Source organism: Pinus tabuliformis, chromosome 7, assembly GCF_031772625.1.
Source record: "Pinus tabuliformis cultivar Carrire ecotype Pingquan chromosome 7, CPIR1, whole genome shotgun sequence".
Lineage (NCBI taxonomy): Eukaryota > Viridiplantae > Streptophyta > Pinopsida > Pinales > Pinaceae > Pinus > Pinus tabuliformis.
This window is the reverse complement of record NC_142293.1, coordinates 609,234,383-609,306,471: the sequence shown is the minus strand read 5'-3', so window position 1 is coordinate 609,306,471 and position 72,089 is coordinate 609,234,383.

Here is a 72,089-nt window from a genome sequence, read left to right as displayed (position 1 = left end):
GATTCGCCCATTTATTATACATATAAATTTAGGGGGGTTCTTAAAATTTTCCCTGAACTCAACAGTATTAACTCTAATGTGGCACCTTTGATTCCTGCCTTTTCCTTTTTAGTGTTCACCCATGCCGTGAATGATGAGGATGCTCAAACAAATTCAAATTCTGGTCAAACTCAAACTCATCTACCGAGTTCTAGTTGGCTAATAAAGAAACTCCTTCATTTTCAATGTTGTTGGGACAATCTGCAGGCACGGTGATCATCAATTGTTAATTTAAAACAATATTTTATAAGAAGTAAATTGCCAATGCAACAAAGTGAAAAAGGTGAAGGGAACTTACAACTTTGGTCTAGATGGCCATCTATTTTTGAAATGTGATCAATATCTAAATCATCTTTACCGTCCACTGATGATGAATGTGAAATACTCATGTTTTATTTTGACTATAATATTTCTATGAATGGATGATATTGATCAGTTTCAAGGATTGAAAACTACTTGTCCTCCTCACATTTATCATTTTCTTGAACTCCTTTTTCATGATTGCCCCCCTGTGCCAAAGAACCTCCTTCATTGAAAATTCGGTTGGAACAATCTGCAAGCATGATGATTACCAATTGTTAATTTAAGATATAACTTTCCAACACAACAAGGAGAAAGAAAAAATAAACTTACAGTGACAGAATTGGTGTGTAGGTTGGTTATCAACTAAGCATAGCATAATTGTCACGAAGTTGCAGCTGAAAACAAGAGATTCGTATGGATGAATCCTGGCATTCAAGTCTGTCACATGGAGGCCTTCATATGGATGAATTTTTGCATTCAAGTATATCACATGGTGGTTGCTTGGTTTGAGGTACAATGAGCGAATTTAGATAAAGCAAAACCTAGTAGAAATGGTGGTAGAATATTGTTATGAATTGTAACTAACTCATCCCTGCTTTCAATCTTATGGCAGGCATTATTTCAATCATCTAACACCAAAATCAATTGCTCAAGATGGAACAGGTGACATGGGAGGGGATTTATTCTTAGAGGGAACACCTTACGGTGTAACTACCTTATGACCATTGTCTATATTAAACTTTTAGTTGATTTTAATTAGAAATGAGTGTAAATTTTTATGTTCAGGATAATTGTTGCCCTATGTTTTTATTAATTAAATAAATCATATATGAACTTATTTAATCACAAAGATAAATATTTCTTAGCATGCAACAAATCATATTTTTATTTAGATATTCCAAGTTTAGGATGAAACCTTTAAATACATTAAAAAAATAGATGTGCACATATTGAGATGAATTTTCCTATTGGAAAATTGAGAATATGCCTTTTGTTTCTGTGCTTCTCAACCTTAGCTCCTCTCTTGCGCTCTAAATTTGCTAAATTAATCTTTGTGAATATCTTGATATTCTTATTGTATTGTGTGTATCAACATCTCTCATCTTGTCATGCATTGAGAGAGATAATTAATCATTTCAATCTTAGCAAGTTATCTCCTTAATCTTATCGAGCACCTTAGCTCAATATTGAGGTGTATGACTAATATTATAACAAATCTAACTCGGTAATATTCTAGAATCTCTAGAATAATTCATTTAGAATTCTAAAATTATAATTATATAAAAAAAATTAACATTCACATGTACTTATTTAAAAGAAATTACAAATACTTATTTAAGAGAAATTACAAATACTTATTTAAGAGAAATACTTGTGAAAGAAACTCCATCTAAAACTATATTTCCGAAAAAAAAAAAAATAGTTTCATTTAACTATTTATTCTGTATAAATTCATCGATAACATCACTTAATGAAAGACCATTTTAATATATTATTCATAAACATCTAGTAATGAATTCTCTATTAATTATTCACAAACCATTCAACAAACTTCTGTTATCTTTAGAGAACATCTTAATTTATTTCAGTGTTCCCTTTTCCCAGCTTCCAGGGAATTATTGTTATAAACAATGTTCGGAATTTGGATGGATTTAATTGTATTTTTTTTTTTACTTTCACATTAAATCATGATTTGACATTTCTAATATAACATGGGGCTAAATCAGAGAAGATACAAAACACTCCATTTTTGTAAATGATGGCGTCTGCCATATATGTCGAATATACCCTAAAAAACAATTCATGTTGTCATGTGTTTTCAGCCAGAGGGCGTTATCTTTTGCTTTTCTACTTAAAAGTGGAATTTCCATTCAAATGCAAACCAGTGTCATAGTTCCCACAAGAAGACGAAGAAAAGAATAATAATATAAATATAATAGAAAGAAGATGCTTGAGCAAATGAAACAGAAAGTGTTGAACATTGAGACGTGATGGGTTGCTGATGATGTACATGTTAAAAAACTTTACAGGGGCAGAGGAAATGAGTTTGACCAGAAATCAGTTGCGGCAAGCAAATCTCAACAAAAGAGAGGCTTGAATAAAAGGCAGAAAATTTAACACCCAGAAATAGACTAAAACGATGAGGTTGCAGTAAATTTACTCATAAAAGTTTAAAACCATATTTTAACAAATCAAATTTTGGATTATATTATAAAACATATGGAAATACATTCTCATGATAAATTGGAGGCTATGAAACACAAAATCTTATTGTTATTTACACTTCAATGGGGTTGCAGAGTACTCTATGTAAAACTCCGTAAAAATTTGTTTTCATGTGTCCACCTATATTTTTTCCATGATTTTTTCCTCAGTACCTCGATTTCTCTCAACTTTCTCAACTATACAAAATGACTTTTACGTTCATATTTATCTAAACATACAATTTTGACTGATTAACTCATGATAGAGTAAATATTTAAAACACGGGATGGACGATTATATAAAATGAGCAATTTTCTGATCTTGTAGAGGTTGCGGATTGCAAATAAGAGGTGCGGAGTAAATGTTTGAACATACATTTTACCAAATCTTCATTAAGTGCTTTAACTATTTGATATGTTTCGGAATGTTCAACATTGTACTTTTGCTCAAAACTTCGGTCCTTCTATCTACAAACAAAATCGGAACCCACAGAAGTTGACTGGGAAAGTATGGTGGTTGTGATTGTGTTTAAGGCGTTGGTTGGGAATAGTATTTCCAAAAATCCCCTTTAATCACAATTATCGCCATTGATAATTCCCAAACAATATCTAAGATAAACAAAACTTTTACGTGCGAATGCCTTTGTGAAAATATCAGCAAATTGTTCATGTGAGCTACATTGTTGCACTACAATTTCACCATTATTAATCAACTCTTTAATAAAATGATATTTAACATAAATACGCTTGGTCCTCTTATCAAAAACATAATTCTTTGACAATGCAATTGCGAACGTGTTGTCAAAAAAAATAGTTGTTGTTTCTTTTTGGTTGTGTCGAAGATCCCTCAACATCCTTCTCATCCAAATTGCTTGACATGTTGTTGTTGTTGCAGCGATATATTCAGCCTCTGCTATTGGCAGTAACATTATTGACTACTTCTTGGAGGCCCATGAAATGGTTCAAGAACCCAAATGAAAAACATATCCTGACATTATCTTTCTTTCATCGACGTTTCCTGCCCAATCACTGTCATTGTAACCAACCAGCCGAAAATCATTTGTTGCGGCATAGAAAATACCATACTCCTTTGTCCCATTGACATACCTTAGAATCCTTTTCACTGCTTAGCAATGTGTCTCCTTGGGTGTCTCCATGAACCTCAACACCAAAATCACTACATACATTATATATGGCCTGTAGGTAGTGAAATACATCAATATTCCTATCATACTTTTGTATAATGTCGCATTGACATTGCTGCTGCAATCTTTTTTGCTCAACTTCAACTCCATGACCGTTGGAGTCGGTGCGGGCTTGTTGTTCTCCATATTAAACCTCTCCAAATTTCTTGCTACATACTTCTCTTGGGAAATAAAAATACCATTTTCCCTTTGCTTCACTTCTATGCTAAAAAATTGTTGAAAATAGCAACAAGAAATGCTAAAAATAGAAGTGCTAAAAATAGTACTACTAGAAATAGCAGTTTGGATACCAGTGTTGGATTGAGCAACAGAGAATGAAAAATGGAAGTGCTAAAAATAGAATTGTTATTTTTAGCAATTCGGGATGGATTCCTATTTTAGTCCGTGCCTGGACTAAAATAGGAAGTAAAATTTGAATTTGAATTTAACATCTATTTGAAAAAAAAATAATTAATTCACCATGAGTTAATTAGTTGTGAAAAATCAAACATGAATTCTATGTGAGGACATGCAACAATTTCTCTATTAATTGAGGAATTTATCCATCATTTAAAGAGATAAGGATAAGTTATAATTTGAGTTGTAATTAGTTGGCTCAGATAACTGAGTCAAGTCTAGGTAGATTGATTTAAACAGTTTGTTTAAATTAATGTAAGTTCAGTTAGTTAATACATGCTTGCATATAACTGTTGTTCTTTAAATAACTGCATATTCTCTCATGAATAACTCATGCATGTCAGTTCAGACAAATACCTAGTTGAGATCAGAGGAGGGACAATGTACTATCAGTTGGATGGATTTTTCCTATAAGGGAAACTCATCCATGGAGAAGGATTTATCTCCTTCAGGATTGCGCAGTTACTACTAGGCCAAGTCAGAAGTGTGAGGTGGGAATTCACATGTGTGGAAGCACTGGACCCCAAGAAAAATTGCGCAAAGAAATAGGAGGCTTGAAGGACATAGGAGAAGGTTTGTGAAAGACCTTTGACTGTCTATGAGCAGCAGAGGTATTGCAGAGAAAGCAGGACAACTTGAGAGTTGACTCTTTTTGTAATATTGAACATATTTCCACTTGTTTGATATATAGAGATTGGGGTTTTAGCCCGAGGCTTTCCCCAGGATTATTCTTCTGTGTTCATGTGATTGCTTTGTCTTCATCTGTTATATGTGTTCTTATTGATCTTGTTTATATTCGATTAAACTTCCACATATTTTTTTATAGAAGTAGATCAAGTATTTTGCTTTAGTATATTGAATTATCAGGTGATCTAAAGGTGAGAATTTCTACATGGTATCACAGCAAAGATGATCAAAGAAGCACAGTATAAAATAAGGGAGAAATTCGAATTTTGTGACCCCTGAATTTAGAAATCGAGTTCTTATCACATCTCTATTTCACCTATGGCATTCAATGGTTTAAGACTCGAATATGCCCTTGATGGCAGTTCAAATTATATAGCCTGAAAGGATCGCATGGAAGCAGTGTTTGAGGATAACGGTCTAAAGGACTTCATTGATCAAGAAGTCCCCAAGCCGACTGATGCTACTAAACTGGCGGAATGGAAGAAATGTGTGGCTAGAGCAAGGAGAATCCTTCTGGAGGGAGTTCGAGACCACATAGTCTCGAGTCTCCATGGAAATGAGACACCATTTTCAATGTGGAAAACATTGAAAGATCTATATCAGAATAGCATTGATTAGAGGAAGTTGGCACTGAAAGGCAAGCTTCGGCAGATCAAGTGTGAAAAAGGCGACACAATCTCTACATTCCTAAACATGCTCACCACCTGGAGGGATGAGTTTGGAAGTGTAGGGATCATGACCGTTGATGATGACATGGTGAGTCTTGCACTCCTCGGTCTTCCTAAGCGCTGGCATAGCTACCAATACTCGGTTAATGGAAAAGAAAAACTACCAGATTGGGAATGACTTTGGTCAGATCTGATGGAGGAGATAAGAAGAAACACCAGAAATGGTTCTTCATCCAAGGAGGATGAAGAAAAATGAGCCTTAGCGAGTAAGGCGAAGAAGGGGAAGGAGAAGAATTCTCATTCCAATTCGAGTTCTTCCCATGGTGGGTAGAAGCTTTACAAATTGAAAGTGCGATGCTTTCATTGTCATGAGGTGGGCCATTTTGCTACAAATTGTTCACTAATGAAATCCAAAAAGGGATCCGTGGAAGGATCTGAAGGTCAGGCATTGGCCTCACAGTTCGAGTTGGATTTCACACTTTTTCCATGCATGGTTTCATCCATGGTGGGAAGTGGTTGGTTTCTTGATAGTGGAGCTTCTTTCCACATGACCGACGATAAGAGTTTGTTCAGTACCTTGGAGGAGAAAGATCTCCAGATACTCATAGCGATGGGTAATGATGAAAAATATAGTGTCTCAGGCATAGGCACGGTTGTTTTTCAGAAGGAGCATGAAGTTTGCATTACCTTGACCGATGTCAAGTATGTACCATGACTGAAGAAAAATTTGGTGTTGATCACGATGCTAGAAGACAAAGGCTATGATGTAGTCTTCAGTAAGGGAAAGGTTTTCCTTAGACACATCATCACTAGACAGGTGAAGCAGATTGGTTTACGGGTCAGGAACCTATATGCTCTTGAGGTTCAAGATGCATGCAAAGCCTTGAGGAGCAAGGAAACTGATGGAGACTTGGTGGTTGAGAGGGAGAGTACATTACCTCTCAACATGCAATGCCAGAAGAAGTCTCAGATGATTGTGGAGGAGCCATCACTGGTGAAGCAGTTTCAGGAGGTTGTGGAGTAGCCACAACTAGGGAAGCTGAGAGGAGATAGAGTGGAGGCATCTATTCATGCAGAGACCTCTAGTAAGGGGAAATTTTGAGCCAAGTGGGTAGAGAGATCACATGTATCCATACCTCTAGGTCAGAGGTGGGGCAATGTGGAGTGATAGTTCCAAGAAGGTTGGAATAGGGGCAGGATCCTTGAGGTAGCCAACCTATTTGATTCGACTTTGCTACAGGAGCCCCGACAAGGAGTAACAGGACTGGCTGATTGGGTAGAGACAAATGCGGATGGAGCGGCAGAGAGAGTTATAGTGCAGAAGTTCCAAGACTGTGCAGAGCTAGCAGGTTGCAACAATGCGAGAGGCACAGGAGTGTTGCACCAATGTATGATGGCACAGAGAGGTGTGCAACAGTGCGAGATGCATGGAGTGTTGCAGCAGCTCAGAGGTTAGAGAGGGAGCACTTGTCAGTGACACATGGAGCTTCAACATCAGAGTATGTTTCTAGCCCAACAGAGAGGTCAGTGGGGAGTTTTTTTTTGTTTCTAGAGTTGTGGAACAACCACACTTGGGAGAAGTGTTGCATGCAGAACATTCCAAAGGTACAGGATAGGGTTTGAGTTGAATGCCTTACTTGTTGAGAGGGAGTGTTGAAAATAGCAACAAGAAATGCTAAAAATAGAAGTGCTAAAAATAGCACTACTATAAATAGCAGTTTGGGTACCAGTGCTGGATTGAGCAACAGGGAATGAAAAATGGAAGTGCTAAAAATAGAATTGTTATTTTTAGCAGTTCGGGATGGATTCCTATTTTAGTCAGTTCCTGGACTAAAATATGAAGTAAAATTCGAATTTGAAATTAACAGCTATTTGAAAATAAATTAATTTATTCACCATGAGTTAATTAGTTGCGAAAAATAAAACATGAAGTCTATGTGAGGACATGCAACAATTTCTCTATTAATTCAGGAATTTATCCATTAGTTAAAGAGATAAGGATGAGTTCTAATTTGAGCTGTAATTAGTTGGCCCAATTAACTAAGTCAAGTCGAGTTAGATTGATTTAAACAGTTTGTTTAAATTAATGTAAGTTCAGTTAGTTAATGCATGCTTGCATATAATTGTTGTTCTTCAGATAATTGAAAATTATCTCATGAATAACTCATGCATGTTAGTTTTGAGATCAGAGGAGGGACAATGTACTATCAATTGGATGGATTTTTCCTATAAAAGAAACTCATCTATGGAGAAGGATTTATATCCTTCAGGATTGTATAGTTACAACTGAGCTAAGTGAGTAGTGTGAGGTGGGAATTCACATGTGTGGAAGCACTGGACCCCAAGAAAAATTGCGCAAAGAAATAGGAGGCTTGGAGGACAGAAGAGAAGGTTTGTGAGAGGCCTTTGACTGTCTATGAGCAACAGAGGTATTGCAGAGAGCAGGATAGCTTGAAAGCTGATTCTCTTTGTAATACTGAACATATTTCCACTTGTATGATATACAGAGATTGAGGTTTTAGGCTGAGGCTTTCCCCAATATTATTCTTCTGCGTTCATGTGATTGCTTTCTCTTCATCTGTTATATGTGTTTTTATTGATCTTGCTCATATTCGATTAAGCTTCCACATAATTGTTTATAGAAGTAGATCAAGTATTTTGCTTTAGTATCTTGCATTATTAGGTGATCTACAGGTGGGAATTTCTACAAAAATTACTTAACAACCCCAAGTTAGTCATTTCAAATTCACTTTTCATGACTTCTTTGAAATCAATTATGAGGAAATCATCAATATCTGTAAAAGTCAAATCATCTACATATAAAACAACAATAAGAATCTTACCATCACTCTCTTTTATGTAGAGAGTAGGTTCAACGTCACATTTGTCAAAACCATTGTCCAACAAGTAAGCATCTATCCTATTTTACCATGCACATAGTGCTTGCTTCAATCCATAAAGAGTTTTCCTCAACCTATACACCTTGTCTTCTTGGCCTTCTACCTCATAACCAGGTGGTTGCGCAACATACAATTTCTCTTTTAGCACTCCATTCAAGAATGTTGATTTTACGTCCATTTGATACACTTTCCATTTATGTTGCGCGATAATTGCCACCACTGTATGCATTGTCTCCATCCTCGCGACCTCCGCAAAAGTCTCTACATAATCTCTTCCATGTTGCTACTTGTATCCTTTGACAACTAGCCTTGCTTTATGCCTTTCAATCTTCCTGTCGACACTGCTCTTGGTCTTATAGACCCGCTTCACTCAAATGACTTCTTTTCCTTGCGGAAGGTTCACTAACTCCCATGTGTCATTATTTTCTATTGCTTTTATTTCTTCATCCATTGCCACAACCCATTTTTCTTATTTGACCGTATCCTCAAAATGGATTGGGTCATCTACATGACAAAATAATTCAAATAAGGAATTTAGACCAGCGCTACTGTCAACTTCATCTTGCTCATAAACTTCATTTTAATTTATGAAATTTTGTCTTCTTATGCTTGCTGAAGTTGGACTTGACATGTCACTTGGTGTTGCTCTTTGTGGCATGCTTTGAGAAGCACTTGCTTGACTACGTGATGTTGTTCTATTATTTGTTGATGATGTTACTTGCTGCCTGCTTTGTTGCACTTGACTAGGAGTAGAGGGAGTCGTTGTTGAGGAATTGTTTTCTACTATCAATTCCTCTTTGTCCTCATGTGGTATACATGCTTTGACATTGATTGTCTTATCTAAACTTCCATCCCATTCTTCATAATCTATGAATTGCACATATATACTGATTATGACCTTCTTGGTTGATGGATTGTAGAGCTTGTATGCCTTGGATTCATCACTATATACAAGAAATATGCATTTCTCCTCCTTGTTTTCCAACTTCTTCCTCAACGCATCGGGGACATGTGCATATGCAACACATCCAGAGACTCTCATGTGAGTGACACTATGCTTTCTTCCACTCCATGCCTCTTCAGGAACCCCATTCTTGACAATTTGGTTGGACACCTATTAATGATATACGTTGCACAAGCAACGACTTCAACCCAATAATCATTTGGCAAATTCTTTGCCTTCGACATACTCATTGCCATTTCCATAATAGTCATATTCTTCCTTTCCGTGACACCACTTTGCTGAGGTGTATATCTTGTTGTAAATTGCTTGTGAATTCCATGCTCCCTGCAAAATTGAAGGAAGTCATTTGAGATGTATTCGCCACCTCTATCAATCCTAAAGACTTTGATGTAGTGTCAACTTTGCTTCTCAACAAGAGCTTTGTATTGACAGAAGCGCTCAAACACTTCACATTTTTGTTTTAAGAGATAGACCCATGTCTTCTTTGTGTCGTCATTTAGGAAGGTCAATAAATAATGGTTGCCACCAATTGATGGTGTTTGCATTGGTCCACATAAATCTGCATGGGCAATCTCCAAAGGTGCATTTTCCCTTATTGACTTTCCTACTGGAAATGTCTCTTTATGTTGTTTTCCCAAGATACGTCCTTCACATAGGCTATCTGGTTTTTCTATTACAGGCAACCCCTTCACCATGTCTTTTCTATGCAACAAATTCAAACCTCCAAAGTTGAGATTCTCCAAATCTCAAATGCCATAACCAATTTTCATCTTTGACCTTTGCTTCAAATTTTACTTGTGTGGCAGCTGCATCTTTTCTTACGTCCTCTTTCCAGTTCATTGATAGTTGTGCTTGTGCAATTTCTTCCTTCAAATATGAACTTATCTTTGGGGGAAACATTTTATTGTTTTTCACCTGAACCTTTGCAATCATCTGCCTTTTTGGAGGCTTATCCAAAATTGTGCACTCATAATTTTTTAAGAACACATTGTAGCCCTTTTGCATGAGTTGTCCAATTCTTATGAGGTAATGCTTCAACTCAGGGACAAAATAAACATCTGAAATATATTTCTTTTCCCCCTTCTTTGTTAGGATATTAACTCTTCATTTTCCCATGACAAAGACTTTGCTGTCAGACCCTAATGTCACTTTAGATTTCACACTTTCATCTAGATTGGAAAACATTTCTATGTTCCCTGACATGTGGTTGCTACACCCTCAATCTAGATACCATATATCACTTTTCTTTTCTTGTGCTACACTACAAGCTAAAAACATGCTATCATGGTTATGATTTTCTATTGTGAAATTTACACTTCGTTTTTTACTAATGTCATATTGCTTCTTTCTACATTCATTTTCATAATGACCATACTTCTTACAGTAATGACATTAAACTTGAGATTATCATACCTCTGACCTTGTGCTTGATTTGGGCTTGGGCCTTGACTTAGATTTTGATTGCTGCCCCTTCCACTGGAGCTTGAAGGGTTGCTTCTTCCACCTCTGTGTGGGCTTCTTCCTCTTCCTCTAGCATATGATCTTCCTCTGCCTCTACCTTGACCAAATGAAACTTGTGTCTTGAAGGCATGCTCCAATCAAGAGCTTGTTGCTCTATTCAGTCTATGTTCATGAGAAATTAGTGATGCATGAAGTTCATCCACTAAGAACTGTGAGAGATCCATTGTCTCTTCTATGGCCACAACAATGGCATCAAACCTTGCTGGCAAACTTCTCAAAACTTTGTTACCTATTCTCCTTTCCTCAAGTGTCTCACCATGGGACTTGATTTGAGTAACCAGCCCAATTACATGTGTAAAAAATGAGTCTACATTCTCAGACTCTTTCATACAGTGTCTCAAAGTATCTCTTTAGTTTTTGTAGTTTTGATGTCTTCACTTTGGCTATGTTTTGGTAGGTTGTCTTGAGGGTGTCCCACTTTGACTTCATTGCTGTTGAAACCCTTGAGAAAATACTTTCATGAACTGCTTGAAAAATGTAGAAGAGGGCTTTTGCATCCTTCTTTCTATTGTTTCGAGGGCTTTTGCATCCTTCTTCCTATTGTCTCTCAACAAATCCCTTCTGCTTGAGACAAGGCATTGTATGGTGTTGCATCTGTGGGTTCTTGAAAACCATTCTCCACCAAATCCCAAATGCGTTGAGAAAAAAACATGGTCTTTATTGTAATAGCCTAATAATCATATTTTTTTTCCATTAAATTGAGGTATTTGAGGATTAGTCAAGTTTGTGCTCAATGTTTCCATTTTTTAGTGTAAAAAAGAACTTTCTACCTGGTGGTAAATAAGCTCCAAAGAAAAAAGGCAATCTGCCCTCAAAACAAACTTTTTAAATTGCTAATAAAAACACTTGTTTTTACACTAACAAAGAAAAAAGGCAATCTGCCCTGAAAATAAATTTTTTAAATTGCTAGTAAAAACACTTGTTTTTACACTAACAAAGTTTAACGTGCTCTAATTCGATGTTAGAAAATTTTAAAGAGGGAAGAGAGGAGTTTGACCTTGCAGCAAGCAAATCCCAACTAGTCATAGACTTGAATAAAATGTAGAAAATTTAACCATCAGAAACAGAGTAAAACAATGTGGTTGCCGTGAATCTACTCGTGAAAGTTTAAAACCATATTGCAATGAACCAAACTTTGGAGGCTGATAAATACATTGGCATGATAAATTGGAGGTTGTTGCTCTAAGTAAAACACAAAATCTTAATTTACGCTAAGAACTTGTTTTCAGGCACCCACCTATATTTTCTAAATATACAACTTTGACACAGAGAAAATATTTAAAACATGGGATGGACGATTATACAAAATGAGGGATTTTCTGATCTTGCAGAGGTTGCGAACTGTAACTAAGAGTTGCGGAGTAAATGTTTGAACATACATTTTACCCAAATCTTCATTAAGTGTTTTAACTATTTGATGTGTTGCGGAATGGTCAGCGTTATACTTCTTAGAACTTCAGTGCTTCGCCTGCAAACAAAATCAACCTCAACTTGCTCAACTATACAAAATGACTTTTACATTCATATTTATCTAAACGTACAACTTTGACTCAGAACAAATATTTAAGACACGAGATAAGCGATTATACAAAACGAGAGATTTCCTGATCTTGCAGATGTTGCCAACGCGTTGTATTTCTGGGCAGAACTTCAATGTGAAAAAAAATCACAACTTGCAAAAGTTCACTGGGCAAATATGATGGTGGTTAGTGTGTTTCACGGGATAATTGGGATTAATATTTCCAACAATACAAGAAGAGAAGATCTGGAAAAATGTTTTTGTTCACATTTGCATGTAGAATATGATCTTGGACCGGCAATAAGATGAAGTCCAAGACGAAGACGGCTTTCATGTTCTGCGTGGGTTTAGTGAATTCATCTTTTGCTTTTCTACTCAAAGTGAAAGCAGATAATCAACTTGACACATCAGCATCAAACTTTAAATTATAATCAAACCAACCAGCACATGGATGAGAATGTCATATGAAGGAAAATATGGCATCAAAAGGACTTCGATCGCTTTCAATCCGTGAAGCATGGCATCCATATCAAGATCCGAAAAGAAAGATGAATATGCGCACGTAAAAAATTGAAAAAGGAGAGAAAATATGTCCCCCTCAGTAGAAAAGAACTGTGACGAAGAGAATTAAACAGAGGCTGGGGAGAAAGATTAGCAGAGCGAGGTATCTAAGGAGAGAATGGCGTACCGAACAGAGCATGCCATGGTGGGGTAAGTGCGTCAAAGGACGAAACAGAATTAATTTTTACTAACATTTTATTAACGTTCAACCTTGCCTTTGCCTGTGGCCGTTGGTGAAGGTCACAGGGCAAGGCGTAGTCACTGCCACAGTCAGGTGGGACTCTCCCAAGTTATTGTCAGCTGCAGCATTCCGAAGTTATTCACAATGTTGGACCCGAGAATATTATGGGGACATTCCAATTGGTCACAACAACTAGCCGATTACACCTTGCATGAGTGCCCCAACTGGTGTGAGTTTTGTGAACTGCCATAAGCCAAAGCAGAGTTGCAACTCTAATAAAACATTATGCAAAATTAATTCCGTTTTGTTAGTTGACATGCTTCATCTGCTAATAGCACGATCAGTTCAATTTGCTAGTGGTTCGCTTCCTCCTCGTTGGATAGTTGAGTGTGCAAATATTTTTCCTCCTCTTCTTAATAGCCTTCATCATTTTTCTTTTTAACCAGGTAAGGAAATTTTTTTTCCCTTCTGATATTCTGTGAGCATAATTTTCGCTGTTTTTTCGATCTTGATATACATGCCATCCCACACCGGTTCAAAGCTGTTGAATTCCTTATGATGCCATCTTTTTTCATTGCAGGTCCCAGATTATATATTATCCATGTACTGGTTGTCTTGTTTCTGAATTAAGGTTTTATGCTAATGCCTTACGTTTATCTTCTGCTTTCACTTTGGGTGGAGAAGCGAAAGATGAGTTCCGGATGTGAAACATGAAATCCTTAATGGAAAATATGAATTTGTAATGTGAAACTCGAAATCCTTAAAGATGAACACGCAGTAGAGGAAGGCTGGCCTCTTCATGTTATTCCGCGTTGAAGATGATATTAACACAGATAGTTGTTCTTGTATTGGAAATGGGTGTGGTGCATTCGTAGAAGTTAAGATCTAATGACAAAACCGAAATGCATGGTGAAGATTATTGGAATATTCTTCTACTGCTTGTAGATGGAAGGTTATCATTACAAAACATTGAGAATTGAAATATTGAAATGTCTACTTAAAATTTAATGTTATTAGAATATTTTTGGCTTTTTCTTCGTGGAAGCTTGTAGTTATATAACATTGATAATTAAAAAACCGGTTTTATTTAAACGTTTGATAATTGAAAAATTGATCATAGAATGGGGCTTTCTGACTATGAGATGTTTCAGAGTTTTGGGCTGAAAAAAGGGTCAAATTTTGGTTTGTGTAGTTTAAATTGAATTTTTTTACTAGTTATATGGATGGGTTTGAGTTATTTAAATTGAATTTTTTACCATCTATATGGATTCAGCTAGTGGATTGTAGAAAAAACTAATAATTCCAACAAATTCATGCCAAATTCTAACCCAATTAAACAAGAAAATAAGCTTTAAAAAAAACCACTAAAACATTAACAAATAAACTACAATAAATAAATAGAATTAATCAACTAGAAATGAAATTTTTTTATTGGTTTAAAAGGTTAACTATAATATAAATTAGAAACGATCGAGTTCAATTATCATATTGGCTACTACTTTTCTGCAACCTATTAATTGGAAATCCTTTCCTTTAACCTATTAATTGCTACTACAGGATTGTGTTGTGATAGGCATTTTTGTTACCGGCCTTGGGTAATAAGCCCGCTTCATTGTTTCTCGAGTAATAAGATAGTGATAAATTGGTTTTATCATAGAAGATGTGTGCAGGCAGATATGGAATCAAAGTTAGAGCTGCATAATTGAACATGGAATTTTTTTTGTGTAAAGGATGAAATGTCTCATTCTCTCTCGTTGTAGTTGTCTATCCACCACAAGTTGCATAATTATGCTAATCCACTTATTGCTGGCTTACATGTGCATTTTCTTTTCTCAGAGATCTTCTTGTTTTCTTTTGCATCTCTAGCATCAGCAAATGGTGTCCACAATTGGTTAGAATTCAACGCAGTCACCATTTCATTTGCACAAGCATCTTCTTTTTTTCATATAATATTTGTTGTTATTCAGCATTTCACTTCGAGTAGGAAAGCAAAAGATTTATTCACCTTCGAAAATTTTTCCGATTTCACTTTTTGTGATTAAAAATATCATGATAATCCCATCATAGTAGGAAAAAATTAATATAATGAAAATCATTTCAGATTCTAAGATATTTGGATAAAGATTGCATAAATATATTAGGATTCAAATTCACATACAATGAAAAAATTATTTGATGCATTCTATCTATCTGTTTATGACATTCTACTGAGAAACTTTGTTTCGAGAAGCAAAGCACTCTAGCTGTATAACTAGGAACATGAAGGAGTTATTCTGTATATGATAGGTAAACGTAGAAGCCCTGATCAGAGTATAAGAAATTTGTTTGTTATGAGAATTTTTTTTATGTTAAATTTTTGAAAAACAACTTTTCATATGAAAATGAAAATATTGAAGTTTTTTTTTTTTTTTTTTTAATTTTTATTATAATGGGTAGCCTGAAATATTCTCTGATGTTTACAGCTACTCGATTCTTAACATCTGTCTTAACACTAAGTCACCGAATCGAAGGAAAAGTAGAGGATCATATCCATATCTTCCTTAATTATGTGCATATGTTCCTACCTTCCTATTCTTTTAATACTAATAAATTACTTGTTAGTGTAATCCAATTATCGTTGTTGTTGACCTGACACATCTGCTCAACTCAATGGTGTCCTATTTGATATTAGCCTGCAATGAAGCTATTATATTTGCACTCTCCTTTCTTTTCAAATGGATTTGGCTAAGGGCATTGGGCTTTATATCAATTGGAAATTCAAATTCCAGCATATCATGCTTCATACTTCTATAAATTTACATTTATAATTATTATCCATATTGGTAACAAGATTTCAAACAAATAGCAATAATCATGACACACTATAACAAGATTTCAAAGTGATTGCAAGAATCATGGCAACACCTCCTATCTTGAAAGAGTTGCAAGGGATATGACTTGCATTACAATTATTATCCATCTTAGTAACAAGATTTCAAACACATAGCAATAATCATGACACATTACAATAAGATTTCAAAGAGATTGCAAGAATCAAGGAGCCTCCCTTATTTTGAAAGAGTTGCAAGGCATAGGAAAAACTCAGAGATTATAGACACCAAAACCAAACTTATATTGCTTATAGTAATGAAATTTTAAACAAATAATTATGAAAGTTAAATTTTAAACATATTTATTTAGGAAAAAATAAAACGATTTGAAAATTGGTGAAAATGCAAAATAATTTTTTAAAAAAAGCTTATATAATTTTATACATTTAGCCTAATGTAAAAGATATTTATCTTAAAATTATATATATATTTGAAAATGCAAGATAGTCCCAAGGATAACTTACTTAGTTGAGTGCTTTTTTCTAAATACCTTGCTTATTGGGAGGTCACCAGGTGTAATAATCTCTTTTTTTGATCTGGTCAAAATGGACAGAATCTACCCATGGTATTTACCATCGTATTTGCCCATCGGATCTGCCCATAATATTTGCTTCCATTTTTTGAGGGAAATAGTAAAATAAGGTTTTTAGAGAGTTATTAAAGGGAATAGGAGCTAGGGATTTGGATCATTCTAAGTTACCTGTTTTGTCTTTGTTGAGAACTTGGCGAGGTCAGTTCTAGTCTAATGCTAGAAACGAAAACTCCATGGGTGAATTTGTTTATTAGATCCATCTGGGATCTACGATTATGCTTAGGGGTTGTGATTTTTCATTTGATGAGCAGCCTTGCATGCCATTGCCCAAGATTTCTTATGTTAATTATTCTGGAATATATTATTTGTATAAATTAATTAAATAAAGTCGTTGCAGTTCTAAATCCATTATGTGTTCTCGTTTTGGTTGAAATCTTATGTTAATTAGAACACTATAATGTGTTAGATTCGCTAAAAATTTAAGATTTGGGATCTTATACTGATATGAGAATTGTGCATAATTCTTAACCAGCATTTCCATCTTCTGTGATATTTAATATCACCCTAATTGGTTTCTTTGGCGGTTTTTCTGCTACCAATTAGAGGAACGGGAACGGGAACGGATTTTGATCTATATTGGGGCAGAGTATTTTGCAATTAATTGATTTTTCTAGGGCTATTTAGGGCACGACTATTCCCTCTCAGAGGTTTAGGAATCGATTATCTTGCATAAGGCCTCGAATTGTTGAGATTTGAATTGTTGCAAAAAGCACGTTGACCTATTGTATATCTCCCTACGCAAGTTGATCATTCTCTGTTGTGAAGGTCGAGGAGATATTGCACAGTTATAACGCTCACAGTGGGATCAACACGGGGGAAGCTCTGTATATTGTCGAGAGAACAATAATTTAAGGCTGCAAGGTCGGATCGGAGCGCCGAAAGGGCAAAGTCCAACAGCACCAAAGTCATACAGTGGGCCGAGAACAATTACAAGCCAATCCACTAATTGTTAGAAGTCACAGTTGGCTGATGACTGATGCATGGGTTACGTAGCAGTAAAAGGGCCATCGTCGACTGAGTTATAACAGGGTTGTTGTTCTGTCATTGATGAGCGTTTTTATGTAGAAACTTCTGTTTTCCCACCCCAGTTTTCAGTTTCTCCTTATTTCTCCCATATAGTTAAATGCCCTTTCCCATAACCATACATTTAACAAGCTGGAAAAAATAAATTTGCTGAAAACACAAATTCTGGAAATTTTATAGAATGCTGGAAATTGCAGAAATAAAAATCAGCAGTAACAAACAGCCATTAAAACACATTTAAACACTGAGACTTTTTGTCAATGTGACCCTGGAAAAACCCCCTACAACTCTTGGGGAAAATCAGTTCGAGAGCTCTTCTTTATTTCTAAAAATGCCTTTTTCACAGTAAGAAATATTCAGTAAAAAATCAGCAAGCAAATTTACAACTTATCTCTTTTCCCATGCCTCACAACAAACTGAAAATTACAGCAAACAGGACAGCAATAAATGTTGTATGGCCTCCTCGATTTTCGTGCCCACTTTCAACATTAAATGATGTTGTACAGCCAGCATTAAATGCGTTGTATGGACTGCAATAAATGCGCTGTACAGCCCTCATTTTGCGTGCAGAAAAATCAAACCACTCCTCGAAAATTGTGCCAAAATCTGCCTTTCACTGTGCTGAACAAGCTGTACAAATCTGCTCAACTACTGCCTTGGAATGTGTGCCAAGCTGCTATCTCCTTCTCCTCCCTGCTCAGAAATCTCTCTTGCTCTCTTGCTCTCATTCTCCCAATCTGCTCATGAAAGAATGAATGACATTTTCCTCCTTTTCCTCCTTTAATCTAACCCCAAGTGACTTATGGGTGATCCAAGTGACTTTCAAGTGATCCCTAAACAAGGATAATTTTACGGGCGAATGTTCGCCCTTTGGCGAAATTAAGGGGTTTTAAATTTTTAGTGGGCAAATATTTTGTATCATAGTACATTTTTACAAATCACCTCAAATAGCCCATCTTATTTTAAGGGAGAGGGTAAAAAAGGTAAATTTATCCCTCGAAATTAGGAGTTACAACCTTCCATTCGCCCATTTTCAAGAATAGGTTTTATTTAAGTGAATCAATTCGCCCATTTTCAAGAATAGGTTTTATTTAAGTGAATCCTATGGGCCAAATACCATATTTATAAAAGAGGTATGGTAAATTAATAAAAATATAAATAAATGAGAGGTATGGTAAATAAATAAAACATTTTTTATATTTACTCCATAAGTCACCTGGTGTAAACAAATAAAAATATAAGTAAAGTGGAGGTACGGTAAATAAATAAAACGTCTTTTTATACTTACTCAAAAGGTATGGTAAATAAATAAAAATATAAATAAACTAGACGTATGGTAAATAAATAAAACCTCTTTTTATATTTAGTCCATAACCCTCGTTCTATTTATGAAGGCTCAAGAAAGAGGTTTTATTTAAGTGAATCCTATCGGCCAAATACCATATTTGTAACAGAGGTATGGTAAATTAATAAAAATATAAATAAACTAGAGGTATGGTAAACAAATAAAACATTTTTTTATATTTACTCCATAAGTCACCTTATATTTACGAACACTCAAGAAATGGGTTATATTTAGGTGAAACCTATGGGAAAAATACTATGGGACAAATACTATGGACTAGATTGCTATTAATACCATGCAAAAAACCATTATTAACTCTAATATTAGAATTAATAAAAATAAAAATGGCACATGGTATTGACCCATGGTATTCACCAAAATGGCACATGGTATTGACCCATGGTATTCACCTGGAATGTGGCCTATTTAAATGGGGGAATTAAACCAGCATAAATCCATTTTTACTCTTCTCTAAGAGTTCACAATGCTAAGATTCACTAGGACTTTACAAAGTTTTATTATTTAGTGAAAGACTCGCCAAGATCTTACAAGATTTTATAATTGAGTAAAATATTCGCCATGCCTGGTGAGAGATTCGCCAAAAAATTATATATACATATTATATTATTGATAAAATCGCCTTCCATTTTTCCTATATACCATGGAGATTCGCCCATTTATTATATTTATAAATTTAGGGGGGTTCTTAAAATTTTCCCTGTCCCTAAATCCAATCGATGAAATAGATTGAGATCTAAGGCTGAGATTAAATGCTCATTTAAATCTCACTTTTTATTTTTTAATTCACCCCACTTTAATAAAGACCCACTTAGTCATTTATTTCCAAAGTCACTAATCCTTTCTAATTTTTCATTGACTTTATAAAAGTCACTCTAAAATTAGACTTAGTAACTTTATCACTTAAAGTCATTTTTAAATTAGATTTAACTTTATAAAAATTATAAAGCTACTTTAGGAGAAAATTAAATTCTTTTGGACACTTTTCCCTAGGCCAAAGATCAAAGCCTAAGGGAACCACCTGTCCTCTGGTACCAAATTTCAACACTCCCTCTTACCGAGGAAGGTGTTCCTCACCACACCCATCTTGTCTCCGAAGTAGACATGCTTGCCCCGTGGTAAGGCTTTGTTGAGAAGATCTGCAACCTGCTCATCAGTGGAAATATACTCAAGCTTCACAACTCCCTTCTGAGCATAGTCTCTGATGAAATGATATCTGATCCCGATATGCTTTGACCTGTCATGAAATACTGGATTCTCCGTGAGTTTAATGCAACTTTGATTATCATAGTAAATCACTGAAGGTCTCAATGGCTGACCAAATAAGCCAAACAACATCTTGCGAAGCCAGATAGCCTCACAACTAGCTAGACTGGCTGCCATATACTCTGCTTCCGCTGAACTCAGTGCTACTGACTACTGCTTCCAGCTGAACCATGACACTACTGCTGAACCCAACCCAAAACAATACCCTAAAGTGCTCTTCCTATCAGAAGCACAACCTACCCAATCAGAATCAGTGTATCCTGCCAATCTCACTCCATCTCCCTGCCTGTAGTCCAGACCATAATCCACTGTCCCCTGCAAGTACCGCAAAATGTGTTTTGCAGCCACCTAGTGAACCTTCCTAGGCTCACACATAAACTGACTCATCGTGTTGACTGCAAAACAGATATCTGGTCTAGTGTTGACCAAATATATCAAGGAGCCAATCAGCTGCCTATACAATGTGGGATCCACCAACTCGGAATCCGAAGCATGAAGCTTCTTCCAGTTGGTGATCATCGGTGTCGACATGGGTCTACAATCCTCCATGTGGAATCTACTAAGGATGTCCACAATATACTTCCCCTGCCCTAGGAAGAAATTCCCCTCCTCCTACCACACCTCCAAGCCTAAAAAGTAATGCATCAAGCCGATGTCCTTCATCTCAAACTCCGTCGCAAGATCTCTCTTGCAGTGCTCTGTGAGTCTCTCTGCACCTGTAATGACCAAGTCTTCCACATACAACACCAAAATGAGAGGCTCCTCACCAATCACAATAAGTAAAGGTTCGGATCTGCCTCACTCTTTGTGAAACCCATCCCCTGCAAATATGTATCTATCCTGGAGTACCAAGCTCTGGGAGCTTGCTTCAGGCCGTAAAGGGCCTTCTTCAGTCTGCACACATGGGACTCCTTCCCATGCACCTCAAAGCCCTGTGGCTGCTCAATGTACACCTCCTCCTGTATGAAGCCATTGAGAAATGCAGCCTTCACATCCATCTGGTGGATCTTCCAACCCATCTCTGCTGCTATCGATATAATGGAGTGGATCGAAGTATATCGAGCCACGGGAGCGAAGGTCTCCTCATAATCAACTCCCTCTACCTGGGAGAACCCTCTAGCCACAAAACTCGCTTTGAATTTCTTAATGCTACCATCTACAGCATGCTTTACCTTGTAAATCCATCTGGAAGTAACCACTGATTTGCCCTCAGGCCTCGGCACCACCTCCCAAACATCATTCTTCATGATAGAAGAATACTCCTCCTGCATGGCCTCTCTCCAGACCTGCTGGCTAGCTGCCTCCTCATAGCTAGAAGGCTCAGAGTCAAGGATGCTGGTAACCATCTCCATATAGCTACAAAACCTCTCAGGTGATCTACTCTCTCTGACCAGCCTCTTCGGCTCAGCAATAGATGAGGCATCTCTCAAGGTGTCCTGAAGCCACTTGGGCTTCCTCTTCCCTGAACGCACTTCTCCCACCAGAGAATGAAACTCCTCCTCCTCATCATCATCAGGAGCCTGAACTCCTGACTGTCTATTTGCTATCCTCCTGCCTGCACCTGAACCTGTAGAAGTTGAGGTACCGTGTGAACTGTCCATCAGTGGACTCCCTAGTGAACTGCTCTATGAATTGCTCTGCATGCTATCCGGAGCACCACCCCTCTGTCTCGGCGAGCCACTGCTCAGTGACGGACCTGACATCCTCATAGATGTACCTCCTGATCCTCCTGATCCCTGCCCATTGGATCCCTGCGACTGACTCAACTGCTGCTGAGGGTCTGGCTGATCCAGATACTCTAACTCCCGTGACCTCCTAAAGGCCCTGTCCTCCTCGAACTTCACATCCCATCTGACAACAACTCTCCTCTGTGCAAGAATGTAAATCCAAAAGGCCTTTGAGGTCTCACTGTAGCCCACAAAGCTACCCTTCTCTGCGGTGGGCTCTAGTTTGGTCCTCTTCTCCTTGGGTATATAAGAGTATGTAATGCATCCAAAGATATGAAGATGACCAATATCAGGTTTCTTCCCAGAGAAAGCCTCCTCTAGATTCATGTGCCCCAAGGCACGATGCGGACTCTTGTTCTGCAAGTAAACAGCTGTGTTGCAGGCCTCTGCCCACAAGAACAATGGCAACCCCTGATCATGTAACATGGCTTTGGCAGCCCCTATGATGGATCTATTCTTCCTCTCTGCAACCCCGTTCTGCTGGGGGTTGTAAGGAACAGTGAACTCCCTCCTAATGCCTGCCTCCGCACAATAGTCAACAAACTCTCCGAGGGTGTACTCTCCTTCATTGTCCGACCTCGGGGACTTGAGCTTTCGACCTGTCTGTGTCTCCACAAGAGCTCTGAACTCCTAAAACCACTTGAGGACCTCACTCTTGGTCTTCAAGAAATAAATCCAGGTCCTCCTGGAGTGATCATCAATGAATAAAACATAGTACTCATATCCACTCAAGGAAACATGAGACATCCAACCGCTCACATCAGAATGAATCAAATCAAGTATCCCAGTCACTCTGCTGTCACTACTGGGAAAAGGGGATTTGGCAAACTTGCCCATCGCACAACCTCTGCAAGTATCAAAGTGATCAGTACTGAAATCTAGCACACCTGTAGTGATCTCCCGCAATGTCCTCAAGGCTCCATGATACATATGTTCCATCCTGCAGTGCCAAATCTCACACAGATCAGAACTGCTAGCTCTGCTGTCGGTACTACTGCTCAGTGCCAAAAGGGGCTAGAATGCAAACTTGTACACCTTTGCATGGCGTATGCCTATCACTCTAGCTGAATCAGCTGGAGTGCCCCTGGGATACATCAACACCTGTCCTCCCCTGAACAGTACCTCATATCCTCTGTCCTCCAAAGCTGAGACGAATATGAGGTTCTTTCTCATCCCTGGCACATAAAGAACATCTGACACTTTCAAGGGAGGTTTGGACTCCCTCTGAAATGTCGGTGTCCCCACCCCGACTGCTCTAACAACTCTATCATCACCGAGTACTACCTCTATATCAGTGCCACTCTCTGAAAGCTCTGAGAAGTACTCACGGACTCCTGTCATGTGACGTGAAGCCCCACTGTCCATATACCAGATACCTGAAGATGCTCCGCTAATCGAGGGAAAAGCATGCTCCCTCTGAACCTGTGTGGCAGGTGATCCTGCACTAGAGAACTCACACGTAGTGAACACAAACTCCCAGTCAAAACGACCTGCAAAGTCCTCAATCTCTGCTGAAGCTGCCACGTCCTGGTTCTTCCCCTTCTTCTTCTTCTTCTCCGGACACACAACTGCATAGTGTCCCATCTTTTGACAATTCCAACACTTTACCTTGGAATAGTCCTTCTGTGTGTTCCCCTGTTTACCTTTACCTTTGCCTTTGCCCCCACCACTGCTTGTGGAAGCCTGCTTCTTCCCTTTGCCTTTCTTGCCTTCTGCCACCAATGCTACATCCTCATCCTGCTCAGCTAGCTTGGCTGCCCCAAGCTGACCTTTCTTGATCTCTGTCTGAATGCAATCATCCCAAAACCTCTCCCATGTGGGAAGGGTCTCACGTGCACAAACCCCATCAGCAAAGTTCAACCATGAACGGGGGAGGCCATTCACTGCAATCCGCACCAACTCAGTGGGTGGAATGGCCTCTCCAATCGCTGCCAACTCATCTCTCACATTAGTAATCTTTGTGAGATATCCAACTGCACTATCATTACCCATCTTAATGTTCTTCAGCTTCTCCTTCAGGATCATCTTCCGGTTCTCATTGGTACTTTGGTAGAGATTGGACAATGCTGTCCACATCTCATGGGCATTTCTCTTTCCTCTCACATGAGGAATGCAATGGTCTTTGATTCCATCAGAATCAGCCTCTTACCTTTGTTGTTCTTTTTATTATAAGTTGTCAACTGAGTAGCATCAGTAGGCACAACAACAGGGTTTTGTGTGGTATGCACCATGATATCCTAGACTTCTGCCTCCTCAAAGATACTCTGCATTCTCTCCTTCCAAACGCTGTAATTTGTATGCCCATCCAGCCTATCCTCCACCCTCAATCCCAATGACATCCTGTTGTCCTAAAACTGAAAAATAGCACTACTGTAGTAAAGATAAAACTGTTGTTTATGGAAAAAATCAGCTTGCTGGAATTTTCTGAGTGAAAAATCAACAGCTGTAATTTTTCCTTTTGCTGTCCCAAACTGTCCTTCGGCACTCAACCTCTGATACCATGTAGAAATTTCTGTTTTCCCACCCTGGTTTTCAGTTTCTCCTTATTTCTCCCATATAGTTAAATGCCCTTTCCCATAACCATACATTTAACAAGCTGGAAAAAATAAATTTGCTGAAAACACAAATTCTGGAAATTTTACAGAATGTTGGAAATTGCAGAAATAAAAATCAGCAGTAATAAACAGCCATTAAAACACATTTAAACACTGAGATTTTTGGTCAATGTGACCCTGGAATAACCCCCTACAACACTTGGGGAAAACTAGTTCGAGAGCTCTTCTTTATTTCTAAAAATTCCTTTTTCACAGTGAGAAATATTCAGCAAAAAATCAGCAAGCAAATTTACAACTTATCTCTTTTCCCATGCCTGACAGCAAACTAGAAATTACAGCAAATAGGACAGCAATAAATGCTGTAAGGCCTCCTCGATTTTCGTGCCCACTTTTAGGATTAAATGTTGTTGTACGGCCAGCATTAAATGTGTTGTACGGACTGCAATAAATGCGTTGTATGGCCCTCGTTGTGCGTGCAGAAAAATCAGCAAACTGCTCCTCGATTTTTGTGCAAACCACTCCTCGAAAATCGTGCCAAAATCTGCCTTTCATTGTGTGCTGAACCAGCTATACAAATCTACTCAACTGCTGCCTTGGAATGTGTGCCAAGCTGTTGTCTCCTTCTCCTCCCTGCTCAGAAATCTCTCTTGTTCTCTTCCTCTCCTTCTCCCAATCTGCTCATGAAAGAATGAATGACCTTTTCCTCCTTTTCCTCCTTTAATCTAACCCCAAGTGACTTTTGGGTGATCCAAGTGAATTTTGGGTGATCCCTAAATCCAATGGTTGAAATAGATTGAGATCTAAGGCTGAGATTAAATGCTCATTTAAATCTCACTTTTTATTTTTTAATTCACCCCACTTTAATAAAGACCCACTTAGTCATTTATTTCCAAAGTCACTTTTCCTTTCTAATTTTCCATTGACTTTATAAAAGTCACTTTAAAATTAGACTTAGTAACTTTATCACTTAAAGTCACTTTTAAATTAGATTTAACTTTATAAAAATTATAAAGTTACTTTAGGAGAAAATTAAATTCTTTTGGACACTTTTCCCTAGGCCAAAGATCAAAGCTTAAGGGAACCACCTATCCTCCGGTACCAAATCTCAACATTTTAGATGCACGAAAAACCAGAGGATTCACTTCTACTGACTCCACAAAATGCTGACATGCTACATCGAGTCATTAAAGCATTGTTGTCAAGTAAATTAACCAGTCAGTAAGGGAACAGAGCTCCAAGGACGTTGAACCTTTCCAAGGCCCCATCATTGACGACATTTGTAAAGGCCAATTTTTTATTCACCTGTCCGAATTATTTTCTTTGACGAGGGCCGGTCATTTGGGACTATTGCAGTGGGAACGATTTTCTTGACTGTAGTTGCAAGGATCCAGAGGTGGAAGGCCACCACAACACCATACGGTCGAGCAAAGTCATTATAGTTGAATTAAGTTGGAGATCGTGAGCCTCATATCCCGCAGGGCTGTAGAGAAGCCGAAGGCACTATCTATCATCGACTAATCACAAGGATTGCAGAGGGCATTCGTATAACCACGCAGTCGCATCACTGTCAGAACCGAGACGCATCATAGCATGATACCAAGTGTCTTAATGGGAAATTGATATATCGTAAATTAAGTTTGTGCCCGGGATCAGATAAGCATCGCAGTAGAAGGTTATTTCGATTGCTTGAAGTTGAATCTTTCTATCATCTCGGAGAACGCTGAGCTACAAAGCGTGTGCATCCGGGGGACAGAGGCTGCATCAAAGACAAGCGAAAGGAGGTTTCGTGGCCACTCGGTATGACAAAATATGGAACAAGGGAAAGGAGGTTTCGTGGCCACTCGGTATGAAAAAAAATGGAACATTAGAAGAAACATAGGACTTGTTTTTTTCTTGTACTACAAATCACTTAAATAAAATTATATTGGAAACATCACTAAGAAATGACTGGAGTTAAACTTGACTTAAACTAGACTAGTGAAAGTAAATTATAGGACACTTGGAGGGACCGTTTTGACACTTAATATGTGGTTGGGATTCTATTCTCTAACACTCCTACTTAATTACAAGCACAAAAAATTCAATTACGATACCAGTTGGTCTATGTTTAAGCTAGGTTTACAACTTAAAAATTGACTTCAACTTTTCTTCTTCTCTTTTTCCAGATCCTATAGCCTCTAAATTGTTTCAGCCTTTTCTCTTTGTTGTATCCTTCAAATCTCAGTCTCTCCATTTGTTGGTGCAGGTCTTCCATTTTTATAGGTTGTCTAACCATGTGTTGGACTACTTCAGAAAACGACTTGTATGTGGGTTGTTGCCACATATTATCTTCAATAGTGCGCTTTTCGTCATCAATCTGCTGCAACATAAGATTATAGTAAAATTTCATCTCTTCAGGACTCCAATACTTGAAATTTTCATTAATTTCTTCTTTATGCATACTATCTTCAACATTCATTTCTGCAGCTACTATGCAGGCCTCATCTAGACATGGTATTGCAAGCCATGCTTGAAGAAAATTTAACATTTCTTCAAAATCATTATGTGTACCTGCATATTTGAAATCAATGGTAAGTGTAAAAACATCTACAGAACCACATTGGTTATGTTCTTTCTGCTGTGTAATGAGAGCTTTTCCCTGTTGTGCTTCTCTCTCTGCCTCTTTTTCTATCTTTGTTTTCTCTTTGTGTGCTTTTGTGTTTGCCTCTGCCTTTATCTCTGACTTTGTCTTTGCTTCTTCCTCTTCTGTACTAACCTGTGTTGCTGCAGATAGGTTGTCTTCTACTAAATCAAGTGGGATTTTCTCACTAAATAACATCATTTCTATATGATGTTTTTGTTGCATCACCTGCAACCATTCATCATTAGCCAACAATTCTTCATCAAATTTTACATCAGCAATATTATTTGTTGGATTCACCATAGTATCGACTGCTCCTATGGGAGTTTCATTGTCATCAACAAGATTATTTGGTTGATTCACCAAAATTTCATCAGCAAGACCTGTTGTTGGTTTTACCAAATCTTCATCAACAATCTTTTTTGCTGGATTTACCAAACTTTTGTCCACTTATGGATGTGAATAGTGGGGTTCACGAGCATCTATGTGCTCGTTCTCTCCTTCTTCTACGACTTCTTCACATACATCATCCACTTGTGACTAAGCACAGTGGGATTCAACACACTTTTCATCTTGTTGTAGATCTATTACTATAGATCCACCTTCATCTTCGACTTCAGTGCTCCCCTTTCCACCAAAACATCTCTCAAAAGTATCGAAGGCCTCCTTGGTTGTCTTGGCTTCTGAAATCAGGGGAAGAATATTGTCATCTATAGATTCTTTTATGCATTTCAATGAAAAGACATCCTTTTGCCTCTTCACTTCCAGATCTAAAAAGATCTCAAACATCTCCTATTGTCATTTTGACTTTCTCGGCCTCTTGGCTTTTCCCATTTGATCACTGACAGAATGCGACTCATCAAAGAAATCAAACTTCAAACCTAGCGACAGACTTCTCTGCTACACAAATTTTCATTCAAATCTTTTCAAAATAAAAGTACACACTTCTCATTCAAAAAATCACTTCTACCTTTCAAACCATTTAAACCTTTAAACCTTCGGTGTTATTCACATTTCGTGCTTCATACAACCAATGGGTTTCATGTACTTTGCTGCTGCTATCTTCGTGGACTTCATGTACTTTGTTGTTGCTGTCTTTTACAAAGGAACGCCATTACGAAACTTTGCTACCTTAATGCTCTATGCTCGTTGATTTTTCTAACATGGCAGGAAGATTGATGTGGTAGCATGCTAATGCCTTTCTCAACCTTGAATGGCAGCGTTAGTGCTCTAATGCACTATCCATCACAACTATGGAGCGTTAAGCTGAAATTGGTGTAAGGAAAGTTGATTAACGCATTTCTTGTCTGGCTGCACAGTGTTAGTACGCTCTGGTTTGACTCATGGACAATGTTAATCTCCAAAAAAAAAATATTCAACATAGACTTCGCAGGCAATTTCCTCTCACATCTGCTTCACTTTGCTACAATCTTTGTAGCAAATCTCTGCTTTTTTCTTGTGAATACACACGTATGAAATGTTGCTTTCAATGAGTTTTACGCTCTCTTCGATCACGTTGTTGCTCTCTCAACGAGTCTTATGCAAACTCATCTCTCTCTATTGCTCTCGAGTCTTACACAATATATGCTTTAATACCATGAAAAAGAATGAAACTGAAAAGTGGAGCATAGATTGCTCTTCTCAATATTCTGAATGATTAAATAGGTTACATTGTAAACACTAATAATAAATAACTGAAGTAAAACTCGACACCTATGGAGTAGAAATCAAGTAAGACTAAACTGCTTATGACACCTAGCAGACAAGAAATCAATAAATATGACACCTAACCAACAACTAACTAATAGTGAGATTAATTTCTCAACAGGGTATTCATCATTGTTGAAGCCCATAAATCCCACTCTTTGTTGTAGAAATTCCCACTATAGATCACCTGATAATGCAATATACTAAAGTAAAATACTTGATCTACTTCTACAAACAAACTTGCAGAAGCTTAATAGATTTTGAGCAAGATCAAATAGAACACATAAAACAGAGAATAAGAAATCAATCACACATGGACACAGAAGAATACACTGGGGAAAGCCTCAGCTAAAAACCCCGCTATCTGTATTATCATACAAGTGGAAATATCTCCAGATTACATAAAGCTTTAGCTCACAAGCTATCCAACTCTCAATACAGTGCCTCAATGTTGCTCATAGACTAAATAGACACAACATATGCCTTCCCTCAGTCCTCCAAGCCCCCTATTCCCTTGCGTAGTTTCTCTTGGGTCCTCTGGTTGCCACCTGTGTGAATTCACCTCTCACACAACTCACCAAACTCGCAAGTAATTGCGCAATCTCCAAGGAATGAATTCCTTCTCCATGCAAGGGATATCCTCAATGGAATTTTCATGCAACTGATAGTACAATGTCCCATCCTCTGACCTCAACTAGGTCTCTGAATGAACTGACATGCATGAGTTATTTATGAGAAAATATTCAGTTATCTGAAGTACACTAGTTACATGCATGCATGCATTAACTAACTTAACTCACAATCAGTTCCATAAACTGTTGGAACTAATCTAACTGGACTTAACTTAGTTAACTAAGCTAACTAATTACAACTCAAAGTACAACTCATCCTGATCTCCTTAATTAAGGGTAACTTCCTCAATCAAAGGGATAACTATTGCATGTCTTCACATAGACTTCATGTTTGATTTTCTCCAACTAATTAACTCAAGATGAATTAATTAATTATTTTTCAAACCACTACTAAGATCAAATTCGAATTTTAATTCTCAATTTTAGTTCAGGGACTAACTAAAATTGGAATGTATTCTGAAATGCTATTTATAACAATGCTATTTTTAGCACTTCTATATTTAGAATTTCTTATTGCTATTTTCAACACTCCCTCTCAACAAGAAAGAGATTATCTGTCACCCCAATCCACTCTCTGTGGAACTCGAATTTGCATTTTGACAATGCCTTAGTCAAAATATCTGCATCCTATTTCTCGATCGAAACATACAAAAACAACATGATCCTTTTCACCACAAAGTCTCGAAGATGATGATATTGGATATCGATGTGCTTGGACCTATCATGAAATACTGGATTCTCAAAGAGTTCGATACAACTCTGATTATCGCAATAGATCACAGTTGGATCCATCCTCTGACCAAACAATCCAACTATAATTTTCCGCATCCAAATGGCCTCACATGCTTCCTGACTGGCAGCCATGTATTCAGCCTCTACTGAGCTAAGTGCAACTGACCTCTATTTCTTACTATACCAAGAAACTGCAGCTGAACCAAGGTTGAAAATTCCTCCTGAAGTGCTCTTTTGCTTAGATGGACTCCCTACCCAATCTGCATCTGTGAAGCCGTGAAGCTTCACTCCCTCTATCCGTTTGTACCATAATCCATAATCACATGTGCCTTTGAGGTATCTCAGTACATGCTTCACTGCCTTCCAAAATAGCTTGGTAGCCTGAACCATAGCTTGACTCAGCTGGTTCACCGCAAAGCACAAATCTGGTCGTGTGTTCACTAGATACATCAATGAACCCACAAGCTTCCGATAAATAGTAGCAGCTACTACCTCACCTAAAGTAGCATCCTGCTAGAGGAGTCTATATGGGCTTATACTTCTCCATGTGGAATCGCCTGAGTATCTCATTGTCATACTTGCCTTGAGACACAAATACTTCCCCATCTTTCTGCAACACTTCCATGCCTAGAAAGTAGTACATGACACCCATGTCTTTCATCTCAAACTCTCTTGCAAGGTCCTCCTTGCAAGACTTGATCAATTGATCATCATGTGTCAATATCTAATCATCAACATAAAGAACAATGATCAATGGCTTACCTTCTACCATGATGTGGTAAAGGTTCGCATCTGCTTCACTCTTTGTGAAGCCAGGTGAAATAGTTGTCGATCCTAGTGTGCCAAGCACGAGGTGCTTGCTTTAGCCTATACAAAGCTCTCTTGAGTCGGCACACATGTGACTCATGATGGAAGGTCTCAAATCCTTCCGGTTGATCTATGTACACCTCTTCCTCAATCTTTCCATTGAGGAACATAGTCTTCACATCCATTTGATGGATCTTCCAAGCCATCTGAGCTGATAGTGCCAACATCGATCTGATGGATGAGTACCTTGCTACAAGAGCAAAAGTCTCATCATAGTCAATCCCCTCAACCTGTGAGAAACCATGGGCAACATACCTTGCCTTATGTTTCTCCACACTACCATCAACTGCTTGCTTTACCTTGTAAATCCATCGAGAACTCACCACTGACGTGTCCTCCAGTCTTGGGACAACATCCCAAACACTGTTTCGAACTATGGAGTCGTACTCCTCCACCATAGCATCAACCCAGACTGGATGCCACACTACTTCCTCAAACGAAGATGGTTCGGTCTCTACACACTCCCCAACCAGGGCCATGTAACCAGTGTACCGCTCGAGTGACCTCCTATGTTTGCGTTGAGAAGATGGATGTCCCACATTCTCTCTCACATCGAGCATCAATCTGCTAGCTTCCCTTGAGTGTTTCCGCCCATCTCTGGAAGACTCTACATGAGTGGATGTCTCCACTCCTGGATCCTCTGCATGTAGCTGCTCCACATCGGTCTGAGGCTCCTTCTCCTTAGGAACCAAAATTTCCTCCTCTGCATGCAACTTGAGCTCCCTCTCAAGGGAAACTCACATGGACTTCTACTCGTCAAACTTCAGATCTCTACATACCATTGTCCTCTAACTGGTAGGCAAGAACACCTGATAGTTGTGGGGTGTATCAGTGTACCCCACAAGTATCCCCAACTCAACTGTTGGATCTAGCTTCTTCTGGGCATCTTTGGTCACATGGCAATAAACCGATGATCCAAAGATCTTGAAGTGACTCACATCTAGTCTCTTCCGAAGAAGGCCTCCGCAGGTGTCTTCATCCCTAGTATATGATGCGGGCTTCTATTCTACAATTATACTGTTGTATTGCATGCCTCAGCCAACAAATGAAGTAGTAAGCCTTGGTCATGCAACATCGCTTAAGCTGCTCCCACAATCGATCTGTTCTTCCTTTTAGCCACACCATTCTGTTGTGGGTTATTGGGTGTCGTCAACTCCCATTTAATTCCTTCTTCTACAAAGAAGTCCTTAAACTGTTGGGAGACATACTCTCCACCATTGTTACTTTGCAAGGCTCTTATTTTCTTTACAGATTCTTTCTCAACCAAGGTTTTGAACTCACAAAACATTGAGAAGGTTTGATCCTTCTTCTGCATGAAGTAGATCCAACATCTACAAGAAAAATCATCAATAAAAATAACATAGTACATTTTTTTAATGGTGGAGGCTATCGAGAATGGTCCACACACATCTGTATGAACTCACTCCAGGATTGCTCCAGCTCGACTGTCTCGATCCTGAAAGGAAGATTTTGCATAGTTAACCAAGGTACAACCTTTGCATGTATCCACTTGCTCTAGTTTACCCTTGGGAAGTCCGGTAGAAATTTGCTTCATGATCTTCAAGGCCCCAGGGTGTAAGTGGCCCAATCTTCTATGCCATAGCTCGCCAATATCTTGGCTCTGCACCAAGTCTGCTTTGGAACTCAATGCAGCACAGTCGTCTACCTCCAGCTTGTAGAGATTCTTTACTCGAATCCCAATCCTCTGGGTCTGTCTACTGTCGATATGCCTCAAGAATGCCTTTCCTTTACTGAAGACTACATCAGAACCTTTATCTTCGAACATAGCGACAGATACAAGGTTCTTCTTTAGACCAGGAACATACTTTACATCAGTCAGGGTGAGAGGATCTCCATGCTCCCTCTGAAACACAACTGTACCTTCACCTGAAACACGATACTTTCCATCATCGCCCATCTCGATGCGTATCTGGAGGTCATTCTCATCCAAGGTACTAAATCAACTCTTGTCGTCGGTCATGTGGAATGAGGCTCGACTATCCAGGTCTAAACACAACCCACCATCGATGAAACCATGCATGCGATGAGGGTGAAATCCAATTTGAATTGTGAGGCCAGTGCCTCACCATCTGATTATTTCGAGGATCCCTTCTTGGATTTCATCTGTCAACAATTCGTAGCATAATGGCCCACCTCATGACAATGAAAGCATCGCACATTCGATTTCTCAATCTTCTTCTCACCATGGGAAGAACTCGATTTGGAATGGGAAACCTTCCCTTTCCCTTTCCTTGCCTTACTCGCTAAGGCTAGATTTTCTTCATCATCATTCTTTGATGAAGATCCATCTCTGGTGCTTCTCCTTATCTCCTCCTGCATCAGATCTAACCAAATTCGTTCCCAATCTGGCAGTTTCTCTCTTCCATTTACTGAGTCTTGGTAGTTATGCCAACTCTTAGGAAGACCGAGGAGAGCAAGACTCACCATGTCATCATTGGCTATCGTGATTCCTACACTTCCAAGCTCATCCCTATAGGTGGTGAGCTTGTTCAGATATGTAGAGATCATGTCACCCTTTTTACACTTGATTTTCCAAAGCTTGTCTTTCAACGCCAACTTCATCTAATCGTTGTTGTCTTGATATAGATCCTTCAATGTTTTCCACATTGAAAATGATGTCTCCTTCCCATGGAGACTCAAAACAATGTGGTCTCGAACTCCCTCCAGAAGAAGCCTCCTCGCTCTAGCCACACATTTCTTCCATTCCGCCAATTCTTGGGCATTAGAAGCTACTTGCTTGGGGACTTCTTGATCAATGAAGTCCTTCAAACCATTGTCCTCTAATACCACTTCCATGTGATCCTTCCAGGCTATATAATTCGAGCTGCCATCCAGGGCATACTTGAGTCTCAAACCACTGAATGCCATTAGTGAAATATGAGATGTGATAAGAATTCGATTTCTATAATTAAGAACTTAAAACTTCGACATTCTCCCTTCTTTGTATATTGTTCTCCACTTTGATCACCTTTGCTCTGAGACCATGTAGAAATTCCCATTGTAGATCACCTGATAATGCAATACACTAAAGAAAAATACTTGATTTACTTCTACAAAAAAACTTGCGGAAGCTTAATCGATTTTGAGCAAGATCAAATGGAACACATATAATAGAGAATGAGAAGTCAATCACACATGAACACAGAAGAATACTCTGGGGAAAGACTCAGCTAAAAACCCCGCTATCTGTATTATCATACAAGTGGAAATATCTCCGGATTACACAAAGCTTTAGCTCACAAGCTATCCAACTCTTAGTACAATCGCTCAATGTTGCTCATAGACTAAATAGACACAACATATGCCTTCCCTCGGTCCTCCAAGCCTCCTATTTCCTTGCGCAGTTTCTCCTGGGTCCTCTGGATGCCACCTGTGTGAATTCACCTCTCACACAACTCACCAAACTCAGAATTAATTACGCAATCTCCAAGGAATGAATTCCTTCTGCATGCAAGAGGTATCCTCAATGGAATATTCCTGCAACTGATAGTACACTGTCCCATCCTCTGATTTCAACGAGGTCTCTAATTGAACTGACATGCATGAGTTATTTATAAGAGAATATTCAATGATATGAAGTACACTAGTTACATGCATGCATGCATTAACTAACTGAACTCACAATCAGTTCCACAAACTGTTGGAACTAATCTAACTGGACTTAACTCAATTAACTGAGCTAACTAATTACAACTCAAATTACAACTCATCTTGATCTCCTTAATTAAGGGATAACTTCTCCAATCAAAGGGATAACTGTTTCATGTCTTCACATAGACTTCACGTTTGATTTTCTCCAACTAATTAACTCAAGATGAGTTAATTAATTATTTTTCAAACAGCTGCTAAGATCAAATTCGAATTTTAATTCTCAATTTTAGTTCAAGGACTAACTAAAATTGGAATATATCCCGAAATGCTATTTATAGCAATGTTATTTTTAGCACTTCTATATTTAGCATTTCTTGTTGCTATTTTCAACAGTTCCAGAGCCGAGGATCTATATTCACCCTTGCGATGAACATAGGATTGAAGCTAGTCCATTGTCAGACTCGATTGGTTGGTAGGCCATTTCAGTCATACTAGTTTGTGGTTACAAGGATTAAGAGACAACATTCCATGATGGGTGCATGAGCTTGACAAGAGGGTTGCGCGAAGTTGAATGAAGCCAAAGGTTCCTGGGTTAATTGCAGCAAAGGGATAGAGAACCAAGATCACTTGAGGCAAAGTGTTTATTTATGTCCCCAATATTTACACTGTGTGCCAATATTATATGGTTGTGAGGCATTACTAGAAAGGGTGAAGGAGCCATCACAGGCTGGCACAAGAGGAAGGGCCGAAATACGTTGTATCAAAATTTTATTTTTTGGGTATGGGCGTATTTGAGCTTCAAGAAGAGGACCAAGGCCGTTGTTGTAGGGCAGTTGAAAACAATCAACCATGGAAGAAGTCCAATGGTAAGCAGGCTTCCCTCATCATGATGGAAAGGGTGCAAAAATTAATTAGGTTGTATTAGTGAAAGAACTTTGGTTATATAGTATAACAATGAAGATATAAGGGGTATACAAAAAAAAAGAGAAAGAAAGGAGAGTATAAGTATAGCAAGTAGTTAGGTTCAATACGGTGTGGTTTAAAAGAAAAAGGGGTTTTGGAGACATAAGGGATTTTGGATTAAATAAAAAAAACAAAAAGAAGAAGAAGAACAGAAGAGAAGTGAAGTGAAGGGAGGATAATTTCCAAATCTATGGCTATAGTATGTACAGGTCAAATTTATTGAAAATATTTGGGAACACATGATTGACAAAATCTCCTTATGAAGAATTAGTGTATTCCTCCATATTTTCTTGCTTTAGAATGAAGTGGATCATCTTGAAGAGACCTTGGAAAACACCCAGAAACTTCTTGATGAACTAGTGAGAATATATGGTCCTTTACACAACAATAACTCCTTAGACCAAAATAATGGTCAAAGAAGCAAACCTTTTTCAAAAAGAGTCTATGCGATTTTGCAACAGAAACACCTAGGGGAAGCGAAGGAAGGACATGGAAGAGGGGCTAAATTCTTCACACTTGGATCTGAATTGCAACAAACGAAGTCAAACATAGATCTTCATAAGTTGGAGGAATTAGACACATGTATCTCTGAGGTGGGGCAACAAGAATGGAAGAAAATTAGTTGGGCTTTCAAGCCATCCATGCTTGCATTGATACAACCCAAACTTTGGGAACATCCTTGTGAAGAGGCTAGGCTCACAGTTTCTTCTTATCTCAGCATGATCATAGCTCTAACACCACCCTACAATAATGATCTCATGAGAGATATACTATAGATCATCAAGGGTTGAATAACATCATGCTTCCTATGTTTCAGAAGCGGTCCAGAATTTTAAAACTCATGGAAAAGTTCACCTTTGGCACCTCTATGTTGAATTTAGGATTCGATGAACTAATCTTTCAGTTACTACAAAGATTTTACACCAACATTACATCAACCCATCTAGACTGTGTCAGAACAAACATGTAAAATATTGTGTCTCTATTCTTGGAAGGACGTGATGATATGTGCAAGATACTAAGATCTAAATTATTCACCATCTGGAGGAAGGAATCAATATTTCCAGTTTCCTGTGATCTAGTTATGATCTAGTTGAGAAGTTGGTTAGGAAAAACATAAAATTTCTTAGAAAGGTTCTAACTAGGAAGGAGTTGAGATGGATTGATGGAGGAAGCAAGAACAAAACCTGCAACAATAATGAACTAAGGAGGAGAGGACTATGTTTTATATACAAGGGACCTTGGGCCCTTAACCATTCATGTCTAGGTGATAGGGAGGAGGCAACAAGGACAAAACAAAAGGAGATTCCTTTAGATCCTGGGGATTCTTCTATAGTTGGGTTTATTGATTTTCAGGATGGTGAGCAACAACGTGATATTATTCAAGTAGGTTGTAGGATGGCACACATTTGGAAGTGCATGAGGAAATTATACCTAATGGTATTGATGAGGTAGACTCCTATACAACTGATTCCGTTGGTCTCCAGGGGAATATCAATAAAGAATATGAACAATCAAGTATAGACAATAGTCCACCAGTACATCTATGTTCAACAATTGGAGAGGATGGGAAACATATTGTCTTCATAGAGGGAGGATGCTAGGGAAATTTGAGTGAGGAGCCTGTTGTAGTGAACAATCATGATGAGCATGATCATGAGGAGAAACATGTCAGATATAATGTGAAAAATGAACCATTCCTAGAGAGTGAGTCAAAGGCTCAAGTTGAAGTTGTGGTTGTTGGCAATCCGGTGCAGACAAGTACAAAGACATTCAGCAAGGCACCAAAATTTCCAGTAGAGGAATTTCAGGAAAAGATCATGCATTTCAAGACAAATATTATGATGTTGAAGCAGAGAGTCTAGAAAATCCAAGACATTGTCTTATAGGAGAATCGGAAAATTGAGGGGCTCATACTGGTAAGTGTTGAATCAATGACCAAGCTATCTAGAATTGAGGAATGACTCAAGTCTCTCACAAGGAAGTATGAGGAGTACAGTTGGGTGTTCTAGACAAAACCTCTACATGAGTACATAGATAAGGCTTGCAACACTACCAACCCACCTTTATACATTGGGGAGAGCAAGGAAAATTTCTCCAAATGGATCATGTTGGGTGACCGAGTGGAGAAGCATGAGTTGAGCATCAAGAAACATTAACATAGTAGACTTATTCCTTGTGCAGGCATTCCTACATTAGATCCTTCCCACAGGATGGATTGGTGATAGATTATGAGTTGGAACTCTATCGATGGGATGATTCCTAGGAGGATACCCTTAGCCAAGGGCATATTGCAGCTTGAGCCCTTAAGCATGAGCAATGATGGAGGGATGAGATGGTATCATAACCCACAGGTCCCAAGACTTAGGTGGCATTGGGATCTAGGTGAATCCATTGAGGGCAGGATTGGTCGGAGGATTATTTGGGATCCAGCTATTGAAGATACATTTGGTATCATTTAGAATGGAGTCATCGAACAACACACTGGTTAGTATGGGATTTAGGTATCAATATACATATGCTTTGTTGTGGATAGAAGTGGATTAGTTGAGGGCAAGCAATATTTGGGTGGAAGGATTTGTAATATTCCCTTTTCTTGATGTTGTTGAAATGGATAGAATCTACCCATGGGATCTTCCCATAATATTTTCCATCATTTTTTGAGGGAAAATGGTAAAATAAGATTTCTAGAGAGTCCCTCAAGCCTATTAAAGGGAATTGGAGCTAGGAATTTGGATCATTTTGAGCTATCTATCTATTTTGTCTTTGTTGAGAACTTGACGAGGCTAGTTCTAGCCTAATTCTAGGGATGAAAACCACATAGTTGAATTTGTTTGGTGGATCCATCGAGGATCTATGATTGTGCTTCAGTGTTGTGATTTCTCATTTGATGAGAAGCCTTGCATGCCATTGGCGAGGATTTCTTATGTTAATTATTCTGGCATGTCTTATTTTCATAAATTAATTAAATACAGTGGTTGAAGCTCCATATCCCTTATGTGTTCTCATTTTGGTTGAAATCTTATGTTAATTAGAACACTATAATGTGTTAGATTTGCTAAAAAATTTAAGGTTTGGGATCTAGAATGGGATCAAATTTCTTTGAATACCTTGGGGTTAGGCCTTGCTAGTTTGCTCAACGAGTAGATCACTTCGGGATTTTCTCGTGGATGTAGTGGTCACTTAGTGTTAGTGAACCACCTTAAAAAATATAGTTGAAGATACAAACATCCAAATAGTGAGTAGAAAATTTTCATAATTTTAAGACTAAATCCTATCAAGATTAGCAAACATTTATAAATATATTGGTGGAAATTTTGATTGAAGATGCAAATATTCCAAATAGTCAGTAGAAAACTTTCATAATTTTAAGACTAAATCCCATCAGTGTTAACAAACATTTATAAATATATTGGTGAAAATTTTGAAACAAATATCATACACAACTTTTTATTTCCCTAGATATGGAATATTGAAAGCAACCTTAAATCCTTTAAAAACTTAACTCGAGGGAAGTTTCTTTTGTCCTATTTTATATTTTTCATGCATGAAGTTGAAATTTACTAAAAGATAAAGAATATCATTTGAGATGAAGTGGCCATTCATATTTTATATTGTATTTTTTTCCATAGCAACCACAATCACTTGCAAGCTTTAACTTATTGCTAGTAAGTTTCAATAGCAAGAAAATATCTACATCTTATAATGGTAAGTATATAAATGATAATAAATATTATTAATTTGAAAAATATATATTTTGACTTTAGGTGAGAATTTTTCATGAGCTATAAGATGATGTTAGAGGGGACACATTCCTAGACAAGAGGGCATTTTAAGACATTTTTTTAAGATAAAAATAAAATTTTGTCTTAAATATCTGCTACCCACCTTTCACCATTTTATTTTGTCTTTATTATCTACTACCCCACCCTCTTTTCAACATTTTTCTTTCACCAATCTTTTTCATTTTAAATATGTACCACCCTATTTCCTACATTTTCAATTGAACATTTTCTGGCACAATATATTGTAGGAAATTATCCAGACCACCCGGGGACATGAACTAGTGCGTAGAGCTCCACGTCAAGATCCCCCCTATAGTACTCGATTATCCAATATGGTGTAGAATACATCATCTGGGGTGGGCGGATAGTAAAATGTTATTTTCCTACGTATTTCTCCGATAGGAGCTTTCTGGTAGTTCTAACCAGGTTGAAGATGCAAGTCGAAATAAAGAAACAAACCCTCAATAAAGCACCCACCCTTTCACTAGATTTCAAAATTATGTAGAAAATATAGTCCAACCAACAATATTGGCTCCGTAGAGTGAGTCTCCCCTTCTTTTTCCCCTTATTTCACTTTCATAATCAAACCCAAATTATAACTATGAAGGAAATCAAGATTGCCTTCCTTTAGTGCATGAGAAACACCTCACACCACAAACAAGTCAACAAATTGGGTACCGACGGAATAAATCCCTATTAACTCACCATTGTATCCTCACCATTGAACCATTCCTTAGAGAGATAGAAGTGATATTTATCTATTTCATTACTATACAATGTGGTACCAGGGAAGAGAACCTAGGCAGCAAGGGTTACAGGTGCACATGGTTTAGGTAAACCAACTTATACTTTGGTGGAGGCTCACTCAAACATGAATGTAATATTGTTACCATCAATTATGTGTTGATGTAGTGATTTTAGTAAAAATAATATAGAATATATTATTTTCATTGTAGGAATTTACAGGGTAAGTTCCTCAGATAGAACACCAAAGGACATCACTCACAAACAGATCACAGATCAATACACTAGTATTTTTGACGTGGTTAAAACCCTCAAAGAGGGAAACAGTCCACGGCCTGAGCCAACGCGGCCACTTTAGGCAATATATTAATAAAAGAATGAAAATTTACATAAGCTTCTCTCATGAACGGTTACCCTACAAATGACCCTCCATGCTCTTTAAATAGAGATCATGGACCAATCGGGTGTTAAGCCACAGAGCAAGTGTCGGTAATACCGAGGAGAGAATGAACCGTTGGATCACTACATATCGTGACCGTTGGATTGTAAGTTACAAAATGTACATAGTAAAGAAACAAACTTTACCTAACTCTATACTAGACCAAGTTATACTTAACTTTTTCCTATGTGTCGGAATATCCTAACATCCCCCCTTAAGGACAACTTGGGATAGGATTGAAGGATGTACAAATATGACACAATATGAGAAGGAAGGAGGCACTAGAGCCTATTCCCCCTTAGTGACAACTTCCTGAAATCCAACCATAAATCGAAGTTTAGTAAACTTCGCCTCTGTGAGAGCCTTTGTAAAGATGTCTGCAACTTGATCATCTGCTGAACAATATTGCACTTCAAGAACATGGTCATGAATGAGCTTTCTGATTAAGTGCATGTGCAGTTCAATGTGTTTGTTGCGTTGATGTTGGAATGGATCTTTGCATAGTTGAATGGCACTTTGATTATCACACCAAAGTGTAGTCGGACGCTACTGCTGAAAGCCAAACTCTGACAGGATCTGACGAAGCCACAAGGCTTCCTTACTAGCTTCTACGGCACCACGATACTCCGCTTCTGTTGAAGAAAGAGAAAGGGCACCTTGTTTCTTGCAAGCCCATGTAATAGGTCTTGAACTAAGAGTGAACACATAACCTGCAGTAGACTTCCGATCATCAGGGTCACCAGCCCAATCAGAATCAGTGAAACCAACCAATAGAGGAGCTGCTTCAGCACGGTAATGAATCCCAAACTGAACTGTGCCTCAAACATAACGAAGTATTCTTTTAGCTTCTTTCCAATGACTTTCATGTGGGTTTTTCATAAACTGAGAAACAAGGCCAACGACAAAGGAAAGGTCAGGATGAGTATGGGTTAGATACAAAATGTTTCCTACAAGTTGACGGTATAAGGTAGCATCAGCTTCAGGAGAAGTACAAGTGACTGAAAGTTTGACTCCCGACTGAAAGGGAGAAGGGGATGGCTTACAGTCTTCCATGTGAAAATGGCATAGAATATCACAGGCATACTTGGAAGGGGAAAAGGGAAATACCTTCCTTGGATTGCCAATAATGAATGATATTATTCATTCATAGCTGCTTCCCAATCTGGATGGCTTGAAGCTTTTGCAAAGGTGTCAGGATCATAATTCACTAAAGCTTGAGCCAGTAAAGAATAGGCTCTATCAAACTGAGAACGTGTACGTCGCTGATCTGTAGGATCACCGGCAAGATCACGTGCTGCATCCCGAGTAGCATGGACCCATTTTGGAAGCTGAGGAGCTGAAGGAGGATCCTAAGAAGGTGGGGGAGGATTGTCATCCTCGCTTTCATCATCTGAAGAAGAAATATTTTCAAAAGTAGAAGAGATAGGGAGAGGTGGCACATACGCCGAACTAGGCTCGTAGGCCGATATATTTTTAGCAAATTTTACATCTCTTCTAATGATAACATTTTTGGACTTAAGCGGAATAAGTCTATATCCTTTGACATCTTCAGAATATCCAACAAAAATACATTTTTCACTCTTAGGTTCTAAAGCTTTATGCTTCTCATCTGGAATATGGGCCCATGCTTCACTTCCAAAAACATGAAAGTGACTTACATCTGGTTTAATTGAGCTCCATGCTTCTTCTGGAGTGATATTCTTTAAAACCTTAGTAGGAGTGCGATTTATTATGTAATTTGCACAGTTAATTGCTTCTACCCAAAAATTAAGACCAAGTCCTTTAGATTGAAACATACAATTAGCCATTTCCTTTAGGGTGCGATTCTTCCTTTCAGCTACACCATTTTGTTGTGGAGTATATGGAACAGTATGTTGCATTTGAATTCCATTCTCAATGCAAAAGTTGATGAATTTTTTGCTAACATATTCTCCACCATTATCAGATCTTAGCTTAAGAATTTGACGTCCAGATTGTTTTTCAACAAAGGCCTTAAAGGCCAAGAACATGTTAAATACTTCACTCTTGAGTTTTAAGAAGTATACCCAAGTGCGTCTGGAGAAATCATTAATGAAAGTTAAGAAATACTTGTAGCCATAGAATGAAACAACTGGAAGTGGACCACATAAATCACTATGCACACGTTGTAAAGGGGTTGAGGCATGCCAAGAGGCACATTTTTCAAAAACTATCCCGATGATGTTTTCTGAGTACACATCCGGAACAAACACCATCTCTGCAAGATACCATTGGAAGACCTGTCACCATATTTTCTTTACATAGATTCTGAAGGGAGTGATAGTTTAATTGACCAAATCGCTCATGCCAAAGTTTTCTCACTTCATTGTTATGAGCAACAAATACCAAGGGAAGATTTGATGACCCAAAGTTGTGAAACTTATACAACCTTGTAGAATCATTAGCAATGCCAGTAGCTAAAATCTGTCTAGGATCTCTTAGGTCCTTAATTACAACATCGTGAGGTGAAAATTCAATGATTTTACCTTCACCTAAATGAGTTATCTGATATATAGATAGAAGGTTGCAGGATAAGGTTGGAACACATAATACATCATTAAATTGACCATTGTCTATATGAACAGTTCCAGTCCCTTCAACACTAAGAGATCTATCATCACCAAAATATATATTTTTGGTGTTACAATCATTTAAAGAAGAAAACATGGCTTTGTTTTTGGCCATGTGATAAGAAGCTCCAGAATCAATGAGCCACTCATGAGAATGAGAAGAAGAAGATACATTTAGTTCATAGCCAGACCGAGATGCTTGACAACCACATGCAAAAAGTGCTATTCCTGAAGATGAAGTTGATGTTGAAGAGTGCTCCAAATGGATGTTATGCTTCTTCATTGCTGCTTCCAAGGCTTCCATCTTCTTAAAGCATTTGGATTCTAAGTGGCCATCTCAATTACAAAAGTTGCAATGTCTATCAGTCTTCTTCCCTTTGTTTTTATTTGTCTTATCATTTTGTTGAAATGATTTTTCATTTTGAGGCTGGAATTACTTAGGACCCTTGTTTGGTTTAGGACCATTCCTTTTAGGATACAAATTCTTAGGATTCTTTGAATTTGGTTGCTGCTGGGCGGCTAACACTTTCTTAGAAGAGTTTCCAAGATTAAGAAGACCAAGGTGTAAGAGTTTTTCCTGGTCTCTTATTAAAGAATCACAAAAGGAATCAAAGGAGGGGGACTTGTAGGCTTGTCCTTAAGAAGTGAAGGCTTCTCTTGTAGAATGGAAGGTGGAAACAAACACAGAGTAAATTGGTCCCAACTTAGTAAGAATGGAATAGATAAGGTTACCATCTTCTTTCTTAACCTTAACACCTTCCAAGAGAAGTCTAAGGGTCTTGAACTTGGACAAAAAATCTTCAATGCAAGAAAAATTATTAGGGTCCAATGTAAGCAACTCATTTTCGAGTTGATGGGCTTTAAGTTCATTTTTAATTCCAAAAACTTTAGTAATCTGTTTCATTGCTTCATCAAGAGTATCAAATTCTGCAATATGGAATCTAAGATCTGGAGAAATAGACATCCCTATCAACCCTCGTTCTTGATCTTGCCTATTTTCCCATTTAGCTGCATTATCTTCATCTTTCAGTTTGATTTCTTGGCTTGAGGCTATTCTGTAGAGACCTTTACTTCTAAGTAAATCCACAATGTAGGACCACCATTGGAAGTAGTTGGTACTGTAAAGAATAACTTGGCATGGACTTTCTATTTTAATAGAAACTAAAGCTATAGATGCTGAAACTAAGTCTTTCAATGGAAAGATCTCGAAAAATTAGGCTGGTTCAAAAAAAGCGGCTCTGCAAATGGCTTCCGGATGAAGAAGTTATGGCTTTTTGAAGAAAATTTGATGAAGATGCCGATGAAGTGCGGGAATCTGCGGAAATGAATGATAATGTTATAAAAAAAAATCAGCCCCCTTTCCAAACTTAATCTAATTAGCTCAACAAAAAGAAGACTTGATCTCAAGACCTCTACTATCATAAAGTAGCTTTGGACCAAGTGAGCTAAACTAAAATTTTAATAACTTTTGGAAAAGAGGAAGGGTTTTTTTTTTTTTTAGCCGCTGAAGCTTTGGGCTACGTGCTTCCTTTGAGAAAGCTCTTTTTCCCTACAAAATAAAAAACACAAAACCCAACACGGACATACAAAAAAAACGAACCTTATGGCTCAAAGTTAGTTTTAGCCAGAAACTAAATATTTTCCTCAATGTTTCTGATTTTCTGAGATCACACTAAGGTGCAGCGGAAAAGAGCATACCCATGAGAAAAATCATTCCTTTCTGTTTCTGATTTGCCCAGATCGCATAGAGTCACGGGGCAAAGAGCTAAATAAACTGAAATAAGCAGAGAGAAAATAACTGTAAACTGCAAATAAACACTGTATACCTCCAGATCTTAAAAATGACGTAGCTAGGGCTACCAGAAACCTTTTCACGTGAAACGAAAGCAGTTCCTCATTGGAACAGATGCTCCTAACACAACAGAACAGTCCTCTCGGCCCGAAAGTAGTCAGAAACAATAGATCTAGGAAACGACAGTCGGATGCAGTTCTACCGGCTTCAGATTTGGATCACCAATGGATGTGGCCCTCAAATAACTCTGATACCATGTAGGAATTTATAGGGTAAGTTCTTCAGACAGAACACCAAAGGACACCGCTCACAAATAGATCATAGATCAATACACCAGTATTTTTGATGTGGTTAAAACCCTCGAAGAGGGAAACAGTCCACGGCCTGAGCCAAAGCGGCCACTTCAGGCAATATATTAATAAAAAGAATGAAAATTTACATAAGCTTCTCTCATGAACGGTTACCCTACAAATGACCCTCCATGCTCTTTAAATAGAGATCATGGACGAATCGGGTGTTAAGCCACGGATCAAGTGTTGGTAATACTGAGGAGAGAATGAACTGTCGGATCACTACATATCGTGATCGTCGGATTGTAAGCTACAAAATATACACAGTAAAGAAACACACTTTACCTAACTCTAAACTAGACCAAGTTATACTTAACTTTTTCCTATGTGTCGGAATATCCTAACATTCATTTGTAATATATCCCCTATTCGAATATGAAAGGAAACCTCTTGATCAACCTAGGGGCTCCACATCAAAGTAAAATACTGTAGGATACATTATTATCATTTGTAATAGATTTTAATATCATGAATTCACCCTTTTACCATGAAAAAGTGATAAAATCAAGCTTCAAAAATTTTACTAGAGATGAGAAGAAACATGAATAATAAAACAATGAGAGCTTGTTCTTGAAAAATGTTGAACTCGGTTTGGTCTTTGTAAATATGAAATGTACTTTTGATTCCTGTATATTGTAAAATCAAAGAGAAATTATTATTTTTATTTTGAAGCCTGGGATTCATGCTCAAGGTATTTTCTTTTAGAGGTCAAACAACCATTGTGTTCTTCTAGGGTTTGTCCTAGGTCAAGAAGTGAAAAGAGTCATTGTTATATGTTGAAGACCCCATCGGGCATATTGTAACTTGTAAAAAGAATTATTTTTTTATTTAAAAGTGTTAAAATACCCTCCAAGGTTAAGTTGTCTTTCCAGCTAAGAAGTGGGCCTAATTTTGAGGAACTTCGTCCACCTTGAAGGCCTATATATGGGAGGGAACTCAACCTCCTAGAGACACAATTCACTCTCTCATCAAGTAAGAAAAGGAGAAGAATAAAGAGGCTATCGAAGAAGGAGAAGGATGAGGATCAAGTGTTTGGTATATTTTATCTCTCTCTCTCTTCACACGTGTGATGGAAAAAAGCTAGGGTTTTTGCTATTGGGTTAGGTTTTTGTTGTTGTAGGACTGAACTTGGAGAAAGTGTAGAAAGAAGGTCAAAGGAAGGCTCATTAGGTCATCTTCAAACCATAGAACAGAGATAAATTCAAGCAAAAGTATAAATAAGTCTTGGAATCCCAAAATAAGCTCACATGTGTGGAAGTAGCTTCTACTGGAAGTGCCAAAAATGTCAGACCTGTAGTAACAGGCCAATATTCTATTGTTGGGGGTCGAAGTTGTGCTATTGAAAGAGATTTGACTAGGTTAGACTTGGATAGAGGAGGTACATCATCAAGAAGGGTGGAATTGGTCTTGGAGAGGTATGGGTCTTGATCTAGAGGTATTAGAATTCGTGAGTTGAAGAATCTATAAGAAGAGAAGATATTTGTGGGTTTTCCTCTCAAGTGAAGAGGTTTTGGCTTTGGCTTGAAGCATATATCCTTGGTTCTTATGTACTATTGATCTTCTTGTTTTGTTATTTTTTTTATTATAATAATAACACAATAATACAAGAAGAAGCTAATAAGTAAGGAAAAGAAAAAATATATCACAAAAAGTTATCAAGCTAAAGGGAAATCATTCAATCTATTTCGTTATAGATTCCTTAACATGGTATCAAAGCTAAGGTTGGCTAAAGGCATGATGAAGATCAGTACTCCCTTGAAGAATTTTCTAAAGAAGTGTTTTATGGTATAAAATCATCTCAAGAAGGGCATCAAGGCATTGTGGGATCTCCTACTTTTCAAGAATTATGCGACCAATACATCTACAAAGGACGAAGGACTATTCTTAGCTCTTGCTAGCACATTTGAAGATGAGAACATTTGGGTAATAGACAATGGAGCATCAAGACATATGATTGGTGAGCACAAGAAACTAAATACCTTATCAAGAGGAAAATATTCTCTCTGTTAAGCTTGATGACAAGAGGAGATATCCTGTAATTGGAATTGGATCATCCTTGCTGGAATGAGAGAGTGGATGAAGCACTCATCTCAACAACATCCTATTTTTTCCAGGTTTGAAAAAGAATATACTTTCTATTCCATGTCTAGAAGATACTGGATATAGAGTTGCTTTTATAGATGGGAAAGTTGTAATATGGGATAAAAATTATAACATCGAAAATTTAAAGATGATTAGGATTCGAGAAGTAATACTCTACCTATTGTCAACTCCTCCATCTCAAGTTTTGGTTCACATTGAAGTAAGCCCATGTGAATATTGGTGTAGAATATTTGGTCACCCTCACTACAAAATTGTACGTACTCTAAACTCAATGGTGAATGGCATACTCAAACTCAGGGAGGAACATGAAGGGGAAAAATGTCAAGAGACCATTTGGAAGTATTTCTTCTAGGTCAAAAGAAATTTCAGATCTCATTCATTCCAATGTGTGTGGTCCTATGTATACAAAGTCTCTTGGAGGTCATCTATATTATGTGACACTCATTATGACCATTCAAGAAAAACTTTGGTTTATTTTCTAAAATACAAGGATGGAGTATTCATTAAAATTCAAGAATTCGAAGCTGAAGTGGACAACCTTAAAGAAAGAAGAATAAATATTCTAAGGTCTAATAATGGAGGAGAATACACTTCAAAGGAAATCATATCTTTTTGGAAGGAGTCTGGGATTAAGAGGAAGTTGATAGTCCCATACAATCCCGAACAAAATGGAGTTGCGGAATGAAAGAATCAATCTATTAAAGAAAGTGTAAGATCCATGTTACATGATCAAGATCTACTAAACTTTATGTTGGGTGAAGCAACTAAGACTGTTGTATATATTCAAAATAGAATTCCTCATGGATCATGTTGTAGTGGCTACAACCACCCTCCAAAATTCTTCCTTAGCCTATTTTGGAGCCTCCCTACCAACCTCTCACAACACTTTGTCTTGCTTCGTCAGGAACTCAAGCTTTAGTGTTTTCCTTGCACAAAGGCAGCCTGTCGATCATAGTCGATCCATTCCCCTCACAGATTGTTCACCTAGATTTGGTCCAGCTGAAGGCTGAGCAACTCCCCCTTGAAAATTGCGCATTTCTGGAGGGTAGCCAGCCTTCCCTGCAGAAATTGCATAATCCTCTCTGGCAGCCTATTGGGTTACAATATTACACTATCTGGACGTCCAACACTCACAACAAGATTTGCACAAATTTCCCCAGCAGGGTTGCTCATCCCAGGATTTGTAAAAATCTGGGTAGCAGTCATCTTCTTTGCCTAGAAATTGTGCAATCCTCCTGGGCAATCAGCCCAACTCCCAGCCAGGAATGCACATTTTCCGAAGGAGTTGAGAAATTGCATGCATGAGTAGTGCAGTTGACCAGTTCCACCCAGGACTAAGGAGAATTGACTTGCATGCATGCATGACTTTCTCTTCCTAGAATAAGAAGAGGCAACATGCGAATGGAATTCGATTATTTAGGGAGCTAATTTTAGCAATCGGAGGTTACATGCAAAGTTGTTATACAAGTTTCCCTCCAAGTGTCACCTTTTCCTAGATTTGTGGCATGCACATCATGAGAACAAACTTATTTATTCGACGCATCAGAGCTCATTCATTGACATCGATCTTGGATTTCTAACATCCCGCAGCACATATAGGACTCTTCAACACATCCAACCCAGTTATTCACGGGTAAGTGGCCTCAACTTGTCTTTTTCAACATTTATGTCTCTATTTGTGTATTCGCTTGTGTGAGTGTTATTTGCTTGATTTCTTTGAACTCTTGTTGTCGTTTACATGTATACTAGCTTGTCCTAGCTTTGTTTCAGTTTTCATTGCTATCTCACTATTGTCGCATGCATGAAACTGTTTTTCCACGAACGTTCGCCCAACCGGTGCACTGCCTCATCCACATGCATGTTGATTTGTTTGTTAAATCTTTCATTCATGGTTTGCATGCACTATCAGTCGCTTCTACTATCACTTAGTGTCACCATGCATTTATTGTCTTAGTTGCTTTCAGTTTCAAGTCGACGAGTCGGGCAAACCTTGGCCCAGGCTATGCCTTCACCAAGGCTGCATTGTGCAATTTGGGGAAGGAAGGCTCACCTTCCTCCCTAGAAATGCACATTCTTGCCTATCATTGGCCTCTAGGACTTTTTTGCACATTTTTGGAGGACAGTGGCTACTTGGCCCAAGAAATTACGCAACTTTGTCCTTGGGCCAGCAATCCTTCCCACCTGGAATTACGCATTACGCAATCCCAGCAGCCAACTACCTGACTAGATTGTGAATTTCGTAGATCCAGTAGCCAGTCCTGCCTCCTAGACAACCCAAACCATCTTTTGCGCAGTTCTGGAAACCAGTCACCCAGCCTCCAAATAAAATTTCCTCAATCTTTCTCATCAGTTTCCTAGGTATGTGTTGTGTCCTTCCCTAGGTTTGCTTTGTTTCCACTAACATATTTCTTGCCTTGCATGCTTCTTGTTTCCATATATTTTAGGTGTTCATCTGCCTCAATGGCTTCCAAGTTAATAGGATCATAGGACACTGATGGAGTTGTAGTTGAAGTAGCAGTTGAGTAGGTGTCCTCTAGTTTGCTGATCTATGAGGATACAAAGTTGTACCTAGAAAAGGACATCAAACTTAAGTGGCAAGAGGTTAATGAAACATTCGTAGGAACTTTTGGGAAGAACTCAAAGATTGACAGGTATACATGAACATTCACAAGTGCAAATGATTGCATGGAGATACCACGAGTTCCCTTTGCCTGGATATTATTCACTCGATCGTCTCTCAAACTCACCTAGAGACGATGAGCTTCAACAATGTTATTGGGATGAATCTTGCAACCTTCTGGGCACAAGATTATGATAAGATGTATCAAATGTCAGAGCTTGCGACTCTCATGATTCCTTCATTTAACTTGCCCAACAACAAAGGTAACTCCAAAGACATTTTGGAGGATTGGGTAAAGGAGCGAGCTCGTTCTAGGATTACACCGAATGAGATCTACAAGACAAACACATGGAGGAAGGTGTACCATTACTTGGTCATATTCACATGTCCACTCAGTGGTCAAGAAAGCACTAAAACCTTTCCCCATAGTTGGGTGATCGCATTGGACCAACTGGCTAGAGAAGGAAGACCATGCAACTGGTCTGGCATATTGGCTCACTAGCTGAAGGAACAAGTCATGAAGGCTCGACAGTCACCCGAGGGTATGCATGCAGAGATTTACATGTCCGCTTACATCCTAGATGCATTCTGTGCCTAACACGAGTTCTCGGGCTTGGAGTGGGCATGGTCATCTACGAAGACTATTGTGAACGCATATTTCAAGTTGTTGTTTGAATGCAGCTTCAGGGGAGTAATCATACGGCTGTTCGACCATTTTGTCACCATACATGTCAAAGGAAGCAATGGAGGCATTGTTAGGAATTGCAGATTGGTATGCCTCACCGTCTGGCACTTTCATCTGAATGTTCAATGTGGAGAAGCCTCCCCATGTTCTGCCAAAGTTTGCCTTAGACGTACTTGTCATGCAGGAAGTAGTGTATCACATCTCAACAAGATTGATAGCAAGACTGTAGCGAAAGAAGAAGGCACCTTGGCCCACTCTTCCATTGCAGATTGGGTTATATGAGATCTAAAGTATCAAGCAAGCGAATGTCGAAGTAGAACAGATGAAGAAGTACCCATTCAACCTTTGAAGCTTCAACCTGTATGACCCAAATTGCATTGTGAAGGATCACTACATGAGAGTTGAATTCAACTAGATCCATGGGTCATTTCATTGGGCTGAGGAAGACTCATGGAGGTATTGCTACAATTCTTTAAGACCCAATGAACAAGTCAGCTTTGCCATAGAGTGGTTAGCAAAGCTGCATGAAGCAGCATCACAGAGAGTAACAGTAGTAGAAGCAGCAACGATAGAAGAGGCAACAAAGCCAAGCATACTTGTGCGCGACAAAGGGAAGAGGAATATTGTCAACTACATGGAGGAGAAGCAAAGCTGAAATTGTTGAGCATATCCACTTGTAGAACAAGAAGCTATGACTATTCAAGAAAATAGGCAGTAGTGTGACAAGCAAATCGCACGAAGGTAGAGGTATAATAAGAGAATGGAAGAAGCAGAGGAGGAGGTGCATGAACTGAGGGAGAAACTCCAAAAAGAACAAGAGCTATGCCAAAATGAGAAGGAAGCGTAGAAGCAACAGATACACCGGGCGGCACATCATGTGTAGACAAACGAAGTAGTGCCCATACAAGTAGTTGATTGATTTTAACAACCAGCATTAGGCGAACAAGGTGAACCATCGCAGGGGAAAGAATTTTCTCATGAGATAGAACAGGTGCTTGAATAGTTGGATGTAGACATGGAGCAGCAGGAGTTAGAACAGGACACCGACCTCATGCCTCACCACAAAGAGGTCGACTCACCCGCTTCAATGCATCCAAATGATGAGAAAGTCTTGAATGACCAAGGAGGCACTGAGATCCTTGGTGGTCAGCCAGAAGCAGAGGTGCACAACATCTCCTTTGACGAATCTCATCACCGAGTTGTGCAGTCTCACAGAGTACCAACTTTGGAGGACCAAACATCCTTGCGCAAGTTGAAGAACAAGTGATCGTGACTGATGTACACAAGAATCCAGCTGCTTTGGCCGATGCAACTAGAGTATATGCTGAAGCCACTAGCTCAAGTGTTCGTTTCCTCATAGCTTAAAATAAGTGAATTTTGAAGGAACTACAGGTGGCCAAGCAAGGAGGAGACTTGGTGACAATGTCTGCCTGAGCTGAACTAAAGAAGGCAATACTAGATGAAGTATTATCCCTTGATACAGTTATGTGAGCATTGTAGTCCAAGTTTGGTACTGTGCACCAAGTAGTCGTCCATCTCCACGGATTGAAGCATCCATGTGCGAGGAGAGAATGCATCTTGAAGAACATACATGCTCTCATTGATAACATGCAAGCATGGATGATGAAGTACAAGTGAGCCTTGCTTCACTTGCCAAAGCTGATGAGGGCCAATTCGGTCAAGCTACATGCATGTATCTGGAGTAAGATATAGAACTATGAGGACCTACCACAACTCATCGCTAGCATACAGGCTTCCCATGCATGACCATTCAAGAGCATGGATGTTATAGTGCACACTCATGCGATCCCATCACTAGGGACTCTCACCCAGGTGAAGATAAAGAAGCAGGTCCAACAGGAGCTTGACTTGTACTTCGACGAGTTGATGCGCACCGCCACTAGCCTAGACTTTCCTATCAGTGCAAACATCATGCGCAAGTATGTTGCTGGTCCAGCCACATTGAAGACAATGATGCACATGCTTTCAGACGAGTTGGATAGAGGAGCCTAAGCAGTGTACCTGGATGCTATGGAGGCAAGGTTCAAGTTTTAGATGGATGTCACAACAAAACATACAGACACTATCAAGGACTACCAATCTTGGCATCAATATGTTATAATTGACAAGCATGAGGATGTCAAGCAATTGGACTTCTATAGTTTTCTAATTCAGAATGATGTCTAGTTTGGCTCGTTCAAGCCATTTTTCACATCGGTACGTGTGCATTGTAATGTTGACTCATGTCAAGTGTAATTCAAGTCTCAAGAGTGGATGTAACAGTCATAGAGTAGGTGAAGAGTCATGAGGGTAGTTGAATGGTTACAAAGGGGCATGTCAAGGGGCACCCCACCCTTTGCTATAAATAGTCCCTCATAACTCATTGTATAGGCTTTTTAGTCAGCGAAGTTTCTATTAAGACTATCTTGAAGAAAGCTTGGACAATATTGTAATGTGCCTTGGCTTCTCCACTGCACAGAGCTAGTACATCTCTTTGGAGGAGAAGGCGGATGTGGTTATAAAGTTTCACCAATGGGGCTAGCAGGTTTACATGGATGTATTGTATGATTGGAAATTACACTTTTATATAATAAGAGCCAACACATTTTCATGCATATGTTGTTATTGTTGTTGGATTTCTTTGGTTGCCTTAATGATATATCTTGTTTAACTTACATATTTGTGTATGAATTGATTCGTATGAAATTATATGAATCTTGTTGCAAATGTGTTGTATATGTTGTTAATGTTGTCCTGTCCATGTTGACCACTCTGCCGGACACCAGATAGACCTTTCACATGAACCTTGTTGTAACAATTTTTACACTCGTTCCGACTGATCCATGAGTGTTGTACGTGTTATCTTACCTTGTATGTTGTGACTACTGCATTCGAGTGGACTTCTCCGCCAGAAGCTGTGTATGTCATTTTCTGTTGTGTGTTCCTAGCCAAGTTGGTACTGATCCCTTTCAAACTAGAAGTCACCTTCACCCTTATCTCCCCCCTTATGTGTTAGAACCTATCCTACACCTTCCTTGACTCACTGCAACAATCACACCCTTGCTACTGACAAAGTTATCTTACTTGCCTCTGTGCAACATCACGGTCAAGGCATTACCTTATGACCCACAGCTGGGACTCCTACACCAAACAATCTGAGGTCTAATTGGGAATTCTTACTCAGGAGATCCCCTTGACATGTTAGCGGGTCCAACACCGTCAACATTTCTGGCACTAGAAGGAGGGTCTAATGACAAGTTGTGTCCTCTCATCCAGTTTTGAACCTTTGCACATCTTTCAAGGAGTCTTGCACTCTTCTTCTGCTGCAGTGTTTTTCGAATCGTGAAGATGTCTCCATCACAGGGAAGCCTTTTAATCTCTTTTCCACTCACACATATGATGGTGAAGGCGAAGTGGCCTGGCCTGAGAACTTACAAAACCTTCTTTCCATGCTTCACGAGGAAGATGAGTTTTCTAATGAACAAGCTGGTTTGCTGCTTGCATACACACTTCGCGAATCTCCATTTCGTTGGGTGCTCAGCCTACTAGCTGACACCATGCACTCATTTGAGCACTTATGTGATCTCATTGAAGACATGTTCTATCATTTTTATCAAAACCATCTTGACCGGAAACTATTACAGCAATGGAGGGCTCAGCATGAATCAATTATTGATTTTTGGTAGCACTTCCGTGACTTAGAGTTTCAAGCTCCAGGGAGCCAGATGAAGTTTTCTTATCTTTGGGACTGGTTCAAGTATTACCTTAAGAAATCTTCTCATCCCAAGAGAAAGCTTGAAATCAGGCCTCTCTCAACATTATTCATTAATGGAGTTGCACAATCTCATTTGGATGCGAACACCATCTCAAGTGACTGTCCACTTTCCTCTCATTCAACAACTCCACCACTGCCAAGTGATGCTGAAGAGAATACTCACACACATGTTCATCGTTCACACTCTCCCAACATCACTTCACTCAATTTTCGTGCAAATTTGGTTGTGAATCCTTCGAGTTCTCATATGCATGCTTGTCTATGACCTCCGTCTTTGCACTCAGGTGTTCCTCCGAATGATGATGTCTTGTGTTTGTCCATTCCGAACTCTTTGCTTGTTGTGAACAAGGAGAAATCCATTGACGGAGTTGGTGTTGCACAACCAACATGCACTGTCATTCATGAAGAGTATGAGTGGGAGCTTGAACATCAACACTCGGCGAAGGATGACTCCCTTCCTTCCAAGCCCCCTCCATTCTTTCCTAACCTCTTTGGTTAACCTGCCATGCATGATTTTGCATTTGTGTCTTCGTCCATGGATGCATCCATTGTTGATCACTCGCATTACTCACCAGATGTTAGTCCATCATCCAACAACGGAGAGGATAAGTTACGCATTAAAGATCCACTTGATCCTTCATTTGTCCTTTCTGGAGACACAGAGGATGAGTTTATTAGCTTTTCATCTACCCCTCTATTTGATTCATCTGATCATGAGGATGCCAAAGAATTCATTGATTTTTCTGATTGTGGCAGTTGTGATCCGTTTACTTCCATTTTTTATCACAATCATGACTCTATCGTAGTTGATATCTCAAAGCCACCGGTTTATGATGATCTATCTAATGATGAAGTTGAGACACCCAAGACTGTGGAGGCACTTTAGCCCGAGTTGATGGTTATGTCAATCCCTCACTCTCTTGTGGTTAGTCTCACTTCCAATTGTGGAACTGTTCAATCACCCAAGGCTCCTCATCACCCATATATATGCGTTGAAGATCCATCTCATTCACATATCACACTTCCTCCACTCGAACTACATGATTCCATTTCTCATGCATTAAAGGAGTCTTACATTGCAAGCACTCGTTTGCGACGCAAGTAATCTTTGTTTCTTTCATTTGCTTGCATGCCACATTCAACAGTGTTCTTATGCTCCAAAGTTGCACCTAGTGTCACCCAACACCATGGTAAGTCCACATACTTCCGATCATGCACATGCACTCACTTATGTCCTGTGGGAACTTTGAAACATGAAGTGTAGTTATCTTCATTGTTAAATATTTCTTGCTTTCTAGTTCACACGACTAGGTTGCTTGCAGACCAAGCCTTCACCAATGTGGGTCTACCAATGCGCTGGTGGCTGCATTGGAGGTATCACTTCACGTGATCAGGCACATGCACCATTAGTCTAGGAATAGGAGTAGTGTTTTCTTTCAATTGTTTTCTTGCATCATTTTTTACTTACATTCTTTGCTTTCTTGTTTGCTTACTTGCTTTGCCTTTAGTTTTTGCTTCTGCTCTTGCTTTGCTTTGTTGTTTGTTAGTTCGCTTGTTTTGTTCATATGTTAGTTTTGCATGAAACCATGTATGACTCTTCAAGCAAGCTAGGAAAAGTACAAGAGGGCTTGTACAAATTTCACTACTTGGTTATCTGTCATCTTGCCTCTATATGATGAGCTTGTTACTTTTAGTCCATGATAGGTTGAAGGAAAATACGTATTGTTCAAAGTGAATCTTGGTGATAACACAATGCTTGCACGCTAACTAGCGTCACCTTCTCTAGTCAGTTGTTTTTGGGTTAACCCTTGTCAACTCAGTAAAGTAGGGTAAGGTGACGTGGAAAACCTTAATAGGCATGTCAAAGATACAATAAACTACTTCTCTGTTGGAACAACCTCTTTTGCTCTCAATAAGTCGGGATCCCTCTTCCGCCTCTGAAATGAATAAGTGGTATGCACAGTGAAAAATGAAAAAATTCAAAGTCAAAAAATTCAAAATGAACAATAAATAAGGCGAAAGAAGAGAAAGCTTTCCTACACATGGAGGTGATGCAAGTAACTCTGATGGGGTACTGACCAGGTTCGCTGGTAGCGAAGCCATGCCTATGTTCCTATGTGACTCCACTGGGGTACTATCCAGGCCTACTGGCAGTGGAGCAACACCAGAGATCAACCTAAGACTTTGACGACTATACTTCTTGTGCACTTATATACCTCTCAACCCCAATCGAAACAACTACGTTACATTGGCTTGGAATGTGTGTCAATCAAGCAAGAGTTTGGTAGATGATACACCTCTCAATCAAGCTAGTGTGAAGCCAAGATGAGCTGAGAACTGAATAATTCCAGAGGTGTTAGACTTGCTTTTCACGAACAAGGTCTATGCAGAGAGCTAGAGTTCTACCAGTGTGTCACCAATTGTTGTAGCGGATACAACCACCCTCCAAAATTTTGTCTTAGCCTTTTTTGGAGCCTCCCTACCAACCTTTCACAACACTTTGTCTTGCTTCGTCAAGTACTCAAGCTTTAGTGTTTTCCTTGCACAAAGGCAACCTGTCGATCACATTCGATCCATTCCCCTCACAGGTTGTTCACCTAGACTTGGTCTAGTTATAGGCTGAGCAGCTTCCCCTTGAAAATTGCACATTTCTAGAGGGTAGCCAGCCTTCCCTCTAGAAATTGCATAATCCTCTCTGGCAGCCTGTTGGGCTACAAGATTGTGCAATCGAGCCAGCCAACACTCCCAACAGTATTTGTGCAAATTTCCCTAGCAGGGTTGCTCAGCCGAGGATTTGTGAAATATGGACAACAATCAGCTTCTCTGCTAAAAAATTGCACAGTCCTCCTGGGCAGTCAGACTAGCTCCTAGCCAGGAATGTGCATTTTTCCCAAGCAGTTGAGCAACTGCATGCATGAGTAGTCTGGTTGACCAGTTCCACCCGGGACCAAGGAGACTTGACTTGCATGCATGCATGAATTTCTCTTCCTGGAATAGCAATAGGCAACATGCGAAGGGCATCCCATGATTCACGGAGCTATTTTTAGTAGTCGGAGGTTACATGCAAAGTTGTTTTAGAAGTTTCCCTCCAAGTGTCGCTTTTTCCTAGATTTGTGGCATGCGTGTCATGAGACCAAACTTATTTATTCAACACATCAGAGCTCATTCATTAACATCGATCTTGGAGCTCTGACATCCCATAGCACATCCAAGACTCTTCAACACATCCAACTCATATATTCACGGGTAAGTGACCTCAACATGTCTTTTTCAGCAATTTCTGTCGCTTTTTGTGTATTCGCTCGTGTGAGTGTTGTTTCCTTGATTTCTTTGAACGCCTGTTGTCGTTTACATGTATACTCACTTTTCCTAACTCTGTTTCAGTTTTCGTTGCAATCTCACTACTTTCGCATGCATGAAACTATTTTTGCATGGACGTTCACCCAACCGGTGAACTACCTCACCCACATGCATGTTGATCTGTTTTTTTAATGTTTCATTCATGTTTTTCATGCATTTTTAATCACTTCTGCTATCACTTAGTTTTGCCATGCATTTACTGTCTTAGTTGCTTTCACTTGCCTATTAGTGAGTTGGGCAAACCTTGTCCTAGGCTCTGCCTTCACCAAGGTTGTATTGCACAATCTGGGGAGGGAAGGCTCACCTTCCTCCCAAGAAATGTGCATTATTTCCTAGCACTTTCCTCCAGGACTATTTTTCACATTTCTGGAGGATAGTGGCTGCTTGGCCCAAGAAATTACGCAAATTTGTCCCTAGGCTAGTAGTCCTTCCCATTTGGAATTGCGCAATCCCAATAGCTAGCTGCCTAACTGGATTGCGCATTTTACAGATCCAGCAACCAGTCCTACCTCCCAGACAACCCAAACTTCGTTTTGCGCAATTCTGGAAACTAGTCACCCAGCCTCCTAGTAAAATTTGTGCAATCTTGCTCATCAGTTTCCTAGGTATGTGTTGTGTCCTTCCTCGGATTCGCTTTGTTTCCACTAACATATTTCTTTCCTTGCATGCTGCTTGTTTCCAGATATTTCAGGTGTTCATTTGTCTCAATGGCTTCCAAGAGAACAGGATCATAGGACACTGATGGAGTTGCAGACGGAGCAATAGTTGAGAAGGTGTCCTCTAGTCTTCCGATCTATGAGGACACGAAGTTGTATCTAGACAAGGACATCAAACTTAAGTGGCAAGAGGTTAATGAAACATTCATAGGCACTTTTGGGGAAGACCTCGAAGACCACCAGGTGTATGTGAACATTCACAAGTCCAGCTTGTACCAGAATGCATGCAGATACCCTACGTTACCATGCGCGGACATGATTCACTGGATCATCTCTCACACTAGCCCCAAGACAATGACCTTTAGCAATGTTAGTGGGAAGAAGCCTGCAACCTTCTGGGCACGATATTATGATGAGATGTATCAAATGTCAGAGCCCGCGACTGTCATGATTCCTCCATTCAGCTTGCCCAGAAGCAGAGGTAACTCAAGAGACATTTTCAAGGAGTGGGTAAAGGAGCCAGCTCACTTTAGGATGACACCCAACCAGATCTACAAGAAAAATATATTAAGGAAGGCGTATCAATACTTGGTATATTTGCATGTTCACTAAGTGGCCAGGAAAGCACTGAAACCTTTCCTCAGAGTTGGGTGATCACATTGGACCAACTCACTAGAGAAGGAATACCATGCAACTGGTCCGGCATACTAGCTCACCAGCTGAAGGAACAAGTTACGAGGGCTCAACAGTCACCCGAGGTTATGCATGTAGAGATTTACATGTCCACCTACATCCTAGATGTAGTCTGTTCCCAACATGAGTTCCTGGGCTTGGAGTGGGCATGGTCACTAGCAGAGACTGTTGTGAACACATATTTCAAGTTGTTGTCTCAATGCAGCTTCAGGGGAGTAATCATATCGTTGTCCGACCATTTTTTCATCCCAGTCTAAAGGTTGATTTTCGAATAGAATCCACCCTGCATGTCAATGGAAGTAATGGAGGTGTTGTTAGGCATTGCAGATTGGTATGCCTCACCGTCAGACACTTTCATTCGAATGTTCAGTGCAGAGAAGCCTCCACATGTTCTACCAAATTTTTCCTTGAATGTACTTGTCATGCAGGAAGTAGTGTATCACATCTCATAGGATTGACAACTAGACTGCAGTGGAAGAAGAAGGAACCTTGGCCCACTCTTCTGTTGCGGATTGGGTTATATGAGATCCAAAGTATCAAGCAAGCAGATGTCGAAGTAGAACAGATGAATAAGTACCTATTCGACCTCCAAAACTTCAACCTGTATGGACCACATTGCATTGTGAAGGATCACTACATGAGAGTTCAGTTCAACTAGATCCATGTGGCATTTCATTAGGCTGAGGAAGACTCATGGAGGTATCGCTACAATTCTTCTGGACCCAATGAACAAGTCGACTTCGCTGTAGAGTGGTTAGTAAATCAGCATGAAGTAGCATCACAGAGAGCACCAACAGTAGAAGCCACAGATGTAGCAGAGCCAAGAATACCTATGCTCGATAAAGGGAAGAGGAAGATTGTCGACCACATGGAGGAGGAGCAAAGCTACAAGTTTCAAGATGATCCACTTGTAGAACAAGAAACTATAGCTATTTAAGAAAAGAGGCAGCAACGTGACAAGCGAATTGCGCCAAGGCAGAGGGATAAGAAGAGAATGGAAGAAGCAGAGAAGGAGTTGCATGAGCTGAGGGAGAAACTCCAGAAAGAACAAGAGTTGCATCAACAGGAGAAGGAAGTGCAACAACAATGGATACATCAAAGGGTGCATCACATGCAAACAGACGAGGTAGTGCCCATACAAGTAGTTGATTCATATGAACACCTGGCATCAGGCAAACAGGGTGAACCATTGCAGGGGAAAGACTTTGCTCATGAGATAGAATAGGCACTTGAATAGTTGGATGTAGACATGGAGCAGCAGGAGTTAGAATAGGACACCGACCTCATGCCTCACCACAAAGAGGTTGACTCACCCGCTTCAATGCATCTAGATGATGAGAAAGTCTCGAATGACCAAGGAAGCACTGAGATCCTTGGTGGTCATCCAGAGGTAGAGGTGCACAACATCTCCTTTGACAAATATCATCATCGAGTTGTGGAGTCTCACAGAGTACCGACTCTGAAACACCAAACATCCTCTGTGCAAGTTGAAGAACGAGTGATCATGACTGATGTGCATAAGCATCCAGCTGCTTTGGCTGATGCAACTAGAGTATACACCAAAGCCACTAGCTCACGTGTTCATTTCCTCATAGCTCAGAATGAGTGAATGGCGAAGGAAATATAGGTGGCAAAGCAAGGAGTAGACTTGGTGACAATGTCTGCCCAAGCTGAACTGAAGAAGGCAATACTATATGAAGTGTTGTCCCTTGATATAGTTATGCGAGCATTGTACTCCAAGTTTGGTATCGTGCACCAAGCAGTCATCCATCTCCACGAATGGCAACAGCCATGTGCGAGAAGAGCATGCATATTGAAGAAAATACATGTTGTTGTTGATAACATGCAAGCATGGACAATGAAGTACAAGGGAGCCCCACTTCACTTGCCACATATGATGAAGGCCAATGCGGTTGACTTGAAAGCACGTATCCAGAGTTAGATCTGAAACTATAAGGACTTACCGCAACTCATCACTAGCATACAGGCTTCTGATGCATGAGTATTCAAGAGCATGGATGTTATAGTGCACACTTGTGCAACCCCATCACTTGGGACTCTGACCCAAGCAAAGACAAAGAAGCAGGTCCAACAGGAGCTTGACTCGTACCTCGACGAGTTGATGCACACCACCACCAGCCCAGACTTGCCTATTAGTGCAGACATCATGCGCAACTATGTTGCTGGTCCGGCCACATTGAAGATAATGATGTGCATGATTTCAGACGAGTTGGACAGTGGAGAACAAGCAGTGCACCCAGATGCTATGGAGGCAAGGTTCAAGTTTCAGATGGATGTCATAGCAAAACATACAGACACTATCAAGGACTACCAATCTTGGCATCAATATGTTACAATTGATAAGCATGAGGCTGTCGAGCAATTGGAATTCTATAGTTTTCTATGTCAGAATGATGTTTAGTTCGGCTTGTTCAAGCCATTGTTCACATGGGTATGTGTGCATTGTAATGTTGACTCATGTCAAGTGTAATTCAAGTCTCAATAGTGGATGTAACAGTTGTAGAGTAGGTGAAGATTCACGAGGGTATTTGAATGGTCACAAAGGGGAATGTCAAGGGTCACCCCACCCTTTGCTATAAATAGTCCCTCATAACTCATTGTATAGGCTTTTTGGTCAGCCAAGCTTCTATTAAGACTATCTTGAAGAAAGCTTGGACAATATTGTAATGTGCCTTAGCTTCTCCACCGTATGGAACTAGTACATCTCTTTTGAGGAGCAGGTAGATGTGGCTATAACGTTTCACTGATGGGACTAGTAGGTTTACATGGATGTATTGTATGATTGGAACTTACACTTTTATATAATAAGAGCCAACACATTTTCATGCATATGTTGTTATTATAGTTGGAATGATCTGGTTGACTTAATGATATAGGTTGTTTAACTTACGTATTTGTGTATGCATGTATTCGTATGAAATTATATGAATCTTGTTGAAAATGTGTTGTATATGTTGTTAATGTTGTCCCGTCCGTGTCGACTGCTCTGCTAGACACTAGACAAACCTTTCACATGAACCATGCTATAACAACCATTTCACTTGTTTGGACTAATCCGTGAGTGTTGTACATGTTATCTTACCTTGTATGTTGTGACTACTACATCCGAGTGGACTACTCTATCGGAAGCTGTGTATGTCCTTTTGTGTTGTGTGTTCCTAGCCGAGTTAGGACTGATCCCTTTCAACCTGGAACTCACCTTCACCCTTATCTCCCCCCTTATGTGTTAGAACCTCTCCTACACCTCCCTTGACTCACTGCAGTAGTCACACCCTCGCTATTGGCAGAGTTATCTTATTTGCCTCTGTACGGCATCACGGTCAAGGCATTAACTTACGACCCAGTACTAGGACTCCCACACCAAATGGTCTGAGGTCTAACTGGGACTTCTTATCGGGGAGATCCCCTTGACATGTTGGCGGGTCTAGCATCATCAAAAGATCACTAGAAAACATGACTTATGAAGTAGCATTCACTAGGAAGAAACCAAGTGAGAACCATCTTCAAATACTTGGTTGTTATGTCTGTGTTCACATGTCAAAGGACAAGAGAAATAAGTTGGTTGTAGAAATACTTCTAAGGCTTATAGGATCTATATAAAGGAATGACATTGAATAGAAGTTAGCCAAGATGTGATATTTGATGAAAACATTGCATTTACGAAATCAAAAGATCTCCCGATGAACTCCGATGACCAAGAACTTTCTATATTTGAAGAGGAAGGTACCAAGGAGGAAGGAAACTCAAATCATGAAGGTGAAGGTCCCGGTGAACCTGTGTAACCTATGGTCATCCCAGAAAGTAGAAAGAGACCTAATTGATTGAAATGTAGTCTTTTAGATGCAGAGGGGAATGGAACAACCAAAGGCACATTCACGGAAAATAAGAAGCCCAAAATATATTCAGATTATGTAGTGTACATGACGAAGTTAATAGAATATGAACGAACCACCTTTGAAGAGGCTGTAAAAAATCAGGCCTTGGAAAGATGCCATGAATGAAGAGTATCAATCCTTAATGAAAAGCGAAGTTTGGTAGATTGTACCTAAGCCCAAAGAGAAATCTATCGTAACTTCCAAGTGGCTCTATAATATTAAACATGCAACACCTAGAAGTACTGAAAAGTATAAGGTAATATTTGTGTCTAGGGGTTTCTCTCAACAGGAAGGCATCGGCTATGAAGAGACATTTGCATCTACAACAAGGTATACCACTATAAATTCATTGGTCTCTTTTGGAAGCATCCATGGGATGGAACATCCATCAATTGGATGTCAAATTTTCATTCCTGAATGGCACTATTGATTAATAATTCTATAAAGAAAAACCCTTCGGATTTGAAGTCAAAGAAATAGAGAGTTATGTTTGCAGGTTGAATAAGGAATTGTATGGCCTCAAGCAAGCACCAAGGGCATGGTATGCAAGAATGGGTGCATACCTACAAATATTGGGCTTGTTAGAAGAAAAAATTGATCTGAATATAGACATCAAGGTTGTGAAGGATGAGCATATAATATTCTTATATGTGTGTGTTATCTTCCCATGACAGGTGTGGAAGGTCGTATCCAAGATTGCAAGAAGAAACTAGCACCATAATTCGACATGAAGGATCTAGGGTTGATGCACTATTATTTGGGACTCAAAGTTTGGCAGGGACCTAATGAGATTAATATAGGTTAAGGAAATTATGTGATCTAGATGTTGAAGAGGTTTGACGTGATGGATTACAAACCTATGACTACTCCCATGATCACAAACTTGAAAAGGCTAAGAAGTTTGAGTCAAGCCATGTGGATCCGACCAACTATAGACAATTGATTGGCTCGTTGATGTACATGGTGAATACTCGAAAAAACCTATGCTTTGAAGTGAATGTTCTAAGTCAATTCTAGGTAGAACCAAAGCATGATCATTGGATAACATCCAAGAATATACTGAGATATTAGTAAGGAACCATCCACTACTCCCTAAAGTGTGGAAAGAGGAACGGTGTCCACCTAATTGGATATACATATTCCAACTGGGGAGGTAGAGGAAAGGATGGAAGAAGCACTACTGGAGGATGTTTTAGTTTGGGATCCTCCATGGTCGCCTGGATGAGAAAAAAGTAAGAATCCATTTCTTTGAGTAGTTTCGAGGCTAAATATATTGCAACCTATGAAGTAAGAAAAGAAGTTGTCCAGTTGAGGAATTTGTTGTTCAATTTGTTTAAAGGACCAATGGACCCTGCAATGATACATTGTGATAACAACAAATCTATAAGGTTTTCAAGAGACCTAGTGTTTCATGGAAGGACAAAGCACATAAATAAAAAGTATCACTACATTAGAAAGTTGGTGCATGATGGAGTGTTGTAGCTACAGTATATCTCTGTTGATGAACATGTAGCTGACATCTTGACAAAATATCTTCTTAACAAGAAGCTTGTGTATTTGAGAGACAAGCTTGGACTAGTTGATATATCCTCCCTAGTTCAGAGGGAGAGATAGACACACATTCTTGTCTTCACTTTGGGAAGAAAGAATGGAGGATTGGGTAAGTATTTGGCATCTCATACTCTTTGAGGGTGAGGTAGGGAACCCAAGATAAGATTATTCATAGAGGACCAATCTTGTTTTAGGGTTTGGAATCCATGATAAGAATAATCCTAGAAGGAAATACACTACGAACACCCGGGTGGGGTATGTTTCTTGAGAGGTAATGAAAATGGTGTATATAATTCATTGGTCTCACTAGCATTGTGCTCTAATCTTGTGGAGAGATAGAGTTGTTAGTAAAGGCCTTTCTATGTGACAATGTTGGTTGATATGATCCTATACATATGGGTTACTAATTTGACTCTTCTTATGGGATCTCTTCATATTGAGAATGTCTATGTACCATTTATGAATACCTCCCTAGTTAATAGGGAGTGTTGAAAAATGTGTAACTAGGTTTGGTCTTCATAAATATGAAGGTTCTTTTGATTATTGTATATTGTAAAATGTTTTGAAGCATGGGTTTCATGCATATGCTATTTTATTTTAGAGGTAAAGCACCCACTGAGTGCTTCTAGTTTTTTTCCTAGGTCAAGAAGTCAAAAGATTCATTTTCATATGTTGAAACCCCATCGGGCACATTATAACTTGTTAAAATAGCTATTTTTTAATTTAAAGTGTCAAAATACCTTCCAACACCAATTCGGCCTACTAGCTAAGAAGTCGGTGTAATTTGAGGAACTAAGTAAACCTTGGAAGCCTATATATATAAGGGAACTCAACCTCTATCATGAAACCAGCTCACAGAAAAGATAGATCAATGACTTAAAAATTATCCTCTTCAAAAGGGGATCCTCCTTTACATTACGTAAATGAACAATTATGGGATGATTCAAATGATAAGACTTCCTTGGTATATATAGGAGTCTAAGGATTCACAATATAATCAGAGCCTACATAACAATAATAATAATGAAAGGGAACAACAATAACAATAGTGGGCTTCTATGGAGCACAAAAATGATAATAAGGGGCTACACTAATAAAAATCAGGGGAATACACTAGTATTATAAGGACTTAACATGCCTCTCTCATTCAAAAAAGTGTTGTGTTCAATGCTTGAGTAGTTCTGCATGATTCTGCACAAAATTCTAATCCTCCCATGTGGAATCTTTAGCAGGCAAGTTCTTCCACTTAATGAGATATTTTGAAATTAATCAATTTTATAGTTGTTAGTTCCTTGTTTCTGTGATTGCTTCAAGCTCAATTATGATATTTCCTTCTTCATCAAGTTCTAACAACGTTGTTTCAATTAGGAGATTGTCATCGATAAGCCTCTTTAAGCATGAAACAAGGAAAACTCAGTGTACTTGGGAAGATGCAAGAAAATCCAATTTGTATGCCATAGTACCAATCTTTTGCAACACCTTGTAAAGACCATAGTACTTGGGTGATAGTTTATTGTCCTTCTTAGATTTCTTGAGGGACATTTGTTTGTATGGTTGTAGTCATAAAAATATCCAACCACCTGCATCAAAACTTCTTTCACTGCGATATTTATATCCATGTTGTCTCATTCGATTATGTGCCAGAGCCAGGTTATCATTTAAGAGTTGGAGAACTTTTTGTTGATGCTTCATGTGATCTTCCACTCCTTGAATCTTAGAATTTTCTCTTAAAGATGATGTGATGGATGGTGGATGATATACATAAAGTGTCATAAATAGGGTCATTTTTATTGTAGTATGAAAGGAAGTGTTATACCACCATTCAGCTAGAGGTAACCACTTGACCCATTATGTTTGTTTATCTGATACAAATAAATGAAGATATCCTTCCAAACATTTTTTCACTATCTCATTTTTCTTGTGAGATTGAGGATGATAAGATGAGCTATGAGCTAGTTGAGTATCGAACGAAGAAAATAATTTTGTTGAAAAATTTCCCGTGAAAATGGGATCTTTGTCACTCGAATAATCTTTGGTTTTCCATGTAGCTTTTGAATTATTTCCATAAATTCAGTAGCAACTATATTGGCTTTAAAAGGATGAGACAATGCACAAAAGTGTGGATACATGGTAAGTTTATCAATTACCACCGTGATGACACTCTTTCCTTCAGACTGGGTAAGCCTGTGATAAAATCCATTGAGACGCCCTCCTAACATTGACTTGGAATGGATAGAGGTTGTAACAAACCGAGGGCCTTAATTGTCTTAACTTTATTTTGCCGGAAAACTAAAAATTCCACCACAAACTTATGAATAGTATATTTAAGGCCATCCCAAAAACTTTCCTTCTTGACCCTATGGTAAGTTTGCAAAAACTCTGAGTGCCCTCCTATGGGGGAGTTGTGCACTTCCAAAATAATATTTTTCTTGAGCTGGGAATTATTATAAATATATAAGGGATATTTGTAAGATAATGAATCATTTTTCCAGATAAATGTATCAGATGTACTAGGATCTTGTTGCAACCTTTGAATGAGTGCCCACACCTCTTCTTCATTCTTCCATTTATCCCTTTCTTCGGTTATCCAATGAGGTTGGATAATATAAATGACACAAACAAATGCTTCCGTAACCTCATTATTTCTTGAGAGTGTATCTGCAACAAAACTTTTCTTCCCTTTTTTGTAGATGATTTCAAAGTCATAACCCCACATCTTTGCGACCCACCTTTTTTGCTCTTCTAAAAATAATATTTGTTCCAAAAAGTATTTAAGACTATCATGATCCATTTTTACCTTCAAGTGTCTTCCCATTAGGTAAGGTCTCCGTTGCTTTAGTGAATGTAGTATTGCCAACATTTACTTCTCATAAATATGTTTGTGTAAATACTTTCCTTTGATTGGACGACTTTCAAAAGCAATGGGTTTTCCTTCTTACATTAAAATAGCACCAAATCCATTTGATGAGGCATCACATTCCACCATAAAGGCTTTTGTGAATTCAGACATACTTGATACTAGTGCTTGGCACATTGCCTCTTTAAGATGTTCAAAGGCTTTAGTCACTTATGGAGTCCAATAAAATGCATCTTTCTTTAGTAGTGTTGTTATAGGTGTTTCTAATCTTCCATAATTCTTAACAAACTTGCAATAATACTGTGTCAACATAAGAAATTCTTGAAGATGTTTTATGGTTATGGATATTTTCCATTCCTTAATGTCTTTAATTTTGTTAGGGTCTAGCTTAACACCCTCATGAGATTCAATATGACCCAAATATTCTGCCTCCTATACTCCAAAGAAACATTTGGGGGATTTTTCATATAATTGTTTCTCCTCTAATAATATGAGCACCATGTCAACATGTTGAACATGAACCTTCCAAGACTTGATGTCGATCAGTATATCATCAAAAACTGCTAACATAAATTATCTAAGGAAGGGTTTGAAAATGGAATTGATCAAAGCTTTAAATGTCAAAGGTCCATTAGTAAGGCCAAAGGGCATGACCAAAAATTCATAATGACCCTCACGAGTTCTGAATGTCTTTAGTCTTCATTATAATTTTATGATATCTTGAACGAAGATCCAGCATGGTGAAGTAAATTTCTCCATGTAGTTTATCCAACAATTCATCAATGATAGGAATGTGAAATTTGTCTTTAACAGTGAGGTTGTTGAGCTCCCTATAATCTGGACACATACGCCATGATCCATCCTTCTTGTGCACCAATACTACTGGAGAAAAGAAAGAACTTGGATTAGGTTGAATTATGCCAGCCTCTAACATTTTTGCAACCATACATTCAATTTCAATATTTTGGGCATAGGGATACCTGTAAGGTCGTATGCTTGGAGGAACACTTCCTGGAATCAAATGAATAGCATGATCATGATTTTGGATAGGTGGGAGAACTTTGGGAGTCTCAAATTACTTAGAATGATTATCCAAGACTTTTTGGAGATATGGAGAAATATATGATTTTGATATTTGAACCTCTAGTGAGCATAATTTTGTATTTATGTCTCATTGTTATTTCTTCATAAGCTTTGTCATGCCATTAGAGTTGATTATCTTTCCAGGTTTCCCTATGATACCCCTTAATTCAACTTATTTTCCTTCCCAAAAAAAAAATTAAAATAGTTCTTGAAAATTAAAAGCTGTTGTTCCCAAAGATTTTAACCATTGGACTCCTAGTACAACATAAACACCACCCATTGGAATGGAAAGAATTGGACTATTCAATACATATTCCCCCATAGTTAGCTTAATATTCTGGAACTTTCCACATCAATTTATAAATCCTCCATTTACAACCATCACTTGACACTCGAGTGTTGGATATGAGAAGTAATTCAATTCTTTGGCTATCTTACAATGAATAAAATTATGAGTACTACCTAAATCAATCAACACTATTACCTTTTTCTTCTTGATATATCCTTCTATATTGAGCATTACAAGACTGGTAATTCTTGTCAATTCATTGCAAGAGATGTTTGGATTCATTTCTTATTTCTTTTGGGTTATTTCATGTTGTATATCCTCTTCTTTTTATGTTTCTTGTTCCCTTTCTTCCTCCACTTCACAATCTATGTAGAATAATTTCTTCTCATCACACTTATGACCTTTAGTTTATTTTCTATCAATATTGTAGCAAATCCCTTTTTCTCTTTTTTCCTCCAATTGTTGTGGCGTCAACCTTGTAGGTTGTGGAAGCCTAGTAGTAGCAACACTTCCATATTTATAGTTGTGAGTGGTAGACTTCCTTGATGCCATAATTTTTCTTTCAAATTTTATTGCCACCTTGAATGCCTTGCCCAATAAATTAGGTTCCCAAAGGTGAACCTCATGTTTGATGTTATCCTTCAAATTCCCTATGAATACATCAATCCTATGCTCCTCTATAATATGAGTTACCCTAATATTCAATTTTTGGAATTCCTTAATGTGCTCTACCATTGTATCCTTTTGTTTGAGATTTATCATTTGGATAAAGAATGTGTTGCTCTTTGTATCCTCATAATGTGCTATCATTTCCTTCATAAAAATTTACCAAGTGACAAGTGGTTAATGAGCAAAAACCCACCAATACCATACAAATTGATTGGGTTTGATTCAATTCATACCTTTTGTGTGTGGTGCACATCATTTAGATCAAAATATTGCTCAATCTGTAGTATCCATGTTACTGGATCCTTACCATCAAACTTCCTCATATCTATCTTTGAAATGTGGTTGTTCTTAAACCCCACATTGGAGTCTCTAAAATCATAATTCATATTCCATTTGTCCTCATCATGATTTTCATGGGCCTTGTCACTGCCGAGAAGTTTTTCTTGTAATAACCTTGTCAAACCTTCCATGTTTTCTTTCAAACCATCCATATTAGCTTCCATCCCATCCTTAAAACCTTCTATGTTTGATTTTAAACCCTCCATGTCCCCTTTTAAGTCATCCATGTCCCATTTAAGTTCATATTTTGTTGTTCTTTATGAGTGAAATTTGTTGCACTTGGTCTCGTAATTTTGATATATCATGTTGCAATTCTTCCTCTTCCTGCATCATAGTAGAGCTTTTTGAGGGATTAATGGGTGTACAATTATTTTTTTTAGGAGACATTGTATAACTTAATATTGATATCTATGCTTCAATATGCCCTTGGAATCACTTCAAACCAACTTTTGAAACAAAAGATGTAAAATTTCAAAAAATACACACCTTTTTCTTTCTTTTTAGGAGTTCCATATTGAATTTGTTGTATCTCTGTAATTTTAAATATCCAAGGTCTGAAATTTCATCCTCTGGTAGCCCTATGAGGCTTCTTTCAAACCCCACAATTCAGACTGAGATTGGATTCTTCAAGAAATAGTTATTCCCGATCTCCCATGATGACCAGATTATAGATTTGTTCAAGAAAGCGAAATTGTACTGAGTTCCATGTGTCACTATTTCGACCTTTGGCCTTGAAAACAATAAAAAAAGAAGATAAAGACTATTTGATTTTAGTCACATTTTATGAAATTCAAATCAAATTCTCAAAGAGAAGGTTATGACGATTTTCCCTAGGTCACCTGTTTGAGATTGAATTTTGGATCCTTCAAAAAACCCTAACTTCCTTATATCATATCTATGAAAATATAATGAACAAAACTATGAATTTTTTACACAAAATTCACAGCGCTTTTGGCTCCACATGGTAAAAATTTTAGCATCTTAAGCATAGTAGAAAAAATGTTGTAGTGAAAATTCTAAGATGACCTATTTGAAGAAGCGAAACCTTAGAATCTAAAGCTTTGATACGAAATGTTATGCAACCAGCTCACAAGAAATACATACCAACAACTTAAAACTTATCCTCTTTGAGGGGGAAACCTGATTTACATTACACAAATGAACAATTCTTGAATGATTCTAGTGATAAGACCTCCTTGGTATATATAGGAGTCTAAGGGTTCACAATATAACTAGACCCTACATAAGAATAATAATGTAAGGGCACAACAATAACAATAGTGGGCTTCTATGGGGCACAACAATATGTTCTCTAGAAAATATTTGAATGTCTGACTGACATACTCCCCACCATTATCCATGCGTAGATTCTTGATATAAAGAGAGGATTGATTCTCAACAAAAGCTTTAAAATTTTTGAAAGTGGCCAAGACTTCACTTTTAAACTTAAGAAAATATACCCAAGATTTGCATGAGAAATCATCAATGAAGGTAAGTGCATACTTAGCTCCTAAAAAAGAACGAGTTGGAAAGATCATAAGATCACTATGCACCAACTCGAGAGGAACAATAGCCCACAATGCTTTCCCTTTTGGAAAGGGATCTTGATGTTGTTTGCCAAGAACACATCCTAGACAAACTCCATCTATGCATGACACCTTAGGAAGCCCAAGAACAAGATTTTGAGAATTCATTTGCTGCAAATATCTGTAGTTAAGGTGTCCAAATATTTCATGCCAAAGCTTACTTAATGAATCAACATGTGCAATAAAAGAGTTACCAAAAGAAGGCTCAAAACTTGAAAATCTGTATAAGTGAGAGTTGTGATCTACCTATCCATATGCAACAACAACTTCTAGATCTTGTAGTTCTCGAATGACTACATCATTGGGAGAAAACTCAACTATTTTCCCATCACCAGAATGGCAGATCTGATAAATAGAAAGTAAATTTGCGGAGATGTCAGGCACAAGAAAAAAATTCTTGATGCAACCATCATCTAACTACACAGTGCTTGATCCATGAACATCAAGTTGTGAAGAGTCTCCCACTGCAATCTGGGAAACACTACAATCAGATGGAGATGGAAGAAACTTACTAGAATGAGTCATATGATGAGATGCACCTGAGTCAAATAT